Here is a 56,922-nt window from a genome sequence, read left to right as displayed (position 1 = left end):
CGGGCTAGGCACTGCGGGCGCAGGCGCGGCTGCCGCTTCCTCTTTAACTCTTCACTCGGAAGCGGTGGAGCCGCGTGGGGCGCTGCGGGGAGTGGGAGTGTACCCGCCCGCACCCCAGGCGGGCGGACGGAGCGGGAACGGCACGTGAGCGTCCCGCGCGAGGCTCCTTCCCCTGTCCGCATTTCACAGAAGAGGATCCCGAGGGTCCGAGAGGCTGAGTCACTTGGCCAAGGTCACCCAGTTCGGGGCTGAACTGGAATCAAATCAAAACAATTAACTGAATTCAGTGACTATGAAAAGATATTATTGACCCCCCCCCCAAGTGCTATTACTATTAATAACCAAATACTGTTTTAGTTGCATCTGTTAATTGCATACATCAGTGGTTCTTCTGGGTGACTTTGCCCCCTAGGGGATAACTTGGCAATGTCTGAAAACACGGTTTTGGTTGTCACAACTTGAGTGCGGGGTGCTGCTGGCATCGAGTGGGTCCAGACCAGAGATGCCGCTCGGCACCCTGCAGTGCACAGGACGACCCCCCAGAAAGAATGATACCCGTCCTCCAATGTCAGCAGAAGGAGGTGGAAAAACCGGTCTAGGCTGACGGTAGTAAACAGGTGACCCGCAGGGTTTTGTAAAACCGGGTACGTGCTGCCTACTGCTTTTCTCCTTAATCTCACAGCACATTGACAGCCTGATCGTTTGATTTATTCATCATCACAGAATTAAATAAATACAAGGAACAAGGCCGGGTGAGGTGGCACACGCCTATAATCCCAACACTTTGGGAGGCCGAGGATCAATTTAAGTCAGGAGTTCGAGACCAGCCTGGCCAACATATATAGTGAAACCCCGTCTCTACTAAAAATACAAAAGAAAATTAGCCGGGCGTGGTGGTGGGCGCCTGTAATCCCAGCTACTCGGGAAGCTAAGGCCGGAGAAATGCTTGAACGCAGGAAGTAGAGGTTGCAGTGAGCCGAGATCGTGCCACTGCACACCAACCTGGGCAACAGAGCAAGACTCCCTCTTAAGAAAAAAAGGGCGAGCATGGTGGCTCACTCCTGGAATCCCAGCAGTTTGGGAGGCCAAGGTGGGCAGATCACGAGGTCAGGAGATCGAGACCATCCTGGCTAACACGGTGAAACCCCGTCTCTACTAAAAGTACAAAAAATTAGCTAGGCATGGTGGCAGGCGCCTGTAGTCCCAGCTACTCAGGAGGCTGAGGCAGTAGAATTGCTTGAACCCAGGAGGCAGAGCTTGCAGTGAGCCGAGATCGTGCCACTGCACTCCAGCCTGGGCGACACTGCAAGACTCCGTCTCAAAAAAAAATACAAGGAACAAGATCACAGACAAATAGTACAAAACACTTTTTTTTCTTTTATTTTGAGGCGGGCTCTCACTCTGTTGCCCAAGCTGGAGTGCAATGATGCAATCATAGCTCACTGCAGCCTTGAACTCCTGGACTCCAGCTATCCTCCCTCCTCAGCCTCCCAAGTAGCTGGGACTAAAACCCCATTTAAAATAAAACAGGCCGGATGCAGTGGCTCATGCCTGTAATCCCAGCACTTTGGAAGGCCGAGATGAGAGGATCGCTTGAGCCCAGGAGTTCAAGACCAGCCTGGGCAACATGACGAAACCCCATCTCTACAAAAAAAAATAATAATAATAATACAAAAATCAGCCAGGTTTGGTGGCACGCACCTGCAGTCCTAGCTACTTGGAGGCTGAGGCAGGAGGATGGCTTGAGCCCAGGAGTTGGAGGTTTCAGTGAGCCGACATCGCACTACTGCATTCCAGCCTGGGCCACAGAGCCAAACCCTGCCAAAAAAAAAAAAAAAAAAAATCTGGGCTCAGTGGCTCACACATGTGATCCCAGCACTTTGGGAAGTCGAAGCAGGAGGATTGCTTGAGCCCAGGAACTCGAGACCAACCTGGGCAACATGGCAAGACCCTGTCTCTATCAAAAACAAAACAAAACAAAACAAGACTGGAACATTTGAAATAACCACACATCCATCTATTGGTGACTGGATAAATGAACAATGAAGCAGTGGGTGGATGAAATGCACAGAATGTGGCCCAAAGAAGGAAGTCGGGCACAAGCTGATTACAAATAATATATTTTTTAAAATACAGGCCGGGCATGGTGGCTCACGCCTGTAATCCCAGCACTTTGGGAGGCCGAGGTGGGCGGGTCACCTGAGCTCAGGAGTTCAAGACCAGCCTGGCCAACATGGCGAGACCCTGTCTGTACTAAAAATACAAAAATTAGGCAGGCATGGTGGCGGGTGCCTGTAATCCCAGCTACTCAGGGGGCTGAGGCAGGAGAGTCGCTTGAACCCAGGAGGCAGAGGTTGCAGTGAGCCGAGATCACACCATTGCACTCCAGCCTGGGCGACAGTGCAAGACTCCATCTCAAAAAAAAAAAAAAAAAAAAGCCAGGTGTGGTGGCGGATGCCTGTAATCCCAGCTACTCAGGAGGCTGGGGCAGGAGAATCGCTTGATCATGAGAGGTGGAGGTTGCAGTGAGCCGAGATCGCGCCACTGCACTCCAGCCTGGGCTACAGTGCGAGACCACACCTCAAAAAAAAGAAAGAAAAGAAAAAGAAAGGAAGGAAGAAAGAACTAGAAGAGGCTACTTCTCCGCTTCTCCCTCTTCCCCATTCATTTCCTTCCTTCCACTCCAGGGCAAAGGCAGCGAGAAAAAGGCTGTGCAGATACTGATCTGAATTTACTCCCACTGTGACTATAAACAGATCCAACACAGGGTATGTAGTTTTGGTCTCCTTTTTTTCTTGTGGTAAAATATATGTGACATAAAATTTTCCATTTTAATTAATTTTGTTTTTATTTTATTTATTTATTTATTTATTTTGAGAGGGAGTTTCTCTCTTGTTGCCCAGGCTGGAGTGCAATGGCTCGATCTCGGCTCACCACAACCTCCGCCTCCCAGGTTCAAGCAATTCTGCCTCAGCCTCCCGAATAGCCGGGACTACAAGCACGCACCACCACGCCCGGCTAATTTTGTATTTTTAGTAGAGACGGGGTTTCTCCATGTTGAGGCTGGTCTCGAACTCCTGACCTCAGGTGATCTGCCCACCTCGGCCTCCCAAAGTGCTGGGATGACAGGCGTGAGCCACCGCGCCCGGCCCCATTTTAATTATTTGTAGGTGCACAGCTCGTTGGCATTAAGCACATTCCCACTGTTGTGCAACCATCACCACCGTCCTCTCCAGAACCTTCTCATCTTCCCAAACTGAAACTCTGCCCCGTGAAATACTCACTCCCTGTCCCCTCCCCAGCCCCTGGCATCCCCCCGCCATCCTACGTTCTGTCTCTGTGGATCTGAGGACTCCAGGGACCTCCTAGGAGTGGACTCACATAGGATTTGTCCTGTTGTGACTGGCTTATTTCACTGAGCGTGATGTTCTCTGCAACCTCCGCCTCCCGGGTTCAAGCGATTCTCCTGCCTCAGCCTCCTGAGTAGCTGGGATTACAGGCACCCACCACCACGCCCAGCTATTTTTGTATTTTTGTAGACATGGGGTTTCACCGTGTTGCCAGGCTGGTCTCAGGGGATCCGCCCACCTCAGCCTCCCAAAGTGCTGGGATTACACGCGTTAGCCACTGCGCCCGGCCCTGGCTAATTTTTAAAACTTTTTTTTTTTTTTGGTAGAGACAAGGTCTCTGTGTGTGGTCTAAGCTGGTCTTAACTCTTGCACTGAAGCAATCCTTCTACCTTGGCATCCCAAAGTGGTGGGATCACAGGCCTGAGCCCCTGCACCTCCCCCAGGCACTGGGATCACAGGTGGGAGCTGCTGCACCCAGCCTATCAAGCATGTTCTGTGTGCCAGGATCACTGACAGCCCTGTGAGAGGGACGCTAGGACCATGAAGAAATACCTTCCGTTAGTGAACTACCAAAGAGAGATAAAACAGCTTCTGGCCGGGTGCGGTGGCTCACACCTTGCAATCCCAGCACTTTAGGAGGCCGAGGCGGGTGGATGACGAGGTCAGGAGATCAAGACCATCCTGGCTAACATGGTGAAACCCCGTTTCTACTAAAAATACAAAAAAAAAAAAAAAAGAAGAAAAAAAAATTAGCCGGGCGTGGTGGCGGGCGCCTGTCATCACAGCTACCCAGGAGGCTGAGGTAGGAGAATCGCTTGAACCCGGGAGGCAGAGGTTGCACTGAGCCAAAATCATGCCACTGCACTCCAACCTGAGCAACAGAGTGAGACTCTGTCTCAGAAAAACAAAAACAAACAAAACAGCTTCTGACCAGGACATGCCTGTCCTGGGGCAGAATGGGGGTGTCTCCTAGAGGACACGTGGGCTCAGCTTGAGACAGAACGAGAAAGCGGCCTGACCAGGAGAGAGGCTGTCTGGGCAAGGGGAAGAGCGTGTGCCAAGGCCCAGGGCTAAGGAGCTGTGCAAGAGGTGGCAGGGACATGTGGAGGCGTTGAGCAGGCAGTGATGGGGCAGGCAGCTACCCAGACAAGGTGGCGCAGGGAAGGCCGCGCGCGGGAGCTGTTTCAGAGGCTGCCTACGTTCACACCGTGGCTCTGCTGCAACCTGTGAACCTCAACCTCTCTGGGCCTCAGTTTCCCTCATGTGTTAAATGGGCATCATAACTGCATCTGTTAACCCGTGCAGAACGCATGGCAGGCAGGCAGGCAGGCAGTGCTCAGGGCTCATGACTGTGGCCCCACGTTCAGAGGGGGAAGGAAACCGGCTATCAGAGCCAGGACGCCACCGCAGCGGGCTTGGGGGCCCCCAGGAAACAAGCGGGGGGTGTGCTTGACCCTAAGGGGCTACCCTGGGCTGGGGGAGGCCTAATTCCACCCCCGCACACCCCAGCTGCAGGGCCGCCGGAGGAAAGGGCACTGCTGGGATTGAGTCCTGGTCTCCAGAACTGGAGGCGTCTTTGGGCAGAACCCCCCATTAGGGACCCGGGGTCTCAGATGACCCCAGCCTATGGGGGTGCGACATGGGCTCATGAAAGGGGGGCATCAGAGCTCTAATGCTGGGTCCCCACCCTCGTGGCCACCAGACCACCGGCTTTGCTTCTCAAAGCCTCAGTTTCCACATCTGTAAAATGACAGTCGGCTGCTCTGTCTATGGAGTAGCCATTCTTTTTTATTCCTTAATAAACTTGCTTTCAAAAAAGAAAGAAAGGAAGGAAGGAAGGAAGGAAGGAAGGAAGGAAAAACGACAGTCATCATAGAACCTGGCGGGCGCGGTGGCTCACGCCTGTAATCCCAACACTTTGGGAGGCTGAAGCGGGAGGATCGCTTGCGCCTAGGAGTTTGAGACCAACCTGGGCAACATAGCAAGACCCCGTCTCTATTAAAAAAAGACAGAACTCACTGTAGCATCTTCTGAAGATTAAATGATTTTAAACACTTAAAGCACTTCCAACAGCGCCTGGAAGATCCTCAGATTCTCACACCCCAGCGAGGAGGGGGCCTTTCTGCGGTGCTGACAGATGAGGAATCTATGGCGCGTAAGCGGCAAGGCGGGGATTCCGGTCCCCAGCCTGCAGGTTCGCGTCCCCGGGCGCGGGGCTGCGGTGCCCGCTCCGCAGAGGGGGCACCGAGGCTCCTTGGGGAGGGGGCACCGAGGCTCCTTGGGGAGGGGGCGGCCGGGACCCGACCCCACTCCCGCCACCTCTCGCGTGGCCGCCGCTAGAGGCCGCTCCCGGAGCCGCGCGCGCGCGTCCTCTCGCGGGTCCGCCCCCCGGGCCTGTTGGACCCGCCCCCGGCCCACAAGCCCCTGCAGGGAGCGGGCCCGGGCGGGGCGCGATCGAGGTCGGGTCGCCGTCCAGCCTGCAGCATGAGCGCCCCCAGCGCGACCCCCATCTTCGCGCCCGGCGAGAACTGCAGCCCCGCGTGGGGGGCGGCGCCCGCGGCCTACGACGCAGCGGACACGCACCTGCGCATCCTGGGCAAGCCGGTGATGGAGCGCTGGGAGACCCCCTATATGCACGCGCTGGCCGCCGCCGCCTCCTCCAAAGGTAGCCCCCGCCCGGCCTGCACCGCCCCCGGGGTCGCAGGGGAAACTGAGGCCGGGGCTGCCCCGACCCGGGGACTCTGCAGCCCACCCTCCCGCCGGGGCGCCTCTGTCTCCTCGCCTGGGAAGTGGGGCTGCAGGTGGGGGCACACGGAGGCGTTCACGGGGAGTGCGGCAGGCGTGGGGCCCGCACACGTTAGGCACCGCCTAAGTACCAGAAACTTCCTCTCCAGGGGGAGTGAGGCCCCCCGCTCTCCAGATGGGGACCTCAAACGTGAGACCTGGGTGAAACTGGGTGGAACCGGGTCCCCAGCTCCCTGTCTGAGGTCGGGAGGAAGGGGTCGTGCCAGGGAGAGGCTGCCCTTCTGCCTGCCTGGGAGAGCAGCCCCGACTCGCCCGGCTAAGAATAGCACTCGGAAAGCTGAGCTCAGGGAGACAGCTGTCCCCGGGGTGGCCCTGGCCTGCCTGGCGTCAGAGGCTAAGGGCTGCTAAGAAAGGACTCCCTGGCCCCACACAGGCCCTATCCAGGGGTTGGGCCTCAGTGTTCCCACCCTGAAAATGGGCACGTCCAGTGTCCAGTGCCAATCAGGATTGAGCGGGGGGCCCATGTGTGGCCCACTGGGGACCAGTCCTTCCCCTCCCAGATAGTCTCAAGTCCAGGTCTTGCCTGGCCACTCTTGCAAATCCAACTTTCGGATAGAGGGAGGGGGAGAGAAAAGTAACCAACCCGAGAGATAAGGGACCCGGGACAAACAGCGTGGGCTGGGCTCAAAGTCCAAGGCTCTCGCCTCCCCACAGGCCTGGCCCCAAAAGCGGCCGTCTTCGGCCTCCCTGGCTGGTCATCCTCTCTCTGGCCGCTGGCCAGGGCCCACGCTGTTCCCGCTCAGGACTGCTGTGTTCTGCCCGCCTCTGTCCATGCTGGCCCAGGGTGCCCTCCCGTCCTGTGGCAAATGTGACTCATAGCCTAGTCCAGCCCTGCACCCCCTCCTCCAAGCAGACCCCCAGCTCAGCCCTGCCCTGTGCCCCCTCCTCCAGGAAGCCTCCCCAGCCCTGCTCTGCACCCCTCTTCCAGACAGCCTCCCCAGCCCTGCGTCCCCTCCTGCTGGCAGCCTCTCCAGCCCTGCCCCGCACCCCCTCCTCCAGGCAGCCTCCCCAGCACTGCCCCACACCCCCTCCTCCAGGCAGCCTCTCCAGCCCTGCTCTGCACGCCCCACTCCAGGCAGACCCCTAGCCCAGCCCTGCGCCCCCTCCTCCAGGCAGCCTCCCCAGCACTGCCCCACACCCCCTCCTCCAGGCAGTCTCCCCAGCCCTGCCCTGCCCTGTGCCCCTCCTCCAGGCAGCCTCCTAAGCCCGGCCCACCTAGTGATGCCAGGTGCCCTGTGTCTGCCCAGGGGGCCGGGTCCTGGAGGTGGGCTTTGGCATGGCCATCGCAGCGTCAAAGGTGCAGGAGGCGCCCATTGATGAGCATTGGATCATCGAGTGCAATGACGGCGTCTTCCAGCGGCTCCAGGACTGGGCCCCACGGCAGACACACAAGGTGCCCCTCTGCCCGCAGGCCCTCCAGGACCCCTACTCCTTGGGGTGAGGGCACTGCTTCCTGGGGGTTGGGGGCCTGGGGCTGCCAGAGGTGGAAGAGGTGGTCTTCTCTCTCGGGAGTCCCCCTGGCCGCTCCCTTTCTGCAGGTGGGGAGATCCTGGGGACCTCTCTACCCTGTCCTCTCTTTTTCTTTTCCCCTCTGCAAGGTCGTCCCCTTGAAAGGCCTGTGGGAGGATGTGGCACCCACCCTGCCTGACGGTCACTTTGATGGTGAGGGGTGAGGGGTGAGGTTACGTATCACAGGGTGGGCCTCCCCAGCTCCAATGCAGCCCCTCCTTTGCTTGTGGGAGGCCCTCTGATGTGCACTGGGGGGACAGAGCCCAAGTGGGTGTGGGCCTGGCTGTGGGATGGCGGAGCACCGGGGATGGGCATGCTCACGGAGGGGCTCTGGAGGCGATCTCGGGGTTCTCAAGCCTGTGTGGGAGCCCCACCTCTACCCACGGCCCCGTCTCACTGCACCTCCACCCGCTGGGGGATGAGCCGGGTGAGGCTGGGCGAGGCGCTGAGCCCGGCCCTGACCGCGTGGGCTTCTGTTCTCCGTGCAGGGATCCTGTACGACACGTACCCACTCTCGGAGGAGACCTGGCACACACACCAGTTCAACTTCATCAAGGTGGTTCTCTCTGACTTGCTGGGATGCGGGAGGCCCTCGGGGAAGCCCCTCTGCCCACACCCCCACCTCCGTCCTGACCACTGGCCACTCCCCTTCCACAGAACCACGCCTTTCGCCTGCTGAAGCCGGGGGGCGTCCTCACCTACTGCAACCTCACCTCCTGGGGGGAGCTGATGAAGTCCAAGTACTCAGACATCACCATCATGTTTGAGGTGTGCCCACCTGAAGTTCCCCATGGGTCTCCAGGAAGTGACCTTGGATGGGGGTGGGAAGGGGCTGCTGGAGCCACCTTGCTACCTGGGGAGAGTCCCTTCCTGACCCCCTGGGTGGGCTGGACTGTGCTGGTTCATTTAGAAATCAAAGTCCTTTGCCTGGCGCAGTGGCTGCCAGGAGCAGTGGCTCAGGTCTATAATCCCAGCACTGTGGAAGGCCGAGGTGGGCAGATGGCTTGAGCCTAGGAGTTCAAGACCAGCCTGGGCTACAGAGCAAGACCTCATCTTTCCTAAAAAAAAAATACAAAAAACTAGCTGGGCGTGGTGGCGTGTGCCTGTACTCCCAGCTACTTGGGAGGCTGAGGTAGGAGGATTGCTTGGGCCCCGGGGACAGAGGTTGCAGGGAGCCCAGATCGAACCACTGCACTCCAGCCTGGGTAACAGAGCCAGACCCTGTCTCAAGAAAAAAGAAAGAAAGAAAGAAAGAAAATTTTTTAAAAAAATGGAAATCAGGCTGGGCGTGGTGGCTCACACCTGTGATCCCGGCACTTCGGAAGGCCAAGGCGGGTGGATCACTTGAGCCCAGGAGTTTGAGCCTAGCCTGGCCAACATGGCAGAATCCCATCTCTACTAAAAATACAAAAGTTAGCCAGGCGTGGTGGCGGGCGCCTGTAATTCCAGCTACTCGGGAGGCTGAGGCATGAGAATCACTTGAACATGGGAGGCGGAGGTTGCTGTGAGCCGAGATTGCACCATTGTACTTCAGCCTGGGCAACAGACCGAGACTCCATCTCAACAAAACAAAAACAAAAAAATGGAAATCAAAGTCCCTCACCAGCTCAACAACCTCCCATGGCTCCCCAGTGCCCTGTGGTTCAGCCTAAGCCCTGCGTGTTCCCCTCCCTCCAGCTGCCTCCACCTGGCTGTCTTTGCTGGTTCAGCAGTGCTTGTCTCGCTGTTCCCTCTGCCTGGTGGAGGCGGCCTATCTGAGAAGGGCTCTATGTGGTTGCCCTGGGCCGCTGTTGTGAGAGCCGGCTGGGTGCCTGTGGCCCTTGGGGCAGCTTTTCTTCCAAAATGGGAACTAGTGGCCTGTGTTCTTTTTCTGTTGTGATTCTTTGGCTCCACCCGCCACACTGGCAAGGTCTGGAGAACTGTGGAGTAGGTGCCCGGGGGTGGCTCGAGTGTGGGGCTGGGGTTCCAGGACAGCCGGGAAGCTGCTGCCCGCACTGGGGAGCTGGAGATTCCCGTTCACACCTGGGCTTCCAGGGCTGCCCTGCCATGTGCCCACGGGAGCTGCAGCCGCCCACCCGGGCCTTGCCATCTGTAAACACTCTTCAATGAGGGGTGGGCGCCAGGGTGCACGTGACCCCCATGGCCCTCAGAGGTGACCTGGTGCCATCCCCGACCAGGAGACACAGGTGCCCGCGCTGCTGGAGGCCGGCTTCCGGAGGGAGAACATCCGTACGGAGGTGATGGCGCTGGTCCCACCGGCCGACTGCCGCTACTACGCCTTCCCACAGATGATCACGCCCCTGGTGACCAAAGGCTGAGCCCCCACCCCGGCCCGGCCACACCCATGCCCTCCTCCGTGCCTTCCTGGCCGGGAGCCCAGGGTGTCGCACCAGCCCTGGGCTGATCCCAGCTGTGTGTCACCAGAAGCTTTCCCAGCTTCTCTGTGAGGGTCCCACCAGCCCCAGGCTGATCCCAGCTATGTGTCACCAGCAGCTTTCCCGGCTTCTCTCTGAGGGTCACTGCTGCCCGCTGCAGGGTCCCTGAGGTGAAGTAAACGCCGGCGCTGGGCTTGGCCAGTCGGCAGTGAGTGTGCGATTGTTACTTCCAGCGGCTGCTCCCTCACCTCCCGCCCATCCCACGGACACAGGAAAAGTGGGTGACTCCCCTCCAGGTTTCTGAGCGGCCCCAAGATCCGCCCCACCCCCCCCACTGTCTTGCCCATGGCAGACACCTCCAGCTGATGCCCGAAGTCCCTTCCTCAGATGAAAGCCACCTGACCCTTTGCAGTGGGGTCAGGGAAGGGCGTAACCAGGTCAGGGTCTCAGAGGGTGGCAGCACCACGGCCGGGGTGTGGGTGAGACAAGGATCTTTGCCCACCTCAGGCAGGAACCCACTTCTCTGCCCGCCCCAGCACACCCTGAGCTCCCCTCCTCCCGCCCCAGGAGGGGCGTGGCTGCTGACAGCCCCGTTCCCCAAGCCTCCCATTTCCAGATGTGGTTTCCTCTCAGGAGGCATCGCCCCTGCTGGGCCCGTTGCAGGGGCAGCCCCACCTGCCCGGCCCCAGGAACATCCCGGGTCCTGCCTGTCTGTGCCCTTGTGCCCAGCTGGTCACCCCATGCCTCCCACTTTGCCCCCTGCATCCACATGTGTGCAGCCCGCCCATCTTCCTGGGGCCGTCCTGCTCGCCCCCTCCACTGACCTCCTTGCCCTGAGAGAAGGCCGGCTCCTGTGCTCTGCACTCTGGCCCAGGGCTGCTGTTCTGCTGGCTGACGCCCTGTCCCCACCCCAGCATGTCCTGCTTCCAGGCTGCTTGACCCGGCTGGGCTGGGTGCCTGTTCCCCACCCCTGCCCCAGTCTCCTGGGCCCCATCCCAGCCTGGCCCGTCATAACTGCCGATCCCCAGAACTGTCCCTGGTGTGCAGCAGGCATGCAGGGTGGGCCTGCAGAGCGAGGTCCCAGCACCGGCGGCATCTGGCGCTGAACACAGGAAGATGGGATGTTTGCTGAATGAATGCACGTCCCTGATGAGGCCTGGACTTCGACGGATGAAGGGGCTGGTGGGGTGGAGTCAGGGTTCCCCGAAAGCCCCGGGTGGAGAGGGTCCCCAGAGTGGGGTCAGACAGCCTGTGAGGCTCACAGTCCTGCCCTGCAGCCCTTTGGTTTGGACCAGGTGCCACCTCCCCATCTCCCTGGCCCCAGCCCTCAGCTAACCAGCCCATCCCACCGCCTGGAAATGGGCCAGAGGGCAGTGGCGACCTGCCCAAGTCCACACGCAGGCCACAGGCCACACTCTGAACCCCGGGGCAGGCTCAGACGGGCTTTGCTCAGCCTGCCTTAGGGCATAGAGGGAGACTGAGTCAGGGCCCTCCCAGGAAGGATGGGTGTGCGGCCTTCCACGCTCAGGACTTTGGGCCACGATGTCCACCCCAGGGTCTTTGCAGAGCAGCGGGAAAGGACCCTGCTGGCAGGCACAGTGCCCGTCTCTGCCCCCGGCTCTGCTCCAACCGCCCCCAGCCCAAGGGCGGCACGCCGCAGGGGGTCTGTGATCCCCCCACGTCCCCGGCTCCTTTCACCCACACACCACACTGGGAGGCGGCAGCCCGAGGGCAGGTTTATTGACAACCTCACGGGACACAAGCAGGCTGGGGACAGGACGGCGACAGGCTCCGGCGGCGGCGCTACCTGCGGTACCAGATCTGCAGCCTCCGCTCCCGCTTGATCTTCCTCTGCAGCTGCAGGATGCCATAGAGCAGGGCCTCGGCCGTAGGTGGACAGCCTGCAGGGACCTTGCCTCAGTCTCGCTTCCCGCAGCCGGAGCCCGCGTGACCGCGTGCACAGCGCAGCCGGCTCGGCTTTGGAGGGGTCTCCCGGGCCGGCCTCTGAAGGTGGAGGCTGACAGCCCTGGGTGGGCGCAGTGCCAGGGGCTGGGAGCCGGCGCAGGGGAGGTCCCTGCAGGAAGAGTGGGGTCCTCCCCTGGGCAAGGCCCCACTGCCCTCCACCCGTGGCTCATCCCGGGCTGTCACAGGGACCTCTCAGACAAGACGCTGACCTCACTAACCCGGCCCCCGGCCCCAGCCCTCAGGACTCCATGGGGGCCAGCGCTCAGCAGACACACTTAGCAGTGGGGAGCAGGGCCCGGGGCTGCCCTGGACGGAGATGGAGGCAGGGAGGCTGGGCGGAGGGAGGGGAGGTGGCCCAGAGCCCGGGCATCCCACTAGGACCCGATGACCCTCTTTCTGAGCCTCAAGCCAGAGCTCTTTGCTGGGGATCCCCCAGTCCCGGCTGCCACGCAGGTTCAGAGCAAAGGGCTTGAGCAAGAGGACGAAGCCCAGGGCCCAACGGGGACAGCGGGAGTGGAAACAGGTGAGAAAGGACAAGGCCACTGCAGGGCCTGGGAAAGGGCGGCCAGGCCCCACCTGGCAGAGCTCTGGCAAGTCCAGGCTGCTCCAAGGGAGGGAGAAGCACAGTCCGCAGGGAGGGAGGGAGGAGCACGGTCCCCAGGGAGGGAGGAGCACGGTCCGCTGGGAGGGAGGGGCTCGGTCCCCAGGGAGGGCGGAGTGTGGTCTGCAGGGAGGGCAGAGCGCGGTCTGCAGGGAGGGAGGAGCGCAGTCTGCAGGGAGGGAGGAGCGCGGTCCCCAGGGAGGGAGGAGCGCGGTCCCCAGGGAGGGAGGAGCCCAGTCCGCAGGGAGGGAGGGAGGAGAGCAGTCCCCAGACAGGGAGCAGCACAGTCCGCAGGGAGGGAGGGAGGAGCGCGGTCCCCAGGGAGGGAGGAGCACGGTCCGCTGGGAGGGAGGGAGGAGAGCAGTCCCCAGACAGGGAGCAGCACAGTCCGCAGGGAGGGAGGGAGGAGCGAGGTCCCCAGGGAGGGAGGAGCACGGTCCGCTGGGAGGGAGGGGCTCGGTCCCCAGGGAGGGCGGAGCGCGGTCTGCAGGGAGGGAGGAGCACAGTTCCCAGGGAGGGAGGAGCGAGGTCCCCAGGGAGGGAGGAGCGCGGTCCGCAGGGAGGGAGGAGCACGGTCCCCAGGGAGGGAGGAGCGCAGTCCGCAGGGAGGGAGGGAGGAGAGCAGTCCCCAGACAGGGAGGAGCATGGTCCGCAGGGAGGGAGGAGCTCAGTCTGCAAGGAGGGAGGAGTACAGTCCACACTCGCAACTTGCCCCATTGGTCTGCACTGCAGGGGAAGACGCCAGGGGCATGGGCTGAGCTCCTGACCCCGGGATGGACCTCTCTGTGCTGTCAAGTCACGGGGAGGCCCAGGCTGCCCTCTCCACTGCCCCCGGGGTGACCTGAACCGTGCAGAACGCTGAACAAATCAACGCCCTTTCCAGGGAAGCGGAATCCAAAGTCAGAGCCTGTTCCTCCACTTTTGAGAGGCACCAGGATGTGCCTCTCGCTTGCCCAAACCCCCAGACTCGGGACGCAGGGCTGGGCTCTCTGCGCATGAGCTAATGCCGCACGCAGCACAGGGTGGCCAAGGACAGGACTCTGTCCCGTCCCACATGAGTGCCACCTCCAAGCCTGCCTACCGTGGACCACTGTCAAGGTGAACGCCCGGGGGGGTGGCCCTCGTGGGACCACGTGAGGTGCAAGAGTCCCACGGGATCACCAGATATAAAGAATGTTCCCGGTGCGATGTGAATTTCAGGTATGCAGCCAATGCTCTTTGTAGTGTCAGTATAGCCCAAATATTGTTGGGATATACTCGTACTAAACAATTACTACTAACAGTTTTCCTGATGGTCAAATTCACCCTAACCTCACAGTCAAACTAAGCCTCCCACGTTTTCATTTGCCAAATCCGGCCACCCCGGGTCCCAGGGAGTCCTGCGTGCCCTTCTGTAAGGCTGAGGGCGCGGGACAGTGTCCTTGGCCCCCAGGAACCTTCTCTCTTGGTATTTCTAACTGCAGGTCTTTGGTTTGTGCCAGGTAGGACCATATGAAACTGCTGTAAACCAGGCGAGTGTCAGGAATTCCACTCAGCTTCCCCTGCTCCCTCTGATCCCTCTGATGCCTGAATACATCGCCGACTTCTCACAGGGGACACACTCCACTAAGAGGCAGCGCTCCGAGTCGGCCCATCCATAGGATGGGGGAGCCCGCCGTCTGCTGGGGGTGTGGGACTCCCTCACAGGGGCCGCCGGGCTCCGTGTGGCGCTGGCCCTGTCTCCAGCTCCCTCGTGGGCGGTGCGGTCCCGGCCCTACCTGGGATGTAGATGTCCACGGGCACGATGCGGTCGCAGCCCCTCACCACCGAGTAGGAGTAGTGGTAGTAGCCTCCTCCGTTGGCGCAGCTGTCGGGGAGGCACTGTGAGGGGAGTGTGCCGAGGACCCGCCTGCCCACCCTCCCTCCTCGCAGCTGTGGGGGAGGCGCCGTGAGGAGCACCTGCCCAGGACCCGCCCTGTCCACCCTCCCTCCACGAGGCCTCGCCCCATCCCCACCCGCCTTCAACTGCAGGCCAGGCACCTACGAGGCTGGAACTTGTCACGGAGAAGCAATGAGCAAACACGCACAGGCTCCCAGAGCCTCTGTGGGACCCGTGGGGCGCAAGCTCACACGTGGCTGATAACTCGGGGAAAAGTGCTCCCCTCCCGAGGGGGCTCCTGACCACCGATTCCCGGGGCTGGGACGTGTCAGATCACATGTGTCAACAAAAAGCCACTTCAGACAGCCACAGTGCCAACACCCAGCCCCTGTCTATGGGGCGGCTGAGCCTCACCCTCGCCTGATTCCGGCTCTGTCAGTGAGGCGCTGGGGTCCACCCGGGGCAGGGAGCTGGAAACCCCAGGAGACCACACAGACTCCACTCCCAGCACTGCTTCCCACAGCCGTAAAAATGGACATACCCTGAATGCCCAGCAGTGGGAGACGGTTCTGAAAACTCTGGAATATTCTAATTAACTGTTTAGAATTAGATTAGTAATGTGTCCACACAGTGGGATATTATTCAGCCAAGAAAAGGCGCGAGGCTCGGACACAGGCCACAGCACGGATGCACCTTGAGGACGTCGCGCTCAGTGAGAGACGCCGGACACAGAAGGCCATGTGGCGTGTGATCCTGTTTCTGTGAAATGTCCAGGACGGGCCCATCCACAGAGACAGGGAGGGGAGGTGTGGGCACCGGGGCTCGGAAGGGGATGCAGAGTGACTGCTGATGGGGACAGCGTTTCATTTGGGGGTGATGAGAATGTTCTGGAATTAGAGGTGGTGGCCTAACAACCACTGAGCTGCTCACTTTAAAAGGGTAAACTTAGCAAGACCTGATCTCTACAGAAATTTTAAAAAGTAGGCACAGTGGAGTACATCTGTAATCCCAGCACTCTGAGAGGCTAAGGTTGGGCGACCGCTTGAGCCCAGGAGGTCAAGGCTGCAGTGAGCTATGACTGCACCACTGCACTCCAGCCTGGGCAACTCAGTGAGACTCTGTCTCTAAAAAATAAAAATAATAAATATTGGCCAGGCATGGTGGCTCATGCCTGTAATCCCAGAACTTTGGGAGGCTGAGGTGGGTGGATCACGAGATCAGGAGATCGAGACCATCCTAGCCAACATGGTGAAACCTCTTCTTTACTAAAAATACAAAAATTGGCCACGTGTGGTGGCGGGTGCCTGTAATCCCAGCTATTCGGGAGGCTGAGGCAGGAGAATCGCTTGAACCTGGGAGGCGGAGGTTGTAGTGGGCCGAGATCGTGCCATTGCACTCCAGCCTGGGCGACAGAGCTAGACTCCATCTTTAAGTAAATAAATAAATATTTTAAAATGTTAAGAGACTAAATACCTTTCAATGTTATGGGGAAATGACTAAAAAATGATGGCAAGGCCAGGCGTGGTGGCTTATGCCTATAATCCCAGCACTTTGGGAGGCCGAGGCAGGCGGGTCACCTGAGGGAGTTCAAGACCAGCCTGGCCAACATGGGGAAACCCCGTCTCTACTAAAAATACAAAAATTAGCTGGGTGTGGTGGTGCATGCCTGTAATCCCAGCTACTTGGGAGGCTGAGGCAGGAAAATTGCTTGAACCTCAGAGGCGGAGGTTGCAGTGAGCCGAGATGGTTCCACTGCACTCCAGCCTGGGTTGACAGAGCAAGACTCTGTCTCAAAAAAAAAGAAAAAAAGAAAAAAAACTAATGGCAAGTGAGAAGGCTGAGATTATAAAACTATCTACAGCACCTGTCATCACTTATGTGTGAGTAAAGCAGAGAACTGGGCGGAATGTGGGGTCTGCTGCGTGGGGGTGGACGGGAGGAATCGTTCTGGGGAGAGGCCCACCAGCGCATCTGCCTAGGGTGGAGGCACCGAGACGGCTGAAGGGCAGCGCCGGGACCACGTGGGATTTCACTGAATGTAGATGACACTTTTGATAAGCGCCATCAGGGCACAGCCAGGCCAGCACTCACGCTACGTCTGTCCCTGGAGACCCCCCGCCCTGCACTCACCTCCCCATGGAGACCACGTAGCGCGGCTCCGGCATCTGGTCGTAGACCTGGAAGAGAGGCGGGGTCCGTGCGCAGCTCACTCTGGGGGCGGCTAGGCGGCTGGGACGAGGCCTACCTTGCGAAGTGCTGGGGCCATCTTGTTGGTGAGTGTGCCGGCCACGATCATGACATCGGACTGGCGCGGGCTGGCGCGGAAGACCACGCCGAAGCGGTCCATGTCGTAGCGGGGTGCTGCCATGTGCATCATCTCCACGGCGCAGCAGGCCAGGCCGAAGGTCATGGGCCACAGAGAACTCTGCGGAGGCCGGGCTCGGGTCAGACGCCACCCCCGGAGCCCAGCGTGGCCCAGCGTGAGACTCCACGTGGAGCACCCAGAACCCCCGACTCATGTCCCGGGGCGGCAGCCGGCAGAGGTGAGAGGCACAGCGGCTCCTGCAGGTGGCCTCTGGGCCCCAAGAGTTGTAAAGCGCGCCCCACCAGCCACATTCAAATACATAAAATAGAGAGAAACGGGTGAGATCTGTCCTCATCACATAGTTCCTCGAACCCAGTGTATCCTAAGTCCCACCATTTCAACAGGGGGCTCCAGCCACTCTCTGAGCACGTGGGCTACAGGCGAGTAGTAGCGCAGGTCTAACCGGGAACTCTGCCTTAACTAGATCTGGGTCCGCATACCAAGTGCGACGCCTCCAGGAAGCCCTCTCAGATCTCCTTGGCCACTCCCTCCCCTCTCCTCCATCCCCGTGGCTTCTCTTTTCCCCCACGGTTCCCGCTCTCCCTGCACGCGGCTCTGAGACCTGGCAGGGGCCCTGCTGCATGTATTGGCGGGTGAGAGGGTCAGGCTACAGAGTGAGGCAGGGCTGCCCGGGCAGAAATGGCCAGGTCCACCTGCCCGCCAGAAGCCTGTGTTGGGACGGCCCCTGGCCATGTCTCAGGTTCCCTCCATTAGAAACTATCCTGCATTAGCCGGGCGCGGTGGCTCATGCCTGTAATCCCAGCACTTTGGGAGGCCGAGGTGGGCGGATCACGAGGTCAGGAGATCGAGACCATCCTGGCCAACACGGCGAAACCCCGTCTCTACTAAAAATAAAAATACAAAAAATTAGCCGGGCGTGGTGGCGGGCACCTGTAGTCCCAGCTACTTAGGAGGCTGAGGCAGGAGAATGGCGTGAACCCGGGAAGCGGAGCTTGCAGTGAGCCGAGATCGCACCACTGCACTCCAGCCTGGGCGACAGAGCGAGCCTCCGTCTCAAAAAAAAAAAAAAGAAAGAAAAGAAAAAGAAAAGAACTATCCTGCATTAAAAACTATCCTTGTCTCGACCACTGCGGCCCTGGCAGGACGTTCGCCGTGGCATTGTTTAGGAAACAAAAAACAAAAGGAAACAGTGAACGTCCATCAATGGGGGATTGTTGAACCCGGGCTGTCACGGCAAGTGCCGCAGGAGCTGGAGGGAGCTGCACGTGCTCACGCTGCAGGGGGATGGCAGGGGCTGCGTGGGGGCTGGCGCCACAGGCAGGGGAGGCTTTAAACGGGTACCGAGAAGGATCTACTGCCTTCACACGCGTTCCTTTTAACTTAAAACACTGCTTTCACCTTAAAAGAGAAACAAGAGGAACACACGGAAGCCAGAAAGAGAATGACGGAAACGGAGCGGTTCATCTCAAGCAGGGTCCGAATCCTCAGATGGAACCACAGGCCACCAGGCCAGCACAGGGGCCTCCGGGAGGGTCTGCCCTGCTCCACGGCCGCAGGGGTGTGTGTGCATCAGTGAGTGTGCCTGTGTGCATGCATGCCAACAGGCGCACATGCATGCGTCCACACAAGTACGTGTGTGCATGTGTGTGAGTGTGCATGTGTGCACATGACTGTGCATATATGTGCACGTGTGTGCGAGTGTGCGTGTGCATGTGTGTGTGCGCATGAGTGTGTGTGCATGAGTGCAAGTGTGCATGTGTGTATGTATGTGTGCGAGCGTGTGTGCGCATGTGCTTGTGTGTGCATGTGTGCGAGTGTGCATGTGTGCGAGTGTGCATATGTGCATTGTGTGCGTGTGTGCGTGTGGTCCGTGTACACATCTGTCCATACATGTGAGCTTGCATGCACATGTGCGCATGTGAGTGTGCATGCATGTGTTGTGTGTGTACGTGTCTGCACGTTGGTGTGTGTATATGTGTGCCTGTGAGTGTGCAGAGAGGCCCTGGCACTCGAGGAGGGCCTGCAGCTCATAGTACTCACCCGGCGGGCCCAGTTGACGAGGTCATCCAGCTTGGCCACCACATACTCGCCCCGGCTGCTGGGTTTGGGAGCCACGGCTCTGGCCTTTGGCAGGGCAGGCTGGGTGCTGGCACAGAGACACACGGGCACAGGAGGTGTCAGCCACGCAGGTGCTTCCCAGAGGCGGATGCGAGCCCCCACGGCCGCTGCCAGAGGCCTGGACCCACATGAGGTCAGGGACTGGGATGTGTGACCCCCTCCCTGCCCCATCCATGCACCTCAGTGGCTGCGGCACTGATGCAGAAAATGAGGAAGGGATGGGGGTGGGGCGGGGGGGGGTACGACCTCCCCCAGAAGGCCAGCTTCACCTGCTTGGGCCATCGGTGGCCACGCTCTGATGGACACTTCGTGCCTGCACAGCCGGGCCCACGCTGGAGCTGCCGGGAGATGGAACGCGGGTCAGTGGCTGTCCCAGGCCCCTCCAGCTCCCCCAGCCGCACTCACTGTTGTCCTGCCTCTCCCCTCCCTGCTGCGAGACTGCTCTCGCCTCTGCCTGTCAACACTTGGGCCACTGGCCAGAACCGCTGGGGCCGTGCGGCCATCGCCCCGACCCCCAATGATGGCCCAGACTTGAAGGGAATTTCTTTTGTGACGTACCCAGCAGGTCAACAGTGTCCAAGCAAGGACGGTCCCAGGATCATCCACAGAAGGAAACTGGCAGCAGGCCCTCCACACATGACCAAGGTAAGATCCCTGGGCATGCGCCCTCACCGCCCTGTCAGTCACCTGGGTCTGCAGGAGGCCTGCCCCAGCTGCCATCTGCACACGGCTCACAGAATGCCTTCCCACCCGAGGTGGCGGTGAGCTCTGACGGCACTGAGCCGGGCCCACGGGGTTTTCCTCCTGACTGTCCAGCCTTTGCCACTGCGTGGACTGTCCCAGGGAGGGTCCTGGTACATCACAGGCAGCGTGCAGACCGTCACCTGCATCCTGTCCCTAACATGACACGTGACCTTCAACAAGGCGCCCCCCCCACCCCCCCGCCCCGTTCGTCTGTCGCTGCTGAAGGCCCCTCCCAGCTGAGGGCTGGAGACTCAGGCACTCACCGCAGACCAAGGATCCGGAAGCCGCGCAGGCCAGGAGCTGCAGAGAGGACCACGGGGTGGGGACAGTGAGCTGCGGGCAGCACGCAGGGCCGGCCTCCAGGCGCTTCCCCGTCAGGCTCCTGCCCGCACAGCCTAGCTCTGATCCCAACTCGAGTGCCACTTAACAAACGTTAGGTAACGAGGGGGTTTTCAGAACACGAGCGAGTCTTAGTCCCCTGCTTGAGACCGCATGGCCCCGGAAGGAACCCAAACGCTGCCCCGTCTCCCCGCCCTGGCGATCTTCACTGGCACCTGCCGCTTTCCTGCGCCAGGGCCCCGCACTGGCTGCTGCCCTGCGGGGGACACCCCGCCTCACACTTGCACACTGGCTGCTGCCCTGCGGGGGACACCCCGCCTCACACTTGCACACTGGCTGCTGCCCTGAGGGGGACACCCCGCCTCACACTTGCACACTGGCTGCTGCCCTGCGGGGGACACCCCGCCTCACACTTGCACACTGCTGGCCCCTTCTCACGAGGCAGGTTTCAGTTCAGATACCCGGGGCGTCCCGCCTACACCAGGGCCCCAGGTCCTCCGGTTGCCGGCACCCGGTTCTATCTCCATCTATGCGTGCTTGTGGGGTGCCTGCCACTCCGGCAATGCTGGGGCCTCCCTGGGCACCCAGTGCTCGTCCTGGCCTCAGCTGTGCCTGACAAGCGTGTGCTGGGTGCTCCAGGCCCTGGCTGCTGCTCGGGCGTTTCCCACGCAGCTGAGCACAGGCGCCATCCTGCAGGAATCTGCAGTCCGCTAAGCGGGGAGGGCGCTGCCCACGTCAACCTACACAGCAAAGCACCCCTAGAGGAGCCAGCCTCAAAGGAAGCGCAGAGGAGGGAACGCGCCTGCACGAAGTCTCCTGGGAGATCCTTCCCGAGGCGAAGACTAAGGCCAGAGCAGGGCCTTGCCATGCCCAGGGGCACTCAGCGGGAGGAAACCTGGAGGTGCCAGGAATCCTGGCTCACAAGGAAGAATCCAGAAAGGCAGGCTTGGTGCTGGTGATGGCTGAACTGTGTCCCTCCACCCGACCTGCATCTGAAGCCCTAACCCCAGGACCTCAGAATGTGACTGCTTTTGGAGATGGGGTCTTTAAAGGGATCATTAATGCCTGGGCGTGGTGGCTCATGCCTGTAATTCCAGCACTTCAGGAGGCCGAGGCAGGTGGATCACCTGAGGTCAGGAGTTCGAGACCAGCCTGGGCAACATGGTGAAACCCCGTCTCTACTAAAAATACAAAAATTAGCTGGGTGTAGTAGCAGGTACCTGTAATCCCAGCTACTCGAGAGGCTGAGGCAGGAGAATCACTTGAACCCGGGAGGTAGAGGTTGCAGTGAGCAGAGGCCGCGCCACTGCACTCCAGCTTGGGTGACAGAGGGAGACTCCATCTCAAAAAATAAAGGGTCATTATAAAGGACAGTGAGGTCACGAGGGTGGGCCCTCATCCGATATGACTTATGTCCTTGTAAGAAAAGGCGATCAGGACACAAACACGTACAGAGGAAAGACGCAGGGAGAAGATGGCCACGGGCAAGCCAAGGACAGAGGCCTCAGCAGGAACCAACCCTGCTGACCCCCAATCTTGGCCTTCCAGCCCACAGAACTGTGAGAACATCAGCTTCTGTTGAAGCTGTCCAGGTGATGGTACTTTGTCGCTGTGGGTGAGGTGAGGCCCAATGGAGAGGCTGTGGGCAGCCTCCAGGGGCCAGGGCCAGGGTTTGATGCCCCTGAATGCAGCGATCCACGGGGCCTTCTCCTGCCTCTGAGCCCCTCCCTCACCCCAGCCTTAGCCTCATCCGGGGTTGCTGTTTCCCATGGCCCCGTCCAGGCCGCAACTCTCTGAAGGACACAAGCCTGTGACCTACTCCTTGGCATGCCTGAGGCTGGGCACAGCAGACAGGCTAACTGCCAAGCCCCAGGCTCTGGTGGGAGCTGCCCCACTCCAGGTGTCAGTTTCCCAAGCTGAAAATGCAGGACTTTGGATGAGCTCCTAGCAGAGGAGATACTCTTCTGAGAACCTCTGAGGTGATGGGACTCTGTGCCTCTGGGTCAGGGTTTTTGTTGTTGTTGTTGTTGTTTTGAGACGGAGTTTCGCTCTTGTCGCCCAGGCTGGAGTGCAACGGCACAATCTTGGCTCACTGCAACCTCCACCTCCCAGGTTCAAGCTATTCTCCTGGCTCAGCCTCCCGAGTAGCTGGGATTACAGGCGCCTGCTACCACGCTCAGCTAATTTTGTATTTTTTAGTAGAGACAGGGTTTCTCCATGTTGATCAGGCTGGTCTTGAACTCCCGAACTCAGGGGATCCGCCCACCTCGGCCTCCCAAAGTGCTGGGATTACAGGCCTGAGCCACCACGCCCAGCTGGTTTGTTTTTGTTTTTGTTTTTGAGACGGAGTTTCACTCTTGTTGCCCAGGATGGAGTGCAATGGTGCAATCTTAGCTCACTACAACCTCCGCCTCCCGGGTTCAAGCGATTCTCTTGCCCCAGCCCCCCTAGTAGCTGGGATTACAGGCATGCGCCACCATACCCAGCTGATTTTGTATTTTTAGTAGAGACGAGGTTTCTCCATGTTGGCCAGGCTGGTCTCAAACTCCGGACCTCAGGTGATCCGCCCACCTTGGCCTTCCAAAGTGCTGGGATTACAGGCGTGAGCCACCGCGCGTGGGCGAGGCATTCTTAACAAGGGGCCTGGTGAGGATTCAGAACTGTGAATTTGCTTGGAATAAAAAAAATATATGTCTTTGTTGTCACCAGCATCTTATGGAAAATTAGCCCTTCATTCAATTCTTAGCGTAGGCTGGGTGCTGTGGCTCCCAGCACTTTGGGAGGCTGAGGTGGGAGGATTGCTTGAACTCAGAAGTTCGAGACCAGCCTGGGCAACAGGGCAAGACCCCCATCTCTACTAAAAATACAAAAACTAGCCAGGCATGGTGGCACACACCTGTGGTCCCAGCTACACAGGACACTGAAGTGCCAGAATCGCTTGAGCCTGGGAGGCACAGGTTGCAGTGATGAGCCAAGATGGCAACACTGCACTCCAGTCTGAGCGACAGAGGCAGACCCTGTCTTAATAAATAAAAAAAAAAAATTCTTAGCATAGACAACAAAATACGGCAGTATTAGCAGGACCTGTAACTTTTCACCAAGCGGAATCACAGATGTTTCCTAGCTATGGTGCAGGGGCTGCAGACGTTTCCGTATCATCAAAGCCTCATTTCCACTCCTCACTCCTTCCAAATCACAGTCGCAATTAGACCTGCCGCTAGATCGCGTTCATAAGGGAAGCACTTAGATTACTAAGTCGCCAATCAGGTTTCAAGACAATCTTTTAATAACTGCCTCTCCGTGTAACTGATTTCCTTGCAATTCTATGGATTTTATTCCATGCATTTAATAACTTTATCTGAGCAGAGGTCCGCAGGCTTCAGCTGATCCCAAAAAAGTCCCTGGAGCAGGACAGGCTCTGCGAGAGGCCCTTACCTCCCAGGGGTGGGGAGGGAGGTGGAGGGTCCAGCAGGGTGGCGTGGATGTCCTGGGTCCTGTTCCTTCCCAGGCCCGGCCCTGTGACCTCGAAGACCCTCAATGGGCCTCAGTTTCCCAGCCTGTCAGGCAGGCCCCGCTCTCTCCAGGGCATCTCAAGGGCAGCCTCGCGGGCCGTGCCCTGGTCTCGGGGACGTGAATGGGGCCCCTCCAGCCTCCACCCCGAGCGCCTTCCTGAGGCTGGAGGCTTGCGTCATGACCCACCGGGCCTCGGTTTCCCCGACTGTACTCTGGACACAATAACGGAGACCGTTCATCGCAAGCCGGGCGGGGAGCCCGAGGAGCGGCCGGCTCGGAGAAGCCCGGAGAGGACCGCGGCCACGACGCCGGCACCGACCCCCGACGCCACCACGACACCCGAGGCTCCCACGGCCCCAGACCCGCGCGGCCCCACACCCGCCGCCGGTGCCGCGCTCACCTGACAGCACCGCCATCTTGGCCTCGGCCTTCAGACAACCTCTGAGGTCCGTTCTCCTTAGCGCTCCGGGTTCCCGGGGCCGCCGCCCAAAGCGGCTCGGAGCGCATGCGGAAACCGGAACCTGGAGCCGGGAGGTTCCGCTGCGCTTTCGGCCTCCGTGGTCGTGCCTGCGCCGTGCACCCCCAGATGACCCGAAGCGGAAAGGTCATCGGAGTGCGCACGTGGGGGCCCCGGGTCTGCGGCGGACCGACAAAAACAGAGGCGACACTCATTTTCTTGTTATTCCAGGAGGGCAAAAGTCACCACGCGTCCCTGGGTGGGCTCGAACCACCAACCTTTCGGTTAACAGCCGAACGCGCTAACCGATTGCGCCACAGAGACGACACTGCGCCCCGGCGCCCGGGGAGACCTTATAAAGGATGTGGGGGCCTGCTGACGCGAAACGACTGCGCCTGCGCGGGGAAGGTGCAGCGCGGGACGCAGTCCTGGCGAGAGCGACTCTGCCGCCCAGCCGAAATAGCTCAGTTGGGAGAGCGTTAGACTGAAGATCTGAAGGTCCCTGGTTCGATCCCGGGTTTCGGCAGAAGTTTTAGCGCCCCTTGCGATCACTGATGTCTTTCGTTCAGGACTGGTCCAGCTGCCTTGCAGCTATCCCGGACCCCTTACCGCAACATCACCGCATTCTGCAGAGGAGTCGCCACGATGTGGACTCATCCCAAAGTAAGGGGGCTCAGACCTCACAACCCCAAAGCCTCCTCTTCCCACCCCTAAGAGGTCATAATTTCAGCTCAAACTTCCCCCTTCCCTGACACACCCTCAATTTTCCATCTTGCTTAAATTAATAAGTTTACAACCAGTACTAATGATATAAAAACTAACACTAAACACCCAAACTAGCAAAACAGAGTTTGCAGAACGCTTTCTGCATGCATATCATTTAATTTTCACAATTCCACTGGAGGTTTTGTCTGCCTGTTTTATGATCACAAAAACAGAGGCAAAGGCCGGTGCGGTGGTTCACGCCTGTAATCCCAGCACTTTGGGAGGCTGAGGCAGGCAAATCACCTGAGGTCAGGAGTTCGAAACCAACCTGGCCAATATGGCGAAACCCTGTATCTAAATCCCAGCTACTCGGGAGGCTGAGGCAGGAGAATCACTTGAATCCGGGAAGCGGAGGTTGCAATGAGCTGAGATCGTGCCACCGCACTCCAGCCTGGGCGACAGAGTGAGACTCCATCTCAAAAAAAAAAAAGAAAAGAAAAGAAAAAAGAAAAAGAGAAAGTAAAGAAAACAGAGGCGCAAATTAGGTGAACACAGGTGACTAGCAAGACTGGGGGCCCCTTGAGGACCACAACAAGTGTTTACTAAATTCGTGCCATGGGCTGGGGACCCACTGCTGAGCAAAGCAAGGCCTGGTCTCTGTTCTTGGGCAGCTCAAAAGGATTGGAGGGGCCCAGCATGGTGGCTCACACCTGCAATCCCAGCACTTTAGGAAGCCGAGGCAGGAGGATCACTTGAAGCCAGGAGCTTGAGACCAGTCTGGGCAACATAGCAAGACCCCATCTCTACAATAAATAATAATAATAAAGACTTGGGGGAAAAGCTGACAAGAACCTAAGAGGCTGGCAGGTGCATAAAACCCTCTTCCTTCTATAGTTCTCATAGCTGCCCGTGCTGTAGGGTTTTGGTTTTATTTTTATTTATTTTTTTTTTGAGATGGAGTCTTACTCTGTCACCCAGGCTGGAGTACAGTGGCAAGATCTCAGCTCACTGCAGCCTCCACCTCCCTGGTTCAAGTGATTCTCCTGCCTCAGCCTCCTGAGTAGCTGGGATTACATGCACACACTATGATGCCCGGCTAGTTTTTGTATTTTGAATAGAGACAGGGTTTGTTGGCCAGGCTGGTCTCGAACTCCTGACCTCAGGTGATCTGCCCACCTCGGCCTCCCAGAGTGCTGGGATTCAGGAGTGAGGCACCACGCCTGGCCATGGTTTTGGTCTTAAATTTATATCAATATTTTTAGAATAATTTAGAGTTGTGAGTACCCCATGCCCAGTTCATGAGTGTGATACATTTGTCACATGATACATTATTACTGACCAAAATCTACACTCTATCCAAGTTTCCTGGGTTTCCTCTAATGCCCTTTCCTGGCCTAGGGCTCCATCCAGGACCCTACGTGGCATCAGGCGTGGTGTTTCCTCAGCTCCTGGGACCGTGGCCGTTTCTCAGGCATTCCTGTTTCCGATGCCTGCACAGTTCTGAGGCAGGACTTACTGTGGAACATTGCTCATTAAGGGATTTTGCTTGTGGATTTTTTTTTTTTAATATACAGTCAGGGACAGCAGAGTGCCTCCCCTGTCCCCAGCGTGCCATGCTGGGATCATGTGTCAGTTGCCCTGGACTCTTCCCGGGAGGAACAATGAAGCCAGCCCAAGGATTTCTGCTGGCTCTTAGCCCTAGTAGTGGTGGTGGTGGGGGATGGGGTGGGGACTGCAGCTGAGTTCAGTGGGAGCCAAGGGGGATGGTCCTCCGGCCGCTGGGATGACAGGGCCCCTGGGCTTGTGTCTGCTGTTCAGGCTCTTGCCTTCCTATGGGGTCTTTTTTCTTTTTTTGAGACGGAGTCTTGCTCTATCCCCCAGGCTGGAGTGCAATGGCACAATCTCAGCTCACTGCAACCTCTGCCTCCTGGGTTTAAGCAATCGTCCTGCTTCAGCCTCCTGAGTAGCTGAGATTACACGCATCCACCACCACACCCGGCTAATTTTTGTATTTTTAGTAGAGATGGGGTTTCACCATGTTGGCCAGGCTGGGCTCAAACTTCTGACCTCAGGTGATCTGCCCACCTTGGCCTCCCAGAGTTCTGGGATTACAGGTGTGAGCCACCAAGCCCAGCCCCTATAGGGTCTTCACGTTTAACCGGGGCTGCTCTGTGTGACCAACAGAATGGCAGTGATATTCATGTGCGGCTGCTGACTCAGAGGCAAGCTGGCCATCACAGAGGGCGGGCACGCAGGCGGCTTGACCCATGTGGAGTAGAACCGCGGCCTCCTTCCCATGCCTTGCCCCCAGCGAGGCTCCTCAGACCCCCAGCCCCGTTGGAGCCTTCTGATGATGTGGCCCCAACCAGCATGTGGACTGCAGCCCCACGAGCCACCCTAGAAGCCCCTGGCCGGGCTGCCCTTAGATCCCGGCCCCACAGAAACTGTGTGGAGAATGTTCCAGGCGCTGGGTTTTGGGGTGGCATTCTGCTGCAAAGGGGGCTGACTGATAGGCGGACTGGACAGAAAGGTGAGGTAGGCGGGGAGAAGAATCTGGTTCAGGAACTCCGGGCCCTGGAGGACACCCCTGAGACAGGGAACATGGAGGAGCTGGTTTCACGGGGCAGAGGCAGGACATGAGCAGAGGGCAGGCAGCAGTTCCAGAAACAGCTCGGGCCAGTGAGAGGGGAAGGACCCAGAGCGGGGTGAGAGTAGGAATTGGGGAAGGTGAGGAGGGGGCGTAAGGCTGGCACAGGGAGGGAGGCAGAGAGGCACAAGCACTCAGGCAGGCCAGCTGCAGTGGCTCTCGCCTACAATCTCAGCACTTTGGAGGCCGATGGGGATCACTTAGCCTCGGAAACACAGCAAGCACCGTTTCTACAAGCAGCACAAAAATTAGCCGCGCATGGTGGTGCACACCTGTGGTCCCAGCTTCCTGGGAGGCTGAAGTGGGAGGATCGCTTGAGCCAGGGAGGTCAAGGCTGCAGTGAGCCACGTCTGCACCACTGTACTCCAGCCTGGGCAACAGAGCCAGACCCTGTCTCCAACCAACCAACCAACCAACCAACAAAAGCAAAACAGAAAATGCCTCAGGCAGTGGGGCCCATGAGAGTGAGGTTTCTGTGGTTTGGAATTCTCGCTGCGTGCCTGTGTTGCCCCTTTAAGATGGACGAAGTGCCCCGCGCGGCCACCAAGGCCACCTTGTTGGAAGTGATCCGACAGGCACAGCTGTGCCACTGAGGGGGAACCTCAATTCCCCTCACACTGCTGGGAACAAGTGAGACCGGCTTCGGAAAAAGCACTGGCAGGGACATGGGGGTCTCTGCAGCTCAGTGAAGGGGGCTTGGTGGAAGTCATCAGATAGGCACAGCTGTGCCACTGAGGGGGGACCCCAATTCCCCTCACACTGCCAGGGCGGGAACAAGTGAGACCGGCTTCGGAAAAAGCATTGGCAGGGACATGGGGGTCTCTGCGGCTCAGTGAAGGGGGTTGGGGAGTGTGGGCCAGGTGGTTGGGGGGCTGGCAGAAGCACGCACCCAGGTTCTGAGACACCCGCTGGGCCAAGCCAGAGAGGGAAGGGGCGGGGGTCAGGGGAAGGACGCCATGGTTTGTGGACAGCAGTTTTCCACGGAGCACCAGGCCACGTCTGGGGACATCTGTGGTCATCTCGATGGTAGAGGCAGGAGCTCCTGGCATGGAGCCACTCAGCACCCAGCAGGACCCAGGACACCCCACCCCAGTGACACAGGTCCAGTGTCCTCAGTGCCAGGGACAGGCTCAGGTGGGGCTGCAGGGTTAGCTAGCTGCCAGAAGAGGGGCAAAGCGTGCAGGCTTCTGAGGGCAGGGCTCCTGGCGTCTCCCTGCGTGTGTGCACGGGGTCAAGCCTGTCTTCCCGGGGCTCCGGCGGCAGTCGAGGAACACCAGCCATGCTGCGGAGAGGGCGAGCCCAGGACCACCCATGCTGGCATCCTCAGGGCCCCGGAATGCTCCTCACTAGCCGTGCCTGTGAGGTCAGCACCCCTGACTCCCACTCAACTGCCCGGCTGACAACCCAGAGCACCCGCGACCCCCCATTACTGAGGGAAGCACCCAGGCAGGGCCTGTCCCAGCGGCCTTGACACCCTCAGAGCCCACAGGACAGTAAGGGCAGAGGGTGCAGGCGGGGCGGGACGCACAAGGGGGCCTCTGGCACATTCTGGTTCCACCTGCTGGGCAGGGCTATGCTGCAACACAGGTGCTCATCGTCATTCCGGCTGGAGTGCAGTGGTGTGATCTCGGCTCACTGCAACCTCTGCCTCCCGGGTTCAAGCAATTCTCCTGCCTCAGCCTCCCCAGTTGCTAGGACTACAGATGCCCACCACCATGCTCGCTAATTTTTTTTAGCAGAGATGAGGTTTTACCATGTTGGCCAGGCTGGTCTCGAACTTCTAACCTCAGGTTATCCACCTGCCTTGGCCTCCCAAAGTGCTGGGATTGCAGGCGTGAGCCACCGTGCCCAGCCTCTGGCTGCTGTTTAAACAGCACCCTAGGCCCGTCAGTGAGGTGGGAATCCACCCCAAGGCCAGGCCATGTCCCTGGGGATGGCAGGGTCACTCTCCCATTTCCAAGCTTGGACAACCCATGCAGTGGGATGTGTTTGGGGGTTCAGAAAAGACAAGCCAGAGGTCTGGGAGGTGTTTAATTCCACCTCGAACAACTTGGCAAGGTCAGCAGAGAAGCAAATGGATAAAAGTACTTCACAACAGCAGAAAAGTTCCATCAGGGGCACGTGATTCCCACAAAACCATGGCAATGTGTCCTACTCTCAGGAACCCACAATGGAGGGCAGCTCCGGAGGATTTTCCATGAGGCAGTACGAGGCCCGTACATGCAACGCTGCTGAGCCCCGCCTCAGGCGGTGGTACTGGCCGCCCCGAGTCCCCGAAAGAGCGACCAGCAGGGGGCCAAGGCCGACGCCCCTGACCCCCGCCTCCTCCGGGGTGTGCCCCACTGCTCCAGACAAGACAGACCCCAGCGTGCGGGCATGGGAAGTGGAGCTGCCAGGCCAGGGCCGGGTTTCCTGCTCTCGGAGTCGAGCAGAGGCAAGTGAAACAAAGGTCAGTGAACACCGAGGTCCAGAGCAGCCGCCGCCTCTGGCACCTCCCGAGTCCCAAGGGCCTGATACGAGAGTCCTTGCGGCTTCGTCCCGCACAGCGCCCTGCATCTGAGACAATCGTGTTCCGATCTCCTCTCCGGTGGCTGTCGTCGGCTGGGGAGGGCCTGGGGGAAGAGGGTCACAGCCCCTCAAAGCAAGGTCTCCAGCCAGGGCCAGATGCAGCCCAGCCAGTGAGGAGAAAGCAGCTCCCAGGCCACCGGGCCCTGGAACCCTGGACATGTCACCAGCACTGCTGTGTAGGCACAGCCTGGAGCATCCGCTGAGAATGGACAAGTCATCGTCTGTGGCTTTGCTCTTAACAGCACGTCTGACCCTGCTGGAGCCTGGCTGAGCCCCACGGAGTCACAGCCTTCAACAACCTGCAGCCCCGGCACCATGCTGTGGACCAGAGCCGACCTGGCAGCCACACCCCGGAAGCCGCTTCTCCAGACGGGAGCGCGGTTGGGTCTCCATACAAAGGCTGCGCTTCTGCCATGGCGGGCACAGGACAATGCGGTTTGTCACTCCACCCCAGGGCTCCCACAGTGACCCTGACTGCTGCGGCCACCCTGGGACCCCAGCATAGCCATCCGCGCCGATGACTGAGACCGCGGTGACTGGCCGTGCAGTGACGACACAGCGCAGGGAAATGCACTCAGGACAGGCCAGGCGGGCGGGGGAGGTGGAGGCGGTCTGGCCCATGGCAGCCAGGGCATGTGGCTGCACGCTGCCGTCCACTCACACACAGTGCGGGGCACAGAGGCCCCTGGAAAGGTGCGTGTCCCGCTCCTCTCCCTGCGGCCACAGCAAACACGACACAGAGCAGCGGCTCGTCTCTGCTCCCACCTCTAACGAAGACTGTTTCCTCACAGCTGCAGAGCACACTGAGTGGGAGAGCAAATTCTGGAACTGTCGCAGGCGGAAACCACACAAGGGGGAAACAGACAAAACAGCAAACCCAGAAGAACCATTCCCGCTTCCGAAGCTCCACGATCACGGCAGACGCTTCTTAAAACCTCCCGTTTAATATCAGATGCCACACACACGAGATCAATGTGCACGTCGGGAGAAACCACAGCACAGCCAGGAGTACTGGCGCACAGTGAATACGCTTCCGTCCTTTCAAAAGCCTTTCCCGAACGGTATCTTGTAAAAAATGCCAAAAATAAAATGAACAAAACTGCCAGGAAAAGAGAACTGGCTTTCAGTGTTAACGAAATGGATTTTCCAGAAGTATGGAAATCAGGACTGCCACGCAGGAGAAAGCACAGACAGGTCCAAACGCAAACGTGCCCCCTGAGTCCCCCATCTTCAGACACGCTCAAGCACACTGGAGGCGCTTCCACCGCCAGGCCCCGCTGACAGCACAGCCGGATGCTCCCTCACCAACGGCGCCGGTTCCGCTCTTCAAGGAGCTGGTTGTCAAATATTTCTTTTTCCCTTCAGAAAACAAGAGTCTTCATTTTAGTAATTAATCATTGTGTGTTAAAGAATATGAGAGAGAGGACTGGGTGTGGTCGCTCACGCCTCTAATCCCAGCACTTTGGGAGGCCGAGGCAGGCGGATCACAAGGTCAGGAGATCAGGACCATCCTGGCTAACACGGTGAAACCCTGTCTCTACAAAAAATACCAAAAACAACAACAACAAAAAAAAACAACAACAACACAACAGCCGGGCGTGGTGGCGCATGTCTGTAATCCCAGCTACTTAGGAGGCTGAGGTAGGAGAATCGCTTGAACCCGGGAGGTGGTGCTTGCAGTGAGCCAAGATCACACCATTGTACTCCAGCCTGGGCGACAGAGCTAAATTCTGTCTCGAAAAAAAAAAAAAAAAAAAGAGTATGACAGAGAGTCCAGGCACGTTGGCTCACGCCTGTAATCCCAGCACTTTGGGAGGCCGAGGTGGGTGGATCACGAGATCAGGAGTTCAAGACCAGCCTGGCCAAGATGGTGAAATGCTGTCTCTACTAAAAATAACAAAAATTAGCCAGGCGTGGTGGTGGGCACCTGCAATCCTAGCCACTCGGGAGGTTGAGTCAGAAGAATCGCTTGAACCAAGGCACGGTGGGGGGGTTGCAGGGGTTGCAGTGAGCCAAGATTGTGCCACTGCACTCCAGCCTGGGTGACAGAGCAAGACTCTGTCTCAAACAAAAAAAAAGAAATATATATGTGTGTGTGTGTATGTCTACATATACATATAATATATAAAATTATATATTTTATATATAATATATAATAAAAGTATACATACTTTATATATTATATAAAATATGTTTTATATATATTATATATAAAATTATACATTTTATATATAATATATAAAATTGTACGTTTTATATATTATATAAAATTGTACGTTTTATATATAATATATAATTATATATTATGTAATATATAAAATTGCTATATATTATATATAATTGTATATATAATATATAAAATTATATATAATATATAAAATTATACATTTTATATATTATATAAAATTATATATAATATATGCAATTATATATTTTATATATAATATATAAATTATATAATTATATATATAAATTATATATTTTATATATTATATAAAAAATTATATATATTATATATTATATATAAAAATATATATTATATATTATATATAAAATTATATATTTTATATAATATATATTATATATATGGCTATATATATTTTATATATATAATATATATTATATATATATGAGAGGGCAGTTGTTTGATGGGGACAGAGCTGCAGTTTGGAAAGATGAAGTTCGGAGATGAGCAGCGGTGCCGGCTGCATAGCACTGTGAAAGTGCTCACCGCCATCGAACCATACACTTAAGAAGGTTAGGATGGTAACTTTTACACGATGTGTAATTTTTTTTTTTTTTGAAACGGAGTCTCACTCTGTCACCAGGCTGGAATGCAGTAGCACAATCTCAGCTCACTGCAACCTCCACCTCCCGGGTTCAAGCGATTCCCCCACCTCAGCCTGCCGAGTAGCTGGGACTGACTACAGGCGCGTGCCACCATGCTTGGTTTTTTTTTGTTTTTTTTTTTTTTTTTAAGTAGAGATGGGGTTTCACCATGGTGGCCAGGATGGTCTCGAACTCCTGACCTCGTGATCCACCTGCCTCGGCCTCCCAAAGTGCTGGGATTATGGGCGTGAGCAACCGCACCAGGCCTTAACAATGTTTTAAAATAATATTTATTTTTAGAGACAGGGTGTTGCTCTGTCACCCAGACTAGGGTGCAGTGGCATAATGATGGCTCACTACAGCCTCAAACTCCTGGGCTCAAGGGATCCTCCCACCTTAGCCTCTCAAAGTGCTGGGATTACAGGCATGAGCCACTGTGACTGACTAAAAATAATTTTTTACGAAAGAGTATGAGATGCCAAATTGTCCTAAGTGACCTCACTGTAAAGGAAAATTATAACAATTGCTTAGCTAGCAACCCCTCTCAGCAATAGGGCTACCCTGGATCAAGAGAGATCAACAACGGCTGCTGGCTCTGATGTGCGCCCCAGCAGACCTGGAAATAGGGGAGAGCACACCGGCCGCAGCACCAGAGAAAGGCAGACCTGAGGAGGACAGCCTTGGGAAGAGTGCAGAGAGGCTCATGGTGCAACTCTAAAAGAACAAGAGGGCCTGGGAAACGCCGTGCGGGGGGGAGACTGGGTCCCAGGACGCCCAGTGTGTGACCCGAGGCTCCACCGAGGCCAAAGATCAAGTGCGATGCTGCTCACTGACTTGTTATTTTGAGCATGTCCCTGGCGTGATGAAATCACGGCCTGTGTGCTCAGCCCAAGTAACTTCTCCATCAGCACCAGCACCATTCTCACAGGTCACGGGAGGCTTTCATGGCAACTGGAAGCTGTGATGAACTCCTAACGGGTTTTGATGTCGGCAACCCAGACTCAAAAAAAAAAATCAGGAGGATGAAAGATTTCCACAGATGGGCGTGGAGCGGTGAAGAGGCTTCTGAGACGGAGGGAGAGGACAAACCAGCAGGCTGGGGCCAGGTGTCCTGGCTCCGACCTTACCCCCTCCCCGGACCTCACTTATTCTTACGGCAAGCATGACGGGGGAACCATGAAGATCCAGCAGGAAAACACCCAGTTTCTGTATCCAAAGGCCTTTCCTGTTTTGGTAAGCCAGCTGGGCCAACACTCCCTAAACAAGGCCAAATTCCACCTTTGTGCAGCTCTGCGGGGGTGGCCTGCCAATGCCACCGAGGCCCCACACCTCCTCCCTGGCCTCTCCAGGGGCCCCTCCTGCCCTGCCCAGGGAGGACATGGGGCTGGTGAGGGAGTTCAGTGTCTTCACCAGGAGTCTCCTGTGACTGTGGGCCCGGGAGACGTCGGTGGCTGCGCAAGCCACCCTGGCCGGAGACCCTGTCCTTGACTCTAGTTGAGTCTTCAGCCTGTCACTGCCCCGTGGGCCCCGCCTGGCTCCCAGCAAGGCCTGGCCGCGTGCCCAGAGACAGGATTAGGCGCTCTGGGGGCCAAACATCCAAGGGCGGCTAAGCACACGGATGTGAGAGAAACATCTTGATCACAGCATTCTTCTGGCTGCTGGAAAGCACCGGGCCGTGCTGCTGCTTAATCTTGCTGTATTTCTCACACAGCCATGGGGCTGTGGAAAGAGGGGAGGAAAGTGCAAAAAGCAAACATCAGCCCCTGCAAAAAGAGATTAAGAACAGACACGGCCCAGGCACGCGCCCGTGGCCCCGCGCTGCCCACAGCGACCAGCTGGGAGACCCGGGCACAGCCTTCCTGGGGGGCAGGAGTGACCCACAGGGTGAGTTCAGCGTATGTGATCAGCTCACCACCCAGCACCTGGGCCACCTCATGAGGGAGAGGGGCTGCGGCAGCCTGGAGTCAAACTGCCTGTGGGTGTGGAAATAGAAACTGCAAGGCAGAGACGCAAGTGGCTGGAGATAGCGCCGGGAGCGGCCTACCGGTAGCTCAGCGAAGGCCCCTTGATGTACTTCTCCTCAGCCGTCTTGTAGTCCACCTCGTCCACCGCAGAGATCGCACAGATGATGGCCTGTGAGAGGGCACGGGGCTCAATAGCAGCAGGCACTGCCCAACTGGCCCCAAGTGGCCTGCGGTTAAGAAGGCCGCAGGGAGCCTGGGTCACCAGGTTCCAGCCTCCAGACATGGTCTAGCTCATGGTTCAGAAGGTGCAAACCTAGTCCATGAATCCCTGCTTGTAATGATGTTTCTTAATTAAATCAGTATTATCTTTCAGACTAGACACAGTAGCTCAGATCACTAAAAGCAGAGAATAAAAGGCAAGACCCAAACCCACAAGAGCATTTCTCAAAAATTTTAAGTTTTTTTTTTGGTGGTGGTTTTTTCTGGTACAGAGTCTCGCCCTGTCGCCCAGGCTGGAGTGCAATGGCATAATCTCAGCTCACTGCAACCTCTGCCTCCCGGGTTCAAGTGATTCTCCTGCCTCAGCCTCCCGAGTAGCTGGGATTATAGGTACGCGCCACCACGCCCAGCTAATTTTTGTATTTTTAGTAGAAACGGGGTTTCACCATGTTGGCCAGGCTGGTCTCAAGCTCCTGGCCTCATGATCCACCTGCCTCGGCCTCCCAAAGTGCTGGAATTACCGATGCGAGCCACCACACCCGGCCTTAAGTTTATTGTTATAAAAAAAAAAAAAAAAAAGAGTATCCTGAATACACAATACATACCTGACATTAAGAAATCATCCCTATTTTTTACTTTTGTGATTATGGTAAACACATTTTTAACAGAGTCCATTTGGTTCAGAGCAGAGTCTCTCCCACTCGGCCCTGTGGACGTCGGGGCCAGACTGTTCTCTGAGGTGGGGCTGTCCTAGGCGCTGCAGGGTGCTGAGCAGCGTCCCTGCCCCAACCCACTCCATGCCAGAAGCACCCTTAGCTGTGACAAGCACAAATGTCCCCAGACACTGCCAGTGTCCCCCAGGGGGCAGAATCACCCTCCTTTTAGAGACACACACTAAAGTATTTATGGGCTTAAAAAAAAACTGTGGCCGGGAGCGGTGGCTCACGCCTGTAATCCCAGCACTTTGGGAGGCCGAGGTGGGCGGATCACGAGGTCAGGAGATCAAGACCATCCTGGCCAACATGGTGAAACCCCGTCTCTACTAAAAATACAAAAAATTAGCCGGGCGTCGTGGCGGGCGCCTGTAGTCCCAGCTACTTGGAAGGCTACAAGAGAATGGTGTGAACCTGGCAGGCAGAGCTTGCAGTGAGCCGAGATTGCGCCACTGCACTCCAACCTGGGTGACAGAGCGAGACTCCAACTCAAAAAAAAAAAAAAAAGCTTGAGGGTTTTTATGCTCCAAAAAATAATTCCAGGCAGGTTATGGGCACATTAGATAGAGTTCATTATACTATTTTCTTTTTGGGTCTATTTGAAAATTCCCATAGTTATAAAGTTAAATAGTTTTGAGTATGTTTTTTTCCCACAGATGTACACATATGCCCAGCAATGTCCTCTCTGAAATTTCAGATACAAACTTCAAAATCATCTGTATTTGCTCCTCACCAAGCCCCACACCCGCGGCTGAAGTTCGAAATCACAGACAGTCTAATTTGTGTGTTTAACTTACCACGGGTTTATCAGAGTATGAGGCGCATTATCCACTTACAGTTTTTCAACTTACAGTGGGTTTATCTGGGTACTAAATGCGATTCTGACTTGGGAATTTCCAACTCGCAGTGGGTTTCCCAGGACTGACCCACCGAGGCTGGGGAGCATCTGTGCGCCCGCAGTGGGGAGGGAGTTCGCACCCCCTGGTGCTGACAGCTTCTAAGCAGCTCCATCTCTGCACAGGGGTCAAGTAAGCGGCTCCGTCTCCGCACAGGGTCAAGCGCACGCACTCGCATTTCCCAGCACTGACAGGATGTAAACACAGGAGGCCTCCACGCTCCGTTGGCCGCCGAACGGCCAGGGAGCAGGGGCGAGGACCGTGGCAGCCTCCTCGTGCAGAGTTGCAAAATCCCAGCGCAGGCCCCTCCCTGCCCACGTGACACACCGGTCCGCGGCGGCTCACCTCGGGCAGAAGCACGTCCAGAATGAACCGGATCCGGTCGCCGTTGGTGCGCTGGAGCACCTTGGCACCCACCTCCTGGTAGACGCCCTGCAGGTACTTCACCACCACGTCCAGCTGCCCCTCATCCTCCAGGTAGGTCTCCACACAGGTCACGTACTGGCTGGAGCTCAGGAAGGTCTGCAGCCAGCGAGATGGCTTCCTGCTCTTTAGGATGGCCCGCAGGTGGCTCTCCGCGCCCTTGGCCTTCACAATGTACTCCACCAGCTTCTGGTTGGCCCGGTCCCGGGCAGCCCGCGAGCGGTCGGGGAGCATTTTCCGGCAGGGCTGCCTCTGCCCCAGGGGGCACCCCACCACGGGCTCCTCGGGGCTCCCCTTGCTCAGTTGAGGAAACTTGGTCCCCAAGACGTCCTGCTGGATGGATTTTCGGACAGGATAGCCTGCAAAAGAAGCACCTGTCGTGGGACCAGCGCGTGGGCTGTCTTCCTCGGGCGGCTGTGGGTCAGGGCCGATGGGAGGCTGCGACATGGCAGGGGTGGGGGCAGACCCTAGCGCTCGAGCTCCATGTTAGCACGGGAGTGGAGCATTCAAGCTCCTAAAGACACTTCCTCTGCTGGGACCCCCGGCCTTTCCCCCCTCACTGGGCCCTGCAGCCAGGTTTAACCCTTAGAGCAGAGAAAAGCGCCTGCCCGTGCAGCACTGCCCAAGCAGAATCAATTCAGCCACGTCCACTCCTCCACCAACCAGGAGGCATGGAAAACTCCACTACTGTCGATAAAGGAAAATGCTGGATCGACAGTGAAGTGGTGGCCAAACATCCCGGTGTTCGTGACACGTTCTCTTTTTGAGACCAGGTCTTGCTCTGTCACCCAGGCTGGAGTGCAGCGGTGCAACCACATAGGTCACCACAGCATGGCGGAACTCTCGGGCTCAAGCCATTCTCCCGCCTCTGCCTCCCGAGTAGCTGGGGCTGCAGGCATGCAAGCCACACGACCAGCTCATTTTTTTCTATTTTTCTGTAGAGATGGGGTCTTGCTCTGTTGATCAAGCTAGTCTTGAACTCCTGGCCTCAAGCAATCCTCTCGCTTCAGCCTCCCAAAGTGCTGGGATTACAGGTGTGAGCCTCTGCACCTGGCCTACATTCTTCACAATATCTAATGTGTGCAGCCACCAGCCACAGCAGGGACACGCTGGATGTGGCCCATGGGATGAGGGCCCCAGGGCAGGCTGGGGAAGCTGTGCCAGTGGACACCAGCAGCCCCAGGTCCCAGGGAGCCTCGGGGTCACATCAAAACCTCATAGAGGTTGAACAATGCTGTGTGGCTGCGGACAGTGCCTTGACCCCAACGTCCCCTTCCACAGCTTCAGACATACAAGATTGTTTTTCCAAAGGGCTAAAAGGCAGACCACATTTTCCAAGATGTGCCTGTAGACTTACTTATATCAGCCGCGTAATATTCCAGGAAAGAGCCAGCAAAAGACCCGCAGCCTGCAGGGGGTGGAGGGGAGAGAGCACTGTGTAGACCTAAGAGGAGTCCCAGGAAGTGTGTTCCAGGGGCTGGCCCGGCGTCTCTGTTTAGGAAATAATCAGGCCAGGCCAGAACCCCAGCCCACCCACAGGGAATGCCCCAGGCCCACGGAAATATGCCCCGCCTCCAGGCAGCTCCGGCCCAGCCCGTCCGAGGGCTCTTCAGAGGCTGGATGCCTGCTGCCCGGCTCCACCCCTCCCCAGCACCCCACGTACCTAACCGGACCCTGTAGTCGGTGATGAGGGAGACACACCAGCCGATGGCCTGGTTGAAGTCCTCCCTGGCTTGATTCTACAATGAGATCCGGGCAGCAGGCGTCAGTGGGAGGTAGTGCCAAGCACCCTGGGTTCAGAAGCCACGCAGAGCCCAGGGACCAGCCAGGTGTCCAGGCTGCTCACGCTCCAGCCCGCACCTCCGACCCTCCCTGACAAAGGGGGCTCTGGCAGACGTCTCGCACAGGGACCCTCTGGTAAATGGGAAACGCCCCAGGCACAGGTCTGGGCCCCGAGCTGCCCAAATGGTGGGCACTGGGGACCCGATGGCTTGGGCTGATCTGAACGCAGGTGGGCACCGGGGACCTGATGGCTTGGGCTGATCTGAACGCATCGACGGTGCAAACACCTCCCCTGTGGCCACTGTGCCACATGACAGGACATCAAGTCCTGGAAATAAGCTGCTCTAACAGCCGTTTTTGTTGGGAGCTATTGTCTGCAGCCAGGCTAGGCCAGCACCTGGGCTGCTCTAACAGCACCTGGGCTGGCAGCAGGGTTGGTCCCCAGAAAAGGACACAGCCGTCCCAAAGATGCCACAAAGCCACGACCATCACACAATGACCCAGGGAAGACTCTGGAGCCGAGGGCCCCTAAGGGCACGGGGGCGCCCCATAAGCACATCCCAGGGCCGGGTGGACGCCGCTCTCTGCCTGCCCAGCAGCCCCCGCACTTTCCTAAAGCACAGCTTCCCCAATATCATCCCTCAGAAGCCACGGTGACTACCACTGAATCAAGTGGGCTTCGGGACCACCACACACCTGACTCACAAGCAGATGTGAGCGCACTCTTAGGAAGAAGAAGCGGGCACCCTGTGCTCTCAGAACCCAGGGTTTTTGATATAAACAGCAGCCCTTCTGCGTTTAAGGCACAGAACTTTCTGCTCTTCTCCTCACCCCACACCTTCATCCATTTTTAGAAAGTAACTCGGTTCCAGCCGGGCGCAGTGGCTCACACCTGTAATCCCAGCACTTTGAGAGGCTGAGGCAGGCGGATCATGAGGTCAGGAGTTCGAGACCAACCTGGCCAATATGATGAAACCCCGTCTCTACTAAAAATACAAAAATTAGCCGGGTGTGCTGGTGCACGCCTGTAGTCCCAGCTACTCGGAAGGCTGAGGCAGCAGAATCGCATGAACCCAGGAGGTGGAGGTTGCAGTGAGCTGAGATCACACCGCTGCACTCCAGCCTGGGCAACAGAGTGAGACTCTGTCTCAAAAAAAACAAAAGAAAGTAACTCAGATCCCTGAGAGTGGAAAAGACACCACCACGTTTTCTTTTTTTTCCAGAGAAGTAAAAATAACTGCACTGAGTTGACGTGTTGGTGCTGGCAGTCGCTACAACAAAATGAGTATTTCCAGAGGGGAAATAGACATTTCTGAGTTAGACAAATCCCTTGCAGTTCATCAACAGCACATGATGAAAGCTGGCTGCAGATCCAGGGAGCAGGAAGCCACTCTGCAGCAAGACGTCTGCCACGTGGTATCGGCCAGGCTCACTGCAGCACTTGAGGGCCCACAGGGCTCCCGACGCTGAGCTAGGGACGCCCCCGGCCGCAAGGGGCTGGCTACCGAGGCCCCCGTGCCATGGGGTGGACTGAGACAGTCAGCCAGGGAAGGCAGTGGCCTTGCACAGGGGCTCTCTGCTGCAGCCTTGCCTGGTGGCCCTGGGTAAACTGTCCTCGCCGGAGCCCCAGCTTCCTTACCCGTAAAGCGGGGAAATGGGGCCGCAACTTCCCAGGACAGTTGTGAGAATTCAGCGCAGTGACTGAGCCCACGATCTAACTCTTAACGGCCAGAGCGCAGCCTGGCTCTGCTACTTCCCACAATCATTCACACGCGTACACCGCAGCCATGGATTTCAAGAGCTACACACAGAGGACACATTTACTAATCACAGAGTAAACCATTTAAAGCAAGCACAAAACATCATCCACCTACCAGAAGCGTCTGTTTCTCTTTACAATCAAAGTGCTTTAAACTTTTAAGAGACACTGTGAAACTTGAAGAAGAGAGAGGGAAAAGTTAACATGAATGAACTTCCTCTAATAAGCTAAAAACCTTTCCCTGTCTCTGATTAAGATTAGTGGAGGCCGCTGGAGGCCTCACCAGCCCCAGCTTATTTATGGAAGGTGACTGTTTCCCCAGCTGCCAAGAAGCTCCCAACGCACCATGGTGGGTCCAGTGACTTCAGCAACACTGACTGGGCCCCGCCAGGACAGGCCGACCTTGGGGCCTGGGTCTCCACTCCACCTCCCACCCTTCGGGGGCAGCACAGAAGTACCAGATGACACCGGTTCTGCGCGTTCGACTTGGGGATATGCAATGCGATGGTTTTAAAGGCTGCTTTCAGCCGGCTGATCCATCCACGTGTGCTTTCATCCCATGACTAAGGAACGACCAGGTAACCCAGGGGCAAACTCAGGTGGACGCAGGGATGCTGTCTGCACACCTGCGTGGACATTTTGCTGGTTTGTGGGAAACAGGGCCCCAGTGAGTGTCTGGTTGGGCTGCCTTTCAAAGCCAGCAAATCAAGTTGTGAAAACTGGGGTGTTTGGCCAAACCCTTCACACACAGCCTCTGTTTGACTCACCCATCCCAGTGAGTGAGAGGTCACAAAAAGGGTACACCTCCAGTGAGACCCCACTAGCCCTGCCCGGGCCTGGACTCCTGCCGGGGTCTCCCCTCTGTCCCTCCATCCCCACGCCGGCTCTGACTCTGAGAGCGGCCAGCCTGCCCCCTCAGGCCCATTCACAGAAACCAAGAACAGCGGGTTACCCTTTCATTTTCGGGTTCATGTGTCCTTCGATGTATAGCACACTTGCTTTCTTATCTCTCTGCCTGACGCTTTTGACCTGTTCACAAATCCAAGAAAATAAAATGTCAAAACGAAAGAGATCGTGGATTTTAAATATTTTTTTGTGACATCACATGATACATCTAACAGGTGCTGACCCCAGCTCTGGGGGTGACCCCAGCGAAGTCTCCCGCAAGGAGGCGCTGAGAAACGGCCCCATGCTCTGCCACACGCATCACTTGAACGCTTTCCCATCTGAGCGGAATCAGCCAGTTTTGTTTGGGTTTTTTAATAAAAAGAACCACAGCTACCACTGCCAGCTGCCTCTTTAAATAAGCGTCCTGAGATTCTCCAGCGGCTCAGCAGGGCAGGTTTGTCCTCCTAATGCTCTGGGTGAGTGGAGGAAGTGCAGAAAGGCTCGGGAACAAGCCCAGGCCACACGGGGAGGGGCAGGGACTACAGGGCGCTGCCACCTCCCCACAGCCTCCCCAGTCCTGGCCTCCCAGGGCCACCGTGAGAAGGCAGTGAGGAGCGCTGGCGACCAGCGCCTCCAATGGCCCTTCCGCCCTGCGCTCTCAGGGAGGCTGCCTGCTCTTATGACCCAGGAACCTGTCACATCAGTGACCTGTTAACCCAGCAGGGACCCCAGAAACTGATGAAAACAAGGGAAAGACTACCAAGGTGCGGGAGAGGAAACCAGTGCCAAGGGAGGGCGGAGGGTCCAGAAGCCCGGCCTCCATCACTGCCGGCCAGTAGGCGACACAAGGAGCCCAGCTAGGCCATAAACGTGTTGAACCTCCCCAGCAAACACCACACAGATTCAATCCCCGGTTTCCCGGAACCATAATCAGTCACATGCAAGGAGCCTGGGTGACTCGAGTGAGGTCAGTCATTAGAGCAACAAAGGCGTCTCTGGATTACTGCAGGGCTAATGCCTTTTGGCATTTGTGTCTTAGGAGGATAAAGGGAAAAAAGGGGTAAAATATGAAGGACAGGTGAAGGCCAGGACAGCACCTGTGCCCAGGACAACAATCAAACTAATGACCTGCAACTTCCAGGCCTGCAGAGACAGAAGCAGGGAATCTGCCCCGGCTTGAACTCATCACCCACACCGGGAACTTGGACAGGATTTCGAATTCCTGTTTGTACACATGCAACCAACCCCACCACAAAATCCAAATTAATGAGTTCTCATGGGGGAAAATGGGGTGAAATGCACAATATTTAAAATGAGCGAATCACAATTCTTTTTTTTCCTTTTTCTTTCCCCCGGAGACGGAGTCTCACTCTGTCACCCAGGCTGGAGTACAATAGCACAGTCTTGGCTCACTGCAACCTCCACCTGTCGGGTTCAAGCAATTCTCCTGCCTCAGCCTCCCGAGTAGCTGGGATTACAGGCGCACGCCACCATGCCCGGCTAATTTTTTGTATTTTTAGTAGAGTCAGGGTTTCACCATGTTGGCCAGGCTGGTCTCGAACTCCTGACCTCAGGTGATCCACCCACCTCGGCCTCCCAAAGTGCTGGGATTACAGGCGTGAACCACTGCACCCGGCCGCAAATATTTTTTTCGAGCAGGTCTTTCTAAGCCTGCTTGGTGAAAATGTGGCCTATCAACTTAACACCATTGTGCCTTAATTTAGGTACAGGCATCTCCTGAAGTCTTTTCTAAAAACCCACCAACTTTTCCCAGGAAAAACAAAACAATGAAAACATTTATCCTGATCAAATTATCAAGAACTAAAGATGGATGGAATAAAAATTCATGAAATTTAAGTAACTACATCTTAGAAGACGGAGGAAGCTGTTCTTACCACTGCTGGCCAGAAGGGGTATTTTTTATATTTATGCCAGACTAGCATTCCTACTTCAAACGAACGTGGTTCTAGAATTAAAGAAAAAAGAAAAACAAAAAAAAAGAATAGACAAGTCAAATCCGTATCAAGCACCAGGTGTAACAGCCTGAGAAAACACAGCACGATATTGTTAAAACCTGACTTTGTGTCATTCGCTTAAAAGATCAGGAGAATCTGAAAGGCAGATTCACATACCCCACACTACTTGAGTCTAACCACCAATGATGAGACAGTGAAACCAGTAGCTGAGTAGGGTGCTGCACTGGGTTCCCAGCTGCGACAAACGCACCCTTGGGATGGGAGGGGTGCCATGAGGGGCGGCTGGGGCTCTGTCCTATGTGTGCGCGACTTTCATAACTCTAAACCCCGCGGGAAGACATTTTTAAAGAGTGTGTGGCACAAAACAGAGGTGAGGTAATGGCACGCGGAGAAGACCCAAACACAAGGACTGAGATTCTAAAGAGGATTCTGGGAAACTACAGTCAAAAATGGGAAAATTATTTAAATCATAACTAGAAACTATTTATGAATGAAATATTTTCAATGCCAAAAAACAAGTGAATTATTTAAAATTTTAAAACTAAAGTATTAGAAAAACTACTGGAAACAGTCTGTCGTTAGACACACAAAGCCTGTGTCTGACCGCACTGTGGAAGGAAGGAAGTGCCGTGGTCCATAAACACAGATCAAAACCTAAAGGCCTATGAAGTAACCAACGCGACCAGAGAAAAAGGGAGGCCCACTGGGGTGAGTGTCTGCTGTGAACATGGCACAGCGTCGTTTCCCCAGTGAGGGGCATTTAGTCTTCAAGAGAAACTTCCAGGCCCACGTGGACAAACAATCAATTCAGAGGCTGGTCAGGGAACCCTCAGAAAGACGCCCAGCCTGACAAGTAGAAAACAAAACCAAACGGGAGCAAAACCCAGCTCCCACTGCAGGCAGGAGAAGCCAGGCAGCACCAGCCTCTGTATGTCCCGGTGACCCGACCCCAGTGGGGCAGCGTGGTCGGAAAGGGCCCTTCCCGAGGACACTGTGCTCTTCGTGTGTGCGAACGGATCCTGCAGAAATGATTTCCTGGAAGTCCCCAATGGGTGCCCCACAGCACCTGCGGTCCTGGGACCATCCAGACAGGTGCCCAATGGGTGGGGCAGGGTTTGGTGAGTGGTGACTGCTCACCCCAGAGGAAAAGGATCAGAAGAGCATGTGGAAAACTGTTAAAAAGTCTGACCATTAGCATTAGGCAAAAAAAAGGGAAAATGTGAGACTGTAATGAAGCCCTTTCAATGATGGAAAAGCACTCAAACAGTGTGGACAAAAAAAGAACGACATAACAAGGCCACCGGCACGCAAGTGTGCGTGGAATGGTGCTCCCGAGGCTGCACACGCACCAGCTTCCTGGCCGGGGACATCCTGCGCCTTACGGATGCTGCCAGTGGGGAAGCCCGGGTGAGAAGCCCCCTCACCTCCCTTTACTATTTTTGCAACATCCTGTGAATCTATAATTATTCTGAAACTAGAAGGTTAAAGAAAAGAAAAACAAGACTTGGTTAAGAGAAATGGTTCACGGGCGAGTCTCAAGTGGGGCTGGTTCTTGGGACTTGGTTTGCAAAGCCGACTTTCTGTTCGCGGCTGGCTCAGATCTTTGGGTCTCTCATTTCTAGTCCCTTCCACGTAGATGCTCAGGGGCACCTAAAGGCAGGTTTTCCTCTAGTGCAAGCAGCTACTTACAGGAGGGGCGCGGGAGTAGTTCACCCTTGGGCTGAAGACCCTGCCTCCCTGGACAGCTCCCCAAACGCCATCACCAACGGAAGCCGCGAGACAGTACGTGGCCACACCCGAGCAATGGCGACGCAGCCCCTCGGCTCACTGGGCCATCCCTCACTCCCCGCGAGGGGACAGGAGGACAAGAGCTTGAGGTAAGTGACAGGAGTAATGCTCTAACAGGGAGGGCTGGGCCGTCTCTTCCCAGGAGTCTCTCGTCCCTTTGTGTAGGTTATTCTTAAGATAGAGGACTGAAAACGTGACACTTCTGAAGGTCCCTTCCAGGTCTCGGTTCAGCGGGAGAGAAATGAACTCGCAGGAGACCTTTCGTGGAGAATGTGGGGCCCGGTCTCGGAGCCCCGCCGCCACTGCCTCTGAGCGCACCGTTAGGACTGCCGGCGCCCCCTGGTCGTTTCTTACCGTGGTATAAAAGGACTCTTGGTGGCTCCTCGTCCTCCTCGTCTTCCTCCAGGATAGAACGCATGGAATTAGACCCCGTGGACTCTTCGGAAGACTGGCACTCTGCCAATAATGTGATATTAGACTTTCATGGTCATTGCATTGTCTTGATGACTCATCCCGAGAAAACATTTCATGACACATGACCATCGATGCATAAAGAAAAGGTTCCATGCTATACACAACTCCACACTGCCAAATTCAAACAGAGTGCGCTTCTAATAAACTACATTTTAAAGAAAAACGCAAGAGGGAAGGAGGGAAGGAGGGAGGGAGAGAGGCCTGCGGTGAAGGGAAGGCGGGCCGTAAGCAGCAGCCACCTCGGCCACAGAAGCTGCGCGCACTCTGGGTGGGAATCCCTTTTGTCCCGGCCTGGCTGCCCCTTCACATCTGAAGCAATCAGTGGATATGCAGGGAGGGGGCCAGGACAAGAGCTGACTATAGAACAGGGTAGGGGTGCGGATACACAGGGAGGGGGCCGGGACGGGAGCTGACTATGGAACAGGACAGGGGTGCGGATACGCAGGGAGGGGGCCGGGACAGGAGCTGACTATGGAACAGGGTAGGGGTGCGGTCACTTTGTCTTCAGAGCGTGGCAACCTCAGTTCCCTGCCGCTTCCAACGTGCTAAGGAGATGATGACCTCAGGAAAGAAGTTCAGAGTACAGACTGAAATATCTGCGCGGTAAGTTTGTAGCAAGTAGATTTCCAGACATTTGATCATGTGGTAATTAAGATTTCTCAACTAGCATTTAAAAAATAAAGGATGCTACAGTGTTAAAAGGAAAAAAGTCACAGTGCTTGCCTGCAACCACACAAAAATATATCTGCACAGGAATTCTTTAAAAAGTCAGTCTTTTGAGTGAGTGAATCACTTTTGAGATTCCTGCCCAATTTAATAGGAATGCGTTACTGCTTCCGTAAAAGAGTTAATCCTCGGGGTGCAGCCGCAGCTGCGGCCTCAGCACAGCCACAATGCTCCCAGCCGCGCCGCAGACAATCGTGGCCCGCCGCCCCTCTACGGGCTCCCCACTCACTCAACTCCCTTCCCTTCTAAACAAAAATAAGAAGACAAATATTTAGAAGTTGAAGCAATTATAGCCCAGTGGGGAGACAAACAAAAAGGAATGAGGAAGTCTCTGCTCTAAGTCTGTTTTGGCAACGATCTCATTAAAATCTGGTCAAAAACACCCACGTGCCTGGCTCCCAGTCTGGCTGCGGAAGAGCAGGACTCCACCCTCTGCGCTCTCCTCCTCCACGAGAAACTTTTACCTTTCTCCAGCTTCTGGGAATCCGGGCAAGGAAGACATCTGGTTGCATCCGCAGAGGCGTGGGAGGGAGGCGGGCCGAGCCTGGCGGTGCTGCGCAGGGTCATAGACTCTCTGGGCCCTGGCCCCGGCCCGGGGGATGGTGCGGCCCCTGCTGCCATGGGCTCCAGCTGCACGGCAGGCGGCCTCTGGCTGCCATCCAGGCGCGGCCTCTTTTTCGCAGGGCATTCTCCAGGCTCTGAGCAGGCCGAGGGCTCAGGGGCTGGGGGCGCAGTGAGGCTGCCCAACGGCAGACCGGGGTCGTGTCCCTCAGCGTTGGCACAGGGATCGTCCTCCCTGACCCCGGAGGGCAAGGACGGGGCTGCCCAGCTGCCTCCTTTGCTCCCCATGTCTCTCTCTGTGTCGTCCTCTGAAAGGGAAGATCCATTCGGGCACAAGCTAGCCTTCTGCGCTGAGTTTCTTCCCCTCTTACTTGCAAGAGTCCAATTTTTGTGGTGGATTCTGGACCCACTCTCATCCTGGGCACCACCTCCAGCTGGGAGGACCAATGGGCCTCTTGGGTTTTCACTTTTCCTGAGCCCCTTCTTGTGGTCCACTTTGCACTCGGGGTCCTTTTCACAAGTGAACGAACTTGACAGGCTTTGTTGCACACATGGCCTCCTCCTGTGAGGTCTGGAACTGCCCAACACGTCTCCGCGGGGAAGAGATGAGGAGTTCGAATCACAGGGCGAGGAGACGTGCTCCGTGGGCTTCCCTCGCAGAGACCGGTCGGCTCTACCTGTCCCTGCAGAGCTTTCTTGACTCCAAATCGAGCCCTCGCTCAGAACGTCCAGAGCCACGCGCAGCGACCGTCTGTAGGCCAGTTCTTCCAGGGGTGCCGCAGGAACCTCATTCTGTGAGGCTGCAAGGACCGAACACACACAATGCCGGTTACGTTCACTGCACAGGCACTGCGGTCACGGCATCGCTTTAGAAGCCCGCTAGTCTCATTCTGACGGCTAGTTTCATACCTAAATCACTGAAGGGGAGGACTAACATTTCTCACCTACATTTTCCCAAAAAGGAGACGAGGCTACAGAACGACAGCTATTCATTCCGGGATTCGAGGCTTCATTTTTTTAAAAACCAAATTTACTGACCTTAACCTGATTGGCTAAAAAGATAAATTCCTCCAAGTTACAAAACAATACCGTGAGCAAAATGTATTCAAATGTTTTGCAAATCCTCTCTCAGCCTTACAATTTCAAATTCAATCAGGGTCAATAAAAACCAATGCCAACTAAATAAAGAACTCTGATGGCAACGTATTCTTGGTTGGTGCGGGGGTCGGTGGTAGCAAGGAATAGGAGATTTAAAAGACTCATTGTGGGCTGGTAAATTTTCAATACTTCTTTGCAAGGGCATTTCAAAGCCAGCAAAGAGCATCGTGGGCCTCTGGTTTCCAGCCCAACCTCCCTGCTGCAGCACTTTTATTTATTCATTCCAACATATAGATACGGCGCTATTTATTTGAACAAGATGATGGATGTAATATCACAACTCAGCGGGCATAATGCCTCAATCAGAACAGTATTCTCCCCTTTGAATGTTAAAGGCACCCACAAACAACCAGCCCCCCAACACAATCTGCGCCAACAAGGACGACGCCATCCAAGATGATGGTCAGCCCTGCCTAAGTTATGCAGAGATGGATCCTGCTTTAAACAAGAGCTGTTTTTCGGAAGACACAGGAAAATAGACCTGATTTTATAAACATCATTGGAAGGAATTCCGGTCCATCTTTTCACAAGAGAAACAATTATTTGCAAATGGGATAAACAGTTCCACTTTGAGAAGGAAGGCTGGCAGGTTTGGGTTTGCACAACTGTGGCTAGGGGGCAGGCAGTCACCAGTGCTCCTCACTTGTCATGTGTGTGCATGACCAGTCCCCGGCTGGGCTCAGGCAAAGCTTTTCTCACCCACAGTGTGCAAAGGAGGTGGGTGCTAAACTGAAGGCCTGGGAGAAAGCGCACCCGGATGGATGGGAAGCCGAGAGCTCCACTTCCGACCTGCCTCGTGCCCCCCATGACAGTGCCTCAAACAATGGGTGCCACCAACCCCGGTGCCAGGCCACCCGTTCTCTCCCTTGGGCTCTGCTCTGGAATTTTAAACACACAACCAACTGCTTCTCAAACCTTGGGCTGAGACCAGACTGGCCAGGCAGCGACAGTACCACAGGAAGTCTTACTACAGGAAGAGGAAAGGAAAAAGGAGGGCCTCCCCCCTTATGGCAGCAAAGTCCTTCCTCGTCTTGTGTACTGGAGGCCACGGGGGTACGAGATGACCTTGATGCTCACCACTGACCATTCTGGGCGTCAAGAATAGGAGTGGTTCTAGGGGCAAATTCTGGAAAGGTTTAAGAAAGCAGATCCATTTTTCCTTCTCCTTCAGCTCAGGGGATTCGCGTTCCCTTGTATGAAGAAAAACATGGTGAACAGGGTGAATTTTTACCCAGAAAGCTGAGCCTTCACATTCTCCCAAATGACCTCTTATTTTATGAAAACCTAGTGGCCACTTAAAAATACGCTCTTACCTAACGAGGAAGCAATGGCTTCAATTTGAGACTTCTCTAGGATCTCAACTTCAGTGCTTTTCACCTTAATTCTGCAGAGACAAAATCGACGTTACACACCACCAGCCAACGCCGCCAAGACATTTTCAAACATGTTTTCCTTTAGATAACAAAAGAATTATTTTCATTTTCCTCCTCAACCTTCCACTTAAACCAAAAGTCACAGCCAACTAGGAATTCATCTGCCTGAGGTTACAGGCAGCAAGAACCCTGGTGAATGGTTTTTTTTTTTTTTCCTTTTAAGACAGAAAAGGTTGGCTGGATTTAAAAGTAAAAATGAATTCAAATTGTGACTTTTATGAAGCAAATCCTACTTTCAACTGCACAAATAACTCCTTTGTTAGATTTTCAGAGTAGATGGTAATGTCACTAAAAGCTGTTTACAGCCCAGCAGGTGTGTTTTGGTTTAAAAGGATGTGCTTTCCTTTTAAACTCGAGTATTCAATTACCTTCCCAGCCGCAGGGAAAGTGTGAGCTAGGGACCAAGCGAGCTTCGGAGGCAGCTCTGAAGATGCAGGCAGGAGGGAGTGGGGCAGGTGGAGCTCCACAAGGAAGAGCAACAGGGGAGCCAATGCCTTGGACTACGCGGGATCAGTCTCCTTGCTCTCTTCAGAACTGGGAATTCTCACGACAGATGCACCCTCGCCACAATCACGCAGGACTGACCGGGGCGTCGGAATCGCCGTCATTCTAGATGATCTACACCTTCCCAGTGCCAGACGCGCCCTCGCCACAATCACGCAGGACTGACTGGGGCGTCGGAATTGCTGTCATTCTAGACAATCTACACCTTCCCAGTGCCAGACACTCACGGAACAGAACAATGTGCCGCCTGGTCATCAGTTATTTGCCTTTTGAACGTTAAACACTAGTTTAGAGTGACAGGTTCAAAAACCAAATATTTCAAAATTGATGGGCCTGTCACAGATGTTTCTGAAAAAAGACACACAGATCTCTGGGAAGGAAATATCCCTATTTTCCTGGCATGGCACTGATTAAGAAACAGTCAAAAAAAAAAAAAAAAAAAAAGGAAATATCCCTATTTTAACCACAAATAGGGTCTACCCTGAGTATAATCTACATGTATTCAGTGTTTGTACCAATCTCTCCATAGATCTCACAGAATGCCTCATTTGGATCTTCAGCTTCCAAACTGACATAAAATCAAACTAGTTGCTTTCTCATGAGGTTATTATGAGCATTAATGGATTACACAAATGGTGAATAAGCCCATTAAGAGTGGGCTTCAACTGTTTTGGGGGAGTAGGGGATTGAAGTATCAGAAATCTACACAGGAAAAAACAGTAGTAAAACAACACAACACTTAACTTTTCCTCTAGGGAGAGGATTTGCACAGCTAGAAAATATTCCTTTCTTCTCTTATTTTTTGTTGAAGTCGCGGTTCGGGCCAAAACCTACATTTAAAACAAAAGAAAATCCTTGTTATTACAACAGCTGACAGTGAGAAACAGTGGCAAACTTTAGCACAAATGCAGCAGGTAATCCTGAAGGCCTATAACCATGGGATTTCAGATATTTGGTCCAATCCCCATTGTTTCACAGATGGGGAAACTGAGGCATGAGAGGCCAGTGGCAGACAAAGACAAGGACCCGGGCTTTTGCATTGCAGCTGAGCACTGTCTACTGAATTGCTGGAAAGCATTCCCTTAACACGACCATAATTTACTATCACAGGGATGCTTGCCAGATCTTTCCTGGAGTTACAGCCTTACATGCCTTTTTATAGCTGATTCTTTTTTTTTTTTTTTTTTTTTTAGTGTGAAAAAAAAAGACATTTCTGGAAGTGTAACCTTGGAAGCACTAGACCAAAACCCCATTAAATGGGGAACGAGAATCAGTGCCAACCGTTCTGGCTCAATTATTTCACTGAAGCAAATCCTAGGTATCTCCTGATAAAGATTTTACTTGTCACCCGAAAGTCATTTCTAATTCCTGAAATTACAGAATAATGGCTGTCACCTTTGCAGGCCATAATCGCTTTTCCCATCGGCAGAGGACATACTTGGCATCCGCCATCATTTACACTCATGTGGCAAGTGGCAATGATTTGGCACAACGTACTCCCAGGTCTGACGCCAATGTGTCCTGGAACGAAATTTGCACGGTGGTTTATACAACTGTTTGCTGGCGATGTTAACGCAGACACGGCCCTCAGGGGCAAAGGTTAGCTCGACTTAGCCTCAAGTAGATGGTTTAATTCCACAATCTTGCATTGAGATGCTCAATGCCAAAAAGCAGACTGACAAACAGAAACGACGAGGCTCGGTATCCAGGGAGGCGCCTGCATTTTTTCATAAATAAAATACAGCACAGTCCCTCCCAAAGGTTCTGTCTAGATTAGTTTTAAAAGGCTCCTGAATAAATCATCTCCGTGCGGAAGACCTGCCTCCGACCTCGGCAGGAGAGGCATTTTACACAATCAAAGCTCACAACCCTCCCCAATTTGGGGAGTTAACAGTTGACCACAGCACACACACACAAATAAGAGCGGAAAAACGACTGCTCTTTTGGCTGCCATGTCCCTGAAAGAACGGGGACAGCTGCAGACCGTTCATAGCATCAATGGGAAGGACTGGCTTGGCTGTTGACAGAAATGAAAAGGCGGTTTGGGGGTGGGGGTGGAATTTAGCAACAACGGAGGGGGGCGTCCCCGCAGCAGGGAAGAGGAGGTTCCCGGCAGAGGTAGGGGTGGCGTTTCCAGCAAGAGAGGGGATCACAGCAGCAGCAGAAGTAGGGGTCCAGGCAGCAGGGACAAGATTTCATGGCGGAGGAAGGGTTGCGGCTTGCAGGAACGGGGGATTCAGGCAACAGAGAAGGGGGTCACAGCAGAAGCGGGGGGGCTCAGGGAGCAAGAATGAGGGCTCACGGAGGAGGTGGAGCGGAGGGTCCAGGTGGCAGGGATGGGGGATTTCACGGTTGGGGGGGGAATCCAGGGAAGCAGATGGGGGTCCAGGCAAGAGATGGGGTTCACGGCAGACGTGAGGGGGATCCAGGGAAGGAGACAGGAGTCCAGGCAGCAAGGATCGGGGAGCGGCTCCACGCAAGAGATGGGGTCCGGGCAGTTGTGGAGGGGCCCACTGCGGCAGGGACGGGAAAAGGAGTCCAGGTAAAGTGAGGGGCCCACGGCGCCAGGGGCGGAAAAGGGGGTCCGGGCAGAGTGGGGGACTCATGTTGCCAGGGGCGGGAAAGGGGGTCCCGGCAGAGTGGGGGGCCCACGGCGGTAGGGACCGGGCGCTCCCGGAGGAGTCTCTAGGCCGGGGCCCCCCCTCCCCACAGGCCCGGCCTCCTTGCCTCAGCCCCGCCCGGCGGAACCGAGGGGACGCATCCCGCGGGCTCACCGGGCCCCCGGCTTTCCCCAGCGCGGCGCCCCAAGCCCGGGCAAGGAGGCCGCGGCGGCCCCAACAGCGGAGGACCCGCCCGCCAACCGCTGCCGTCCGCGCCGCCCGCGCTCACCGCCTCCGCCGCCGCCGCCGCCGCCGCCGCCGCCGCTCCCCGCGGGGCCGGGGGCGGGGTTTGCCTCGCGGCGGCGCCAAGCTCCGCCCCCTTCCGCCCGCTGCCCAATGGGACGCGCGCGCTCCCAAGGAGCGCCGGCCTCACCCTCTCCGGCGTCCACGGCCGCGCGCCGGCCCCGCCCCTTCCGCCACGCGTCTACCCCTTTTTCCCGCGAGTGCTGCCTGAGGAGACCGGTTGGCGGGGCATGTGTGGCCGCTCCCGGGCGCCGCCCTCCCGCGCTCCCGGCCCTTTGTCCTCCAGTCAGACCCCGGACACCGCCCTCGCGGGTCTCGGTGGGAAAACAGGCTCCCCCCGCCCGCGGCGATCCCTGAGAGAACCTTCCAGAACTTTCGAGAATCTTCCAGGTCCTGCGGCACCTCCCAGCCCGGGAGCTGCGCGCCACGGACCCAATTCCGGCTGATCCCAACCGATCCCAAAGCCAGGCATCCCCGCAAAGGCGTCATAAGCTTCTGAACGAGAGCAGGACCCACCTTGGGAGGGTCCCAAGACCCCCGGGGGCACCGGAAACAGCCGCGGGTGGCGGGAGCCCCGGAGCAGTCGCTCCATCAGTGTCAGGCCTTTCCCTGAGCGGTTTTTGATTTTTTTTCAGACGGAGTCCCGCTCTGTCACCCAGGCTGGAGCGCAGTGGCGCGAGCTCAGCTCACTGCAGCCTCCTCCTGCTGGGATTACAGGTGCGCGCCACCCCACCCGGCTAATTTTTGTATTTTTAGTAGTGAATACTAAATGTTGATCAGGCTGGTCTCAAGCTCCTGACCTCAGGTGATCCGCCTGCCTCGGCCTCCCAAAGTATTGGGATTACAGGCCTGAGCCACCTCGCCAGCCCCCACAGTTCTTTAAAAGCAAAGGAGGCCGAATTGGCATATCCTTTAAGCCCAAGGATTGGAGACCAGCCTGGGCAACATGGCGAGACCCCATCTCTATAAAAAAGATACAGGCTCACTCCTGTAATCCCAGCAGGAGGCCGAGGCGGGCAGATCACATGAGGTCAGGAGATCGAGACCAGCATTGCCAACATGGTGAAACCCCGTCTTTACTACAAATACAAAAATTAGCCGGGCGTGGTGGCGATGCCTGTAATCCCAGCTATTCAGGAGGCTGAGGCAGGAGAATCGCTTGAATCCGGGAGGCTGAACTTGCAGTAAGGGGAGATCGCGCCACTGCACTCCAGCCTGGGCAACAGAGTGGGACTTCGTCTCAAAAAAGGAAAAAATTAAAAGACTTATAGCAGCATTCGTCACGCACTGGCCCCGACTCCTCAAGGGGAAGGGGCGACAGCAAAGCTGGCTCTAACTTCTTTTTCCTTCTCACACTTGCGGGAATAGAAGGTTTGTGTCTTCGGTCGATCCCAGCAACCTCAGCGACTGATTTTTTTTCCTTTATTAAGTTGAGAATGTTCACCTTTCACTTTTTTAAAATTTTTATTTACATTTTTGAGTCGAAGTTTGGCTCTGTGGCCCAGGCTGGAGTGCAGCGGCCCAGTCATAGCTCACTGCAGCCTCAACCTCCCAGGCTCTAATGATCCTTCCACCTTAGCCTCCGGAGAAGCTGGGACCACAGTGCGGACCACCATGCCTGGCTAAGATTTTTATTTTTTGTAGAGAGAGGGTCTTGCTATGCTGGCCAGGCTGGTTTCGACCTTTTGGGCTCAAGTGATCCTCCCACCTCGGCTCCCCAAAGTGCTGGGATCACAGGTAGGATCCACCTTGCTCAGCCGTCTCAGTTTGTCTATAAAATGGGGGTGGCGGTCTGTGGGTGGTTGGCAAGAACTATGTCTCTGATATCCTCTCACGTTAAATCTGAGCTGGCGGTGGCTCAGGCCTGTAATCCCAGCACTTTGGGAGGTCAAGGCAGATATATCGCCTGAGGTCAGGAGTTCGAGACCAGCCTGGCCAATATAGAGAAACCCCCATCGCTACTAAAAATACAAAAATTGGCTGAGCATGGTGGTGTGCACCTGTAATCCCAGCTATTTGGGAGGCTGAGGCAGGAAAATCTCCTGAACCCAGGAGGCGGAGGTTGCAGTGAGCTGAGATTGCGTCAGTGTACTCCAATGTGGGTGACAGAGCAAGACTGACTCTGTCTCAAAAAGAAAAAAGAAAAAATCCTGAGCTGGCGTGTGACCTGCTTCAGCCCAGGGAATACAGCAGAAGGGGTGCTGTGCCAGATCCAAGCCTCTGCCTCAGGAGGAGTGGGGCCCAGTGCGGTGGCTCCCGCCTGTGCTTTGGGAGGTGCTTTGGGAGGCTGAGATGGGAGGATCACATGAGCCCAGGAGTTGGAGACAGGCCTGGGCAACATAGTGAGACCCTGCCTGTACAAAAACAAAAAAGAATTAGCCAGGCATGGTGATGCACACCTGTAGTCCCAGCTACCCAGGAGGCTGAGGCAGGAGGATTGCGTGAGTCTGGAAGGTCGAGGCTGCAGTGAACCGTGATTGCACCACTGCACTCCACATGACAAAGCAAGACCCTGTCTCAAAAACAAAACAAAACAAAACAAAACACAGCGTGGCAACAGCTCACGCCTGTAATCCCAACACTTTGGGAGGCCAAGATGGGAGGATTGCTTGAGCCCAGGAGTTCAAAGCTCCTATGAGCTCAAATGAGGTATATTGTTTTAATTTGTTTTAGAGACAGAGTCTTGCTCTTGTTGCCCAGGCTGGAGTGCACTGGTGCAATCTCGGCTCGCTGCAACCTATACCTCCCAGGTTCAAGCCATTCTCCTGCCTCAGCCTCCCCAGTAGCTGGGATTACGGGCACACGCCACCACACCCGCCTACTTTTTGTATTTTTAGTAGAGACAGGGTTTCACCATGTTGGCCAGGCTGGTCTCAAGCTCCTGACCTCATAATCCACCCACCTCGACCTCCCAAAAACGCTAGGATGACAGGCGTGAGCCACCGTGCCTGGCCTCTGGCTCTGGTATTAAATAAATTAATGCTTTTAAAGTACTTGTGCCAGTGGTGAAATGTTAGGTCTTATTTTATTAAATGTCTTCTCCATTCGTCTGTGAGTTCCCTGAGTCCTGTTTTCTTCACCATTGTAAGCCCAGTCCGTGTCACCGAGCGCTCACTCAAATTTGGTTTAAAGAATGAATTTCTCTCCTAAACCGTAGAGATTCACAGTTGCAATAAAGCGGCTGCTTCTAAGGCAGCACAAAGGCCTGGCAGGTCGCTGCAAGAACGTCCTTTCACAGGCTTCTTCGGGCTCCACGTCAGTTATGGCTTTAATTAAAACATTTCCCCTTCTGCTGGAAATGTATCATACACAATTCCCTCTGTTACTCAAGGCGTTGTAAGACAACGGTCGCTATCGTATTTTTATTAACCAGACCGCTATTGTGAGACATTTCAGCGATTCCTGATTTTTCCATGATTTAAATAAGGCCGCAGAAAGCAACTCTCGTAAGTAAATCTTGGTGCACCTCTGATTATATCCTTATGATAAATCCCTGGAGGCGGAAATTGCTGGGTCTGAGGGTCTGGACATCCTCAAGGCGTTTGACAGATGACGTCAAGTTGCTTTTCAGAAAGGTACCAATTCACATTGGCGGCAGCCCTCTATTACCACGGCCCATCTAACACCCTGCACGAGGGCCGGGCGTGATTATTTCTCTCATCTTTGTTAATTTGATGATGGGTGAAAAATGTATTGTTTGTTACTGAACCATGAACTAAATCAAAGATTAAAACACACAGACACACACCTAGTGTGCCAGCCTGAACCAGAACTGAATCTATATTTTCTAAAGTGATTGAACTGTAACATCAAAATAGCCTCTGAACTGAAACTCAACCAGTGTTCCAACCCATTCAAGTCCCTAATTAGGCCATAAGGGGACCACACTGGAAACCTTGACCAGACCTTGACCTTGTTAACACGGAGCTACGACCGCCAGCTTTGACGGGGCCCCACTGCCAAGGAGCTTTACAGATGTCCAATTACCAGCCCCCTTCACACAAGCCAGGTTTTTACATAGGAAATTCAGAACACGAGAGAGGGCT

General features: G+C 55.8%; 3 protein-coding genes, 1 long non-coding RNA gene and 2 other non-coding genes across 16 annotated transcripts; 3 read left to right on the top strand and 3 right to left on the bottom strand.

Annotated features, from left to right (window-relative positions):
* The first annotated feature begins 3,946 nt into the window (after positions 1–3,946).
* GAMT (guanidinoacetate N-methyltransferase) lies at positions 3,947–10,247 on the top strand. Of its 3 annotated transcripts, none has more exons than XM_034951813.3 (6): positions 3,947–4,152; positions 5,424–6,015; positions 7,403–7,548; positions 7,754–7,817; positions 8,153–8,220; positions 8,322–10,247. In XM_034951813.3, the coding sequence occupies exons 2-6, from the start codon at positions 5,835–5,837 to the stop codon at positions 8,670–8,672; spliced, it is 810 nt and encodes a 269-aa protein (XP_034807704.2). In that variant the 5' UTR covers positions 3,947–4,152; positions 5,424–5,834; the 3' UTR covers positions 8,673–10,247. The 3 variants fall into 3 exon arrangements, with proteins under 3 accessions (XP_034807704.2, XP_054959241.1, XP_003846120.3); XM_055103266.2 differs by having other exon boundaries at positions 5,412–6,015; XM_003846072.6 differs by lacking the exon at positions 3,947–4,152 and having other exon boundaries at positions 5,710–6,015; positions 8,322–8,432; positions 9,842–10,247.
* Positions 10,248–11,755: 1,508 nt separating this feature from the next.
* On the bottom strand, positions 11,756–24,069 carry NDUFS7 (NADH:ubiquinone oxidoreductase core subunit S7). Its single transcript, XM_034951814.3, has 8 exons — positions 23,904–24,069; positions 19,915–19,951; positions 19,177–19,245; positions 18,830–18,935; positions 16,709–16,888; positions 16,594–16,640; positions 14,363–14,451; positions 11,756–11,940 (listed from the first exon to the last, which is right to left on the bottom strand). The coding sequence occupies exons 1-8, from the start codon at positions 23,917–23,919 to the stop codon at positions 11,843–11,845; spliced, it is 642 nt and encodes a 213-aa protein (XP_034807705.1). The 5' UTR covers positions 23,920–24,069; the 3' UTR covers positions 11,756–11,842.
* On the top strand, positions 19,126–20,860 carry LOC134729583 (uncharacterized). The gene is made up of 3 exons (XR_010110801.1): positions 19,126–19,266; positions 19,470–19,552; positions 20,687–20,860. It is a non-coding gene; the product is annotated as an uncharacterized LOC134729583 (long non-coding RNA).
* A 141-nt stretch (positions 24,070–24,210) lies between the features above and the next one.
* Positions 24,211–24,284, bottom strand: TRNAN-GUU (transfer RNA asparagine (anticodon GUU)). The gene has a single exon. It is a non-coding gene; the product is annotated as a tRNA-Asn (tRNA).
* A 129-nt stretch (positions 24,285–24,413) lies between these two features.
* On the top strand, positions 24,414–24,486 carry TRNAF-GAA (transfer RNA phenylalanine (anticodon GAA)). Its single transcript has one exon. It is a non-coding gene; the product is annotated as a tRNA-Phe (tRNA).
* Positions 24,487–29,330: 4,844 nt separating this feature from the next.
* PWWP3A (PWWP domain containing 3A, DNA repair factor) lies at positions 29,331–52,924 on the bottom strand. Of its 9 annotated transcripts, XM_063599726.1 has the most exons (15): positions 52,748–52,885; positions 51,369–51,494; positions 50,718–50,803; positions 49,350–49,420; positions 46,782–47,678; positions 45,472–45,573; positions 43,249–43,319; positions 41,418–41,494; positions 40,581–40,641; positions 38,588–38,663; positions 38,282–38,332; positions 36,847–37,283; positions 34,754–34,842; positions 33,865–33,966; positions 29,331–31,239 (listed from the first exon to the last, which is right to left on the bottom strand). In XM_063599726.1, the coding sequence occupies exons 2-15, from the start codon at positions 51,426–51,428 to the stop codon at positions 31,182–31,184; spliced, it is 2,238 nt and encodes a 745-aa protein (XP_063455796.1). In that variant the 5' UTR covers positions 51,429–51,494; positions 52,748–52,885; the 3' UTR covers positions 29,331–31,181. The 9 variants fall into 9 exon arrangements, 7 of the variants coding, with proteins under 7 accessions (XP_063455796.1, XP_034807715.2, XP_034807714.2 ...); XM_034951824.4 differs by lacking the exon at positions 33,865–33,966 and having other exon boundaries at positions 52,748–52,924; XM_034951823.4 differs by lacking the exon at positions 33,865–33,966 and having other exon boundaries at positions 52,863–52,924.
* Positions 52,925–56,922: the final 3,998 nt, after the last annotated feature.

The sequence above is a fragment of the Pan paniscus genome, chromosome 20 (genome assembly GCF_029289425.2).
Source record: "Pan paniscus chromosome 20, NHGRI_mPanPan1-v2.0_pri, whole genome shotgun sequence".
NCBI lineage: Eukaryota > Metazoa > Chordata > Mammalia > Primates > Hominidae > Pan > Pan paniscus.
This window is presented reverse-complemented; position numbering and strand designations above follow the sequence as displayed.

Bases quoted from the DNA above. Each gene is read 5' to 3' on its own strand.
- GAMT (XM_034951813.3), top strand. From the start codon at position 5,835: ATGAGCGCCCCCAGCGCGACCCCCATCTTCGCGCCCGGCGAGAACTGC. The intron at 6,016-7,402 runs GTAGCCCCCGCC...GTGTCTGCCCAG, and splicing joins CGCCGCCGCCTCCTCCAAAG to GGGGCCGGGTCCTGGAGGTG. The intron at 7,818-8,152 runs GTGAGGGGTGAG...TTCTCCGTGCAG, and splicing joins GCCTGACGGTCACTTTGATG to GGATCCTGTACGACACGTAC.
- NDUFS7 (XM_034951814.3), bottom strand. The intron at 18,936-19,176 runs GTGAAGCTGGCC...TCTCTGTGCCAG, and splicing joins GCCACCGATGGCCCAAGCAG to CACCCAGCCTGCCCTGCCAA. The intron at 16,889-18,829 runs GTGAGTACTATG...CGGCCTCCGCAG, and splicing joins TCGTCAACTGGGCCCGCCGG to AGTTCTCTGTGGCCCATGAC.
- PWWP3A (XM_063599724.1), bottom strand. From the start codon at position 51,428: ATGATGGCGGATGCCAAGTATGTCCTCTGCCGATGGGAAAAGCGATTA. The intron at 40,642-41,417 runs GTAACCCGCTGT...CTCTTCTTCAAG, and splicing joins ATGAACCCGAAAATGAAAGG to TTTCACAGTGTCTCTTAAAA. The intron at 38,664-40,580 runs GTAGGTGGATGA...ATCTCATTGTAG, and splicing joins AAGAGAAACAGACGCTTCTG to AATCAAGCCAGGGAGGACTT.